The sequence below is a fragment of the Sminthopsis crassicaudata genome, chromosome 2, assembly GCF_048593235.1.
Source record: "Sminthopsis crassicaudata isolate SCR6 chromosome 2, ASM4859323v1, whole genome shotgun sequence".
NCBI classification, from domain to species: domain Eukaryota; kingdom Metazoa; phylum Chordata; class Mammalia; order Dasyuromorphia; family Dasyuridae; genus Sminthopsis; species Sminthopsis crassicaudata.
Window position 1 is genome coordinate 6,905,895 of NC_133618.1, and position 69,425 is coordinate 6,975,319.

Genomic DNA, 69,425 nt, shown 5'->3' on the forward strand with positions numbered 1-69,425 from the left:
AGCTGGACACTATTGTTATCCTATAGCAGCTAGATACTATTATTATTCCTATAACAACTGGATACTGTTACTCCTATAACAACTGGATACTATTGTTACTCCTGTAACAGCTGGATACTGTTATTATTATTCCTATTTTGCAGATGAGCAGACTGAGGCAAACAGAGGCAAGTTGACTTGCCCAAGCTAGCAAGGGTCCAAGAGCACTTGGGAAGTCAAGTGTCACCAATTCCAAACCCAGCCGGCCGTCCACTGTGGGAACCCGGCTGCTCCGGAGAGCTCCGGAGTCTGCGAAGGCGCCCGTTCCCCTCCGGGTGAGCCCTTTGCCTGACATCCATTCACTGTAGGTTTGCTCAAGAGCTGGCAAACGTTTGTTGCTTTGCATTGGTTACACTGCAAGTTACGTCAATGGTGGAAGCTTTCCAAATGACGTTTCAGAAAACTCCCCGGGGGCAGCTACTGATAGAAGGACTCTGGGTGAGAACGGCGAGGGGAACCACTGAACGGACGATGTTTAGAAAGCGGGCGATTCCCAAATTAATGATTCTAAAAAAAATCTGTGGGAAAAGAAATGAAGCAAAGGGTGACACTTTTATTGTCAGGACGACGATGGCAAATCCCAAAATCCTTTGGGAGGTTCCTCAGAGGCTTTCAGCACCAGATCGGCAGCAGGGGTCCCTCTCTAAACAGCCTGGCTAGGGCTTCCAGTGAGGGGCAATGCTCTACTTCTGATGGCGTTTCACTCTACTTCAACAGATCTCCAATTGCCGGGAAGGGGGAACTTCCATCCGGGCTTTTCCTGGCTGACCCCGTGCACCGTTTTCTTACTCCAGCGCTCCTGGGAGGGTAAAGGGGAGCGACCGTGGCTGCTGCGGTCCCTGTGCCTTGGCAGGGCATTCTCATGCTCCTTGAGCTTTCTGGTCTGTGACAAAGATAAAATCTCCAAGGTCTCCCCCCAGCATTGATGTTCCAGCAGTACTCCAAGGCAACTTCCAACACTGTTCTAAGGTTCTAAAGTCCCTTCCAGCTCTAGCATACTATGTTCTTTGTTCTAAGATCCTCACAGCTTGAACATCTATGTCCTGGGTTCTAAAGCCTCTTCCTAGATCTGCAGTCCCTTGTTCTAGATTCTAAAGTTCTTGAGAGCATTTGTATTTGTGTTGTAGGTTCCAAGGTCCCCTTGACCTCTGATATTTTCTGTTCCATCTTCTATGGTCTTGCTAGCTCCACCATTCCTGTAATATATTTTAATGCCCTCGGAAGCTCTAATGTTCATATTCTAGACTCTGTAGTCCCTCCAAGCTCTGCCATTCCTCATTCTAGTTTCTCCTGCCTCCGACGCCTGTGACATTTATGTTCTAGATTCTGAAGTCTGATGCCGTGCCTCAGATTATTGGGTTCCAGCTTTGAGCCAAGGAAGCTGCTCAGGGCTCAGGAAGGGTTACTGAGTTCCCTTGGCAGGCAAGATTTCCCTGGTTGCCATGGAAGCCACTTCTAGCTCCTGCAGGGCTTGGTTCCGGATCCCCAGGAAGGCTGGGACAGGGACAGATGCAGGGACTATAGGCTGGGAGGCATTTGGCACAGGCGCCCTCTCAGCTGGACAAGCCTCAGAACCACGCAGCTCCGGCCGGGCCCCGCTCACCCCCTGGCAGAGTCTGGGGTCGCAGACCCGGAGAGCGAAGGAGCATCCTGAGGTGATCTCGGCTCTGGCGCCTGAGCAGGGTCACGAGTGATGGATCCGGGGAAGGGGAGGGCAAAAGCCCCGGGGCAGTGCTTCCTGGCACCCGGGGAGGGCAAAAGCCCCCGGGGCAGTGCTTCCTGGCACCCGGGGAGGGCAAAAGCCCCCGGGGCAGTGCTTCCTGGCACCCGGGGAGGGCAAAAGCCCCGGGGCAGTGCTTCCTGGCACCCGGCTCTGCTGAGGACTTTTCACAAATCCGATCTCATTTTATCCTCACCATAGGTGGGAGCTGTTATTATCTTCGTGTGAGGTATTCCCCAGCTGAGGAAACTGAGGCAGAGGGGAACTCGCTTGTCCAGGGTCACACGGCCAGTGGACGCTCTCCCTGAAAGGATGCGGGAGCAGATGCGGGCCAGCCTCCAGCCCCTGACATCCTTTCCAGTGCTGAGACTCCAAGGACCGAGGTGGAAGGAAAAGGGAGGCAGCGGGAGGGACGTTATGGACATGGGAGGGAGCTGGGGCAGGAACAAGGTTCTGTGCAGTCCCAGTCCCCGAGAGTCTCCGTCGGGGCTCCCCCCAGGAAGCATTCCCATGGCCTCCTCCAATCAATTAATGGAGCATTTATTAAGCACCTCTTATGGACAACGCCCCAGGCTGGAGATGGCCCCCACTCTCAAGGGGGCTTATATTCTGGAGGGGTTGCCCACCAGACAGGACAGGACAGGACAAATGGAAGAAAAATGGAGAGAGTTCAGATAGAGCATCTTGGAGTTTTAGCATTGTGAAATGCTTCCACACAATGATGACCTTTTAGGGGTCAGCAGCCCCATTTTATGGATGAGAAGTCACCCTCTCCTGCTGACCTGCATCCAGGGCCCTAGCCACTACACCACACCGCCTGCTGTGGCCCAGTTTAGGGACCGATAGGAGCTCTCCTCCTTAACGAACCCATGAGATCAGGAGATCTGCTTCTATTACAGACAAGCAGGCTGGCAGCACCTCCCAGGCCACTGGGCCCTCCTGCCTCCCACAAGAGCGGCAGGAGGCGAGAACAAGCTTCAGGAGAAGATGGCTCTCACTGGAGAAGGAGGCAGCTTCATTGAGAGTCACAAGGAGGCCTCTGACAGGCAGGGCTGTGAAAGAACAGGGCCGGCCCATCAGGGAAGGAAATTGGGGCCCATCATCCTCTGGCTGCTCGAGCCAAGCAGGGCTCTTAATGAATATTAAGTGAGGCCGTCAGGAGGCCGCTGTTGAACAGAGACATTGTTTGAAGAGAGGAAAAGGGAACAGAAGCCGGGATGGGAGCCCTAGGTCTGGGCTCCAGGGGCATCTGTGTCCAGGAAGTTTCCAGGCTCCCAACCTTAGGCCTGGCTTGGCAGTCACTGGGCCAGCCTCGGCCTCCAGAGTCTCTACCTGCACCAGTCTTGTGCACCAAAGGCCCACAACTTCCAAGGAGGGATGGCCCCAGAGGCCCAGAAACCCCTCCTTGTAACGGTCTAGGCAAGTGGTCATCTAGGCAGGCCTTGTAGATCACCGTGGGATAGCTTGGCAGTGAGGGGGCCGGAGTACCAAGCATAGGGAGTCCAGAAGATGTGAGTTCAAATCTTGCCTCAGGTACTTCCTAGCTGTATAACCCCAGACAAGTCATTTCATCTCTATCTGCCTCAATTTCCTTATCTGTAAAATGGGGATAATAATACCACCTAGCATTGTTGTGAGGGTCAAATGAGAATCTTTGTGAAGCACTATGCGCAGGGCTTCACATACAGTAGGCATTTAATAAATGTGGGCTCCCTTCCCATCCCTTCTTCCCTGTAGCTTTCCAGGACTGACTCCCAGCTTAGGCAGCTATAAGGGCTAGAAAGTTTCTCTCAGATGTCAGCTGCTTGCTCCTGTTACTTCTGGTCTGGCCCTGGGGGACCCAGTAGAACAAATACTTGAACATAGTGGACCCAGGAGAAGGGAAGGGAGCTCCCTCTTTCCCAGAGTCTTTTCTTCTCCAGGACACGTGTTCTTTCAAATTGCCGTCCTACAGCACGGTCCCGTTCTCAGAGGTAGTACTGGGTGAGCAACCAGGGGCTGCATTCAAATGCCATCTCAGATGCTTTACTAGCTCTAGGATTCTGAGCCATTCACTTCATTATCTCTGGCATTCAGAAGTTTTCTCATCTGTAAAATGGGGATAAATAATAGCACCCAGCTCACAGGGGCAATTCTGAGAATCCAATGAGATAATATCACATGTAGCACAAACCAACAGATCTTACAAGATCTGATTGTTGATATCCTTCCTGAAATATGGTGCTCAGGGCAGAATACAGCATTTCTATCAATTATAAGAACAGGGAAAGATAATGATAAATGTTGGAGGGGATGTGGGGAAACTGGGACACTGATACATTGTTGGTGGAGTTGTCAATGGATCCACCCATTCTGGAGAACAATTTGGAACTCTGCCCAAAGGGTTATTAAACTGTACATACCCTTTGACTCAGCAGTGTTTCTACTGAGCTTGTGTCCCAAAGAGATCTTAAAGGAGAGAAAGGGACCCACATGTGCAAAACTGTACTTTTTGTAGTGGCCAGAAACTGGAAACTGAGTGGCTGCCCATCGGAATGGGGAATGAATAAATTATGAGATATGAGTGTAATAAAATTTTATTCTCTAAGAAATGACCAGCAGGATGCTTTCAGAAAAGCCTGGAGAGACTGACATGAGCTGATGCTGAGTGAAGTGAGCAGAACTAGGAGATCGTTGTACAAGGCAACAACAAGATTATATGATGATCAGTTCTAATGGACGTGCCTCTTGTCAACAATGAGGTGATTCAAGGCAAGTCCAATAGACTGGGGAAGGAAAATGGCCTCTGCCTCTAAAGAAAGAACGATGGAGGCTGAATGCAACTAGAACCTTAGTATTTTCCCCTTTTTAGCTTGTTTCTCAATTTGCTTTTTCTTTCTTTTTTCCCTTTTGGTTTGATTTTTTTTTTTTTTTTTTTTTTGCACAACACGACATATCTGGAAATGTGTTTCAAAGGATTGTACATGTCTAACCTGTATCAGATTGCTTGCTATCTTGGGGAGGGAAGGGAAGGAAAGGAGAGAGAGGAATTTAAATCACAGTCTTACAAAAATAAGTGTGGGAAACTATCTTTGCATATATTTGGAAAAATAAAATAATATTGTGAAAAAATAAGAATAACTAGCATTTTTACTGCCTACTACATACCAGGCACTGGGCTAAGCACTTTACAATTGCAGTCTCATTTGACCCTCACAACCACCCTGGGTGATAAGATTATCCCCATTTTCCAGATGAGGAAACCGAGGCAGGCACAGGCTAAACAACCTGCCCAGAATCCCACAGTGAGTACCATGTCTGAGGCTGAATTTGAACTTTCCTGACTCCAGACTCAGGTCTCTACCCACTGTGCCCTCCAGCTGCCTGACACTTCTCCCCTTCTGGCCATTTTGCTTCTTTTCATAACCCCTGAGGCAGCTTGGTGATTTTGGCCACCATGTCACGGTAACTCATCGAGCGGTGGACCACTATAACCCCTAGACCTTCTTTACATGAACCGTTGTCCTGATGTGCCTTTGTCAACCCATCCTTGCAATGTTTAGGCTTGGGGCCCATGAGTAGAGTCTTTCATTTATTCCTCTCGAATTTTCTTTTATTAGACTGAGGGCAGGATTCTAGCCTGCTGGGATCTTTTGGGATCCTGACTCTATCATCCAAAGTGTTACATATTCCAGCTTTACATTATCTATAAATTTTGGAAATAATATCATTAAACAATACAGACCCAAGTACAGACTCTTGAACAATCTACCGCAGCTCTCCCTCCAAGTGGCTAAGGATCCTGCCTCAGTGGTCCGGCGTGTTAGCTCTCCTTCCCTGTTTGGTATCATCTGAAAATCTGATGAACAGATGCCTAGTTACTGATAAAACTCTTAAACAATTCAGAGCCAAGCCCAATTCAAGCCCAAATCCTTGTCTCTACTAGAGACCTCCTGCTCTGTTACGACTACCTTCACCCAGTTCTAAATCTATCATCCCTCTCTATCCCTCCATCTTTCCTATAAGATCATTCCATCCGATAAAAGCCTCATTTTCAAAATCTCCAGAGAAGTGAGTTTGATTTTTAAGAACACAAGTCATTCCCCCATCGATAAATGGGCAAAGGAAATGAACAAGCCGTATTCAGAAGAAGAAATTAAAGTCATCTGTAGTGAAATGAAAAAATGTTCTAAATCACCATTGATGAGAGAACTCTCAGTTACCCACTTAGGTGAACAGGACAGAAGAGGAAAATGATAAATGTTGGAGAAGATGAGGGAAAATTGGAACACTAGTGCATTGTTTGTTTTTTTTTTTTAAATTTTATAATTATAAAATTTTTTGACAGTATATATGCATGAGTAATTTTTTTTACAACATTATCCCTTGTATTCATTTTTTCAAATTTTCCCCTCCCTCCCTCTACTCCCTCCCCTAGATGACAGGCAATCCCATACATTTTACATGTGTTACAGTATAATCTAGATACAATATATGTGTGTAAATCCCATTTTCTTGTTGCACGTTGAGTATTAGATTCCGAAGGTATAAGTAACTTGGGTAGATAGACAGTAGTGCTAACAATTTACATTCACACTAGTGCATTGTTGGTGGAGTTGTGAAAGGATTGAACTATTCTGCTGAGCCATGTGGAACTCTGTCCAAAGGGCTATCGATTCCCTTTGATTCAGCAATCCCACTAGTAGCTCTATATCCCAAAGAGATCATGAAAATGGAAAAGGATCCACATATACAAAAACATCCAGAACTGTTCTTTTTTGGTGGCAAGAAACTGGACATTGAGAGGATGTTCATCAGCTAGGGAATGGCTGAATAAGTTATGGTATATGAATAGAAAGGAATATTATTGTTCTATAAGAAATGGTGAGCAGGGAGCTGCTGGGTGGCGCAGTGGATAGAGCACCAGGATTGAAGTCAGGAGGACCCGAGTTCAAATCTGCCCCAGACATGTAATATGTGTCCCTGGCTGTGTGACCCTGGGCAAGTCACTTAACCCTAATTGCCTCAGGGAAAAAAAAAAAGATGAGCAGGCAGATTTCAGAAAGAAAGCCTTACATGGACTGACTCATGAGTGAATTGAACAGAACCCAGACTCCATTGTACCAGGTAACAGTCACACTGTGCGATGATCAGCCTCGCTAGACTTAGCCCTTGTCAGCAACGCAATGATCCAAGACAACCATCCCCATGGAAAATGCCATTCACATCCCAAGAAAGAGGCATAGGTTCTGAACGCAGATCGAAACAGACTCTGTTCATTTGCCATTTTTGTCTTTTTTGTGGTTTTTCCCTTTTGTTTGAATTCTTCTTTCATAACATGACTACTCAGGAAATGTGTTTAAGACTGCACTCTTGCTGTACATGCCCACTTGGGCCCTGTTCCACCATCTTATCTGCGAGCAGAGCAGGAGAGACTTTCATGGTCAGTGTCTCCTGGAAACTGAATTTTCCGATGGCTACAACACCCTGTTGACCTCCCCATATTCATCTAATAAGCTCCCTCCCCCCACAAAGGAAGTAAGGTTAGTGTGGCCTGGTCCAATTTGGATGGCCCCATGCCGGCTTTTAACGATCGCTGCTTCCCTTTCTAAATGAGCATCATCCATCCCTTTAATAGCGTGCTTCGGAAATTCTCCAGGAATTGAACCCTGGCTCTCCTCCCTTTCCCCCTTTTTGCTCTCCCTGCTGCCGTGGTCCCTTTGCTGCCCGCCAATGGCTCGGAGATCCCATTCTCCCAGGAGTCCCTCTGGGAGCCTTGCGCATGGAAGTGACCGTGACTCTTTGCCCGCCGCTCACGTGTTTGCAGTTTTCCATAGTCGGTGATTTCCCCGACTCAGGGGACCGGGGGCTGGTGATGAGTGTCCCCGCCATCTCCTTGGGGCACGGCTGTGTGATGTTGCAAACCTTGTACATAGAGGAGAGGGGGATGGACCTGGAAGCTCGAGGGGCTCCCATCTACAGCACAGGTCTGCACCTTCTCTGCAGCTGATGGAATTGTCTGGACCTGAGAGAATTGAGAAGTGAAGCGATGTGGCCGGTGGCCCCCAGCCAGCTGGGCCCAAAACCTTTCCGGCCCTATCCACTAGGCCATACTGTCTGAAATACTTACTTTGGACCCCTTATTCCTCTTTTCTCTACTTTTCTCAAGGCAAAGATCATTCCCCTTGGAAGACCCAAAGCAGCAAAGTCCAGGCTTCCACCGTCATAAGCATCCCCCTCATCCCCATCCACCTGACCTCTTTGTCCTTTGACCCTCCTCTTGCCTCCAACATAGTTTAGGAAATGTCGTCACGGGAGCCGCGTTTGAATCCTTCCAGCGCCAGGAAGCTCACCTCTCACCATGAGAACTCCTTCCAGCGTTGGACAGTTTGGGTCATTAAAAGCCAGGAAATCCCACCCACGTCCCAGTGTCTCCAGAGAGGAGGGGCCCCTAGAAGCTCAATGGAAGGGTGCTCGGCGTGGGTGGTCTGGGGCCCAAGAGGAGCCAGGAATCCAAGGCTAGGGCCTCGCACCCAGGATTCAGCCTTGGGCCTTCTCGGATCCAGTGAAGGGTGCAGACAGAATGTCTCCAGGGCTCTTCCAGCCCCCGGAACCGTTTCTGAGCTAGGGTAGCCACTGGGACCTTGGCGTACAACCTGACCTGGCTCTAACCGAGACGTGCTCCATGGAAAGGAGCTGCTGCGAGCCCGGCTTTCCCTTTTTGTAGGAAAGTTCTCAATTTCTTGGAGTTTGGTAGATTCTCCAGTGTCTAAAGGGAATCAGCATACATGGCTGGAGGACCCGGGACTAAGCGACTGGGTGACCGTGGGATGCCTTGGGTGTCTTGGACTGGACAAGGACATTAAACCCTGGATTCAAAGCCTGCCTCGTGTGCCCCAGGCTCGGTGACTCCACCCTTGCTGCCTCAGTTTCCCCAGCTATAAATGAGCTTTCTAAGAGCCCTTCCCTCTCTCTGGTCCCCAGTCCTGCCATCTGCCCCCCACCCAGCCCCCGTCCAGGGAGCAGGAATCCAGAGGCAGAAGGAGGGCATTCCAGCTGGGAGGGAGACCATGGGCAGAGGTGGGAAGCCTTGGGAACCACAAGGACTCACTTTGGCAGGAGCATTGCCCCGGTGAGAACAGCGAGGGTCAAAGGGCCTGAGGGAAGCCACAAGGGCCAGTGGGACGGAGGGGCTTGGGGAATGGGGAGCCACAGCAGTGGCGGCTAAGTTGTGGAGGGTTCGGTCAGATCCAGGCTGGCAGCTGCAAGCAGAGCCTGCTTTGGATTAGGACAAGCTCTTGTCCCTTGTGCCGGTCCCACTTCCCCCTGAGGACCCTGCTCCCTGAGACCTTTTTGGGCAGCGCCACGGTCCGTCCCACTGCAGGTAAGAAGGGGAGGTCTGTGCCTAGGCCGTCTCTGGGGGCGCACTCAAGGCCGTCCCAGCCTGGGAGGGCCTGCTGGGGCTCAGGAACCTCTGGGGGAGCCCAGAGTGGCCTCCAGAAGTCAGAGCACATGGGACGAGGAGGCCCCACGTGGAAAAAGCAAGGAATCCCCGGGATGAAAGCAGATCTTCAGATGGTGAAATTTTAAAATAACCCCCTGAATCCTCCGGACGGGGAGGGGGCTTGGATGGGGCCCAGTCATGATGTGGCCCATTTTTCCAGGACAGCGGCTCCAGGGGCAGCGATTTGGCAAGAGCGGGGCTGGGAGGGGGGCATCACTTGGTAATCCATCCCCACGAACTCAACTTCCCACGTCTCCTCCTCTTCTACACTGGCCAGGGGCTTCCCAGGCCTTCAGAGCCACCTCCAAGATTCCAAGGTGCCCTGTCCATGAAGCTGCCGGGGCCGGGAACCTTCCGATCCAGAGACCAGGGGCCGGCCCTGCTCGGAAATACTCCCTTCTTCAGTCGCTTTTAGGGAGCATGTGCCAGGCGTCCTGAGACAGATGATGATGGAGATGGAGGGGGGGGGGCTGGGTCTATGTAGGGCATGAAGGCTAACAGATCGTCCCTGGGGGAAAGTCCCGGCCAGGCTCCGGAGACCAGATGTAGCCAGATTGCAGGGCCAGGCTGGGACGGAGCAGGGTGATGAAGCGCCTACTAAGTGCTGCCCACTGCGCCCTCAGGGAGCTTCCCTGTGTTGGGGGAGACTATAGTCCAAGCCCAAACACGATACCAACAGAGCAGAGGAAATGGAGGCAGCAACAGCCGGGAGCCCAAGGAGGCCAAGCCCAGAGCCTCGATGTAGATGGAATTAATTTACCCTAATCACTTGCCAGAGTCCAGATGGGGAGGACGCTCATCAGAGAGGGCTCAGCCTCCAAGTTGGGCTTTCTGACCCCAGACCTGGCGTTGCTGCCCACTGCCCCACACTGCCTCCTCGGAAAGGAATGCTGGGTCATCATCAAAAGCCGAGGGTCCTGAGAGCAGACGCCCTCGTGCTGCCTGACTGGCGCTTTGAATCCAGAACGTCCTAACTAGAAAGGACACGGGAGCCTCCTTTCCAAGCCCCTCATTTTCCAAAGAAACTGAGGCCCAGAGAAGAGAGCTGACCTCCCAAGCATCCCAGAGTCAGCCAGGTGCCCTGGCTCCCATCCCCCAGAGAAGACAGATGGGGCTCTAAGGGGCTCAGCGGGACTTTTCTCCTGGGACATCATCATTTTAAATGCAGAAAAGGGTAAATCATGATTTGGGAAGGTTGCGCAGCTGGAGAAACGTTCCCTTTCTATCTTGATGCTGGCTCGCTCAGCCCGGGGACTGGTTCACAGGGAATTAGTTAAATCGGCCATGAGCAGGTGGGCCATGGCAGCGGCCCGGCCGGGCCTCCCAGCTCCTGCTTCAGGAACCTCGGGCTCTCTCTTCCTCCCGAGTTTGGTCTGGGGGTTTCCCAGCTCCCACAGTAGGTTTGGGGGGTGTTTAATGCCGCCCCCCAAATGGCTCATTCTTCCATCTTCCACCTTCCAAAAGACTGTGACGGCCCACAACAACCCATCCCTGCCGAGAGGGGCAAAACACGAAGCCCGCCTTTTATTGATGAGCAGCCAAGAGAGCCAATGGGATGTTGGGCTGTAGGAGCAGAGGCGGGGCTTTGGGGAGCTGATGGCTGGTCACTGTCCCCTGGGCCTCATGTCCAGCTCTTGGTCCCCAAGGGCTCAGAAACAGCCGCTGGCAGGTGACGGGATCAGCCCTTCTTCACTGATAGTGCTCTCGACGTCTCCTGTTCAGCAACGTCCTTCTCCGATCCTGGGGCCCAGCACTGACCATCTGACCACGATGCTTTGTGACAGGCCATGAGGAGGTTCCAGTGATGTCATAGAGCCGAAGCCGGGAAGAGCTGCATGTGACGGGCAGCGAGAGGACGGGGAAATAAATGAGTTCCACCGGGTCTCAAGGGAAGAGCCAAGAACTGCTGGATGGACCCGGTGGGATGGACCAGTAGGGCGGCCCACAGGCCTGCAGCTGGCTCTCGAGTAAATGCTGAGGGCCGGCTGGTCGGGCTCCTCTGTGCCCCTGCAGGCAGCCTGAGCCCCAAGCGGAGAGAGCCCCCAGCCCCTCTCCTTTCCCTCTGGGGCGGCGCTTCCGGCCGTCACCCCGTTTCCTCGTGGTAACTTCCCACATTGTTCCTGGCTCTGTTGGAGCCGAGGGTAAATTGGAGTCCAGAGGGAGACTCTCTGCTGCTTCAAGAAGAGTTGCAAGTCCCCCCAAGTCTTCTCTCCTCCAGCCTAACCTCCCCAGTTCTTTCCACCAGCCCACAGATGGCAGGAGGAGGGGGATTTCCACATGGAGGGTAAAGAAACTGGGCGTATGTGAGATGTCGGGAAACCCTGAGCTAATGGGGGTGGGAGTGGGGGGCTAGAAATCGGTGATCATTCATCTCTGAGGGTCCATTCACGCTTATGTTCCACATCCAGGGCGAATCAAGGGAAAAGGAAAGAACGCTGGGGGAAGGGAGGGTAGAGGGCTGAAGAAAGCCCCTGGGGAGGGAACAGCTGCGGGACTGGGAAAGAGCTCCCAGCTGCCCCCAGTTATTAATTAAGCCCCCCCCCCAGCTATGAGGGCTCCCTCTGGCTTCAGGCTCCCTTCAGCTTCTTCCTCCTGTTGGTCGGGTAAAGTAGCCAGAGCTGGGAAAGCTTCCCAACATCGAGGGGGGCTTACATTGTGGCTGAAGTCACTGGGACGTCCCAGGGAGATGATTGGATGGGGGGCAGGGAGTGGGGGTCATTGGGGGGTGTTTTCCAGGTGTCCTGGGCCTAGAACAGCGAGGAAAGGGAAACTCCAGCCCCTTGGGAGACAACGTGGCCACAGTCAGAGGGACGGAGCTTGTGGGCCCCAGGGGGGCGAAAGGCCTTCCTGGGACTCCCCAGAGCCCACTGCTCTCCTCACAGACTAAAGAGGAAATGGACCAAGGGGGCCAAGCTGTCAGGGGAGGGACTGGAGTCCGTGACCCAGGGAGAGGAGCCTTGGGGAGACAGGCTGCTGGCCCCGGTGCCCAAAGAGTTCACCCAGGCAGGAGAGAATGTCCACAGACAGTGGGTGGAATCTCCGCAGCTTTGGGCCTTAATGTGGTTGGGAAAAAGTAGATTGGGAGGATGTGAGTTCAGGAGAGCGAGTCTGAGGGGCCTTAAAGGTCACCGCGGAGGGACCTTAAAGGTCACTGAGGAGGGACCTGGGGTCCCAAAGGTGTGACATGCCTTCCAGGGTCACAGGAAGAGAATTCACACCTGGGCCCTGCACATGGGCCTTCCCAGCCAGCCTGGAACCCCAGGGTGGGGGTTTGGGGGGGCTCATTCCTTAGGAAGCTCTGTCCCTGCTCTCGGCCGGGCAGCAGATCTATGTCCGTCCTGGGCTGGCTTGGGCCCGGCCTCAGATGCCCACCCCCCCACCAGCCCATGGGCTCCCCACGCTCCTGGCACCACATCAAGGCCGAGTTCAGAGGGGCAGGGGCGGGCGGGCCGCGCATGTGGCCGAGGGGCCGTGGTGGCTCATTAGCCCCTCGCGGGTCTCACGGGAGGCCCTTTAATGTGGTCCAGCGGCCCAACTCCAGCTCCTTTTAAAAAGGAAGAAGTTAATAACGGCCCCTTTACGAGCCCTTTCTTCCCCTCGTGGAGGGGCTTTTGGGGGAGCAGGCGCTGGGGCTGGTTAAGGGCAGAGCCGGTGATTTCCTTCTCCCTGGGAATGCCTGTAATTATCCCGGGAGAGGGGCCACACGGAGCATGGCAGCGCTCCAAGGTCTTAACCTCTGCGGCGGGAGGAGAGTTAGGTGTCAGGCATCTCAGCCGGCTCCTAAAGCCCAAACAGATGGAGGATCCATTACGGAGACTACAAAGGGGGGGCCCGCTAATAAACCTATTTACTGGCTTAAATAAATACTCCGAGTGTTTTTAAAAGCCTGGCTCGGGACCGGGAGTCAGACATCTTTCACTTGTCAGGAGCTGGCTCAGAAGCTCCGCCGGCCTCCCTCCCTCCCCGGCCTCTGCTGCCTCAGGAGGCCTCTGGGAAACAAGAGGCCGTGGGCACCCGGGCTGCAGAGAGGCTGGATCCACTGACTGCAGACCCCCCAGGCAAGTGAGCTGGGGGCGGGTATGGATGTGGATCCAGACTCACAGTGTTTCTGCACACACACACATGTGCAAAATACAAATATGCACATGCTCATATGCGCATATACTGACTCTGCCCTCACCCAGAGGAGCACGATGGGTCTCTTGTGTCCCTCTCCCCTTGAGGACAGGGACTGTCTCAGCCCAGAGATTAAGTGATTTAGCTGAGTCATACACGCAGTGCTTGTCACAGACAAGATTTGAATTCAAATCCACTGAAACCCTTATCCCTCCCCAACAGCATTTAGTTAATAAGCATTTATTAAATTCCTACTGTGTACCTGGCACTATGTTAAGCACTGGGAGACAACCAGAGGCAAAAGATGGTCCCTACCCTCAAAAAACTTCCAGTCTGTCTAACGGGGAAGATAATATGGAAACAAATGCAAGTTCTATATGGGAGAAATAGGAAACAAGGAACAAAGGGCAGGCACTGGGATTAAGAAAGGCCAAGGAAGGCTCCCTGGGGAAGGTGGGATTGTAGTTGGGCTTGAAGGGAGTCAGAGAGGTCAGTCTGAGTCAGAGCAGAGGAGGGAAAACACGGGGAGGGTGGGGGGAGACAGCCAGAGGGAACGTCCCAGAGAGAATGCCAGGAGAGGAAGGGTCTTGACAGAGGAACAGCCACGAGTCAGGTGGTGACAAAAGAGGGCATACTGGGGAATAACACATGAGAATATCAAAAGGGTTCGAGGGGGCTGGATTATAAAGGGCTCTGAAGGCAAAACAGAGCATTTTGTATTTGCTCCTACAAATGGGAACAAGGATGGTGACATGGTTAGGAGACCCACTTTGTGTCTAAATGGAGGATGGACCAGGCCAGCAACCCCCATAACAGCCATGCAAGAATCCGGGCGTGAGGTGATGAGCATCTGTAATGGGGTGGGGGTAATGTCAGAGGAGAGAAGGGGTGTGGAGGAGAAATGCTGCAAAAGTGAAATCAACAGAAGATGCTGCAAAGCTGAAATTAACTAGTGAAAGCAACAGAAGATGCTGCAAAGCTGAAATTGACTAGAGATGTTAGAGAAATGAGATTGACAAGCCTTGGTCACAGCTTGGATGGGGATGGGGGCACTCAGAAGAGACCAGTATAACTCCTGGGTTGGGAGCTTTGGGACTGGGCAGATTATCCCATTTTCCTATCACATCGTCCTAGCTCCCCTCTGTGAGCCTTGTTTATAGTTGCTTGAGTAAGCAAAAAGGTGATCCATCAGCTGTGCTCTCCCAACCCGCTGACTAAATGACCAGCTAGCACTGCAGAACTGTGAAGAATTTGGACAGTAAATAAATCCTGCCTTGATAAGCCAGACATTTCTGAGAGCTCCCCACTGGGTCTTGATTAAGGACTGAGAACAGTCCTCCCGAAACAGGCAGAGGGAAGGGGGAAGTTCATCCACAGAGCTCTAGAAAAGGAGGAGAGGATCTCATTTGTCTGGGAGGGTCAGGATTAGGGGCAGATGGGAGGACGGATTAACAAGAGACATCTGTGTATCTAAGATTCCTCTAGCTCAGTGGTTCTCAAAGTGTGGTCCAGTGACTCCTGGGGGGTCTATAACATTTAAACTATTTTAATAATAATGTTAAGACATTTTACGTTAAGTTAAGGCAAATATCAATAGCTATAATCCACATGAACCAAATCTCTTTGGGCTCCTCAATAATTTTTAACAGTGTAAAGGGATTCTGAGACGAAAAGTTTTGAGAAATGTTTGTTCTGGCCAAAGTTGAATTTTCATAAAACATCTAATGGCTTTTTAGAGTTGACCTGAAATGTGAGTTTATAGATGTCTTAAGATCATAAAATGATAGGATATCAGAGCTAGGAGGAGCTTTAGAACATAAAACTGCAAATGTCAGGGTTAGCAAGAACTTTAGCCAGTCAATACATGTTTATTAAGTGCCTGTTATGTATCAGGCACTGTGCTAAGTGCCCAGGATACAAAAGATAGTCCCTGCCCTCAAGGAGATTAGATTGTGACAATCTAATGGGGGATATAACATGAAAACGATAGGGTGCTAACAAGCTGTGTATTTGGAGGAAATAGGAAATAACCCACAGAAAGAAGGCACTACCTTTGTTGGTTCTGTATCCCAAGGAAATCATAAAGGAGAGAAAAGGACTCACATGTGCAAAAATGTTTGTAGCAGCCTTTTTTGTGGTGGCAAAGAATTGGAAAATGAATAGATGTTCATCCATTGGGGAATGGCCAAACAAGTTGTAGTATATGAAAGTAATGAAATATTCTTGTTCTATAAAAAATGATGGACAAGCTGTTTTTTTAGAAAGGCCTGGAAAGATTTACATGTACTGATGCTGCAAACAGAACCAGGAAGAGATAGCACACAATAACGGCAAGAATGTGCGATGATCAACTATGAAAGACTTAGTTCTTCTCAGTGGTTCGGTGATCCAAAGCAATCAAAATAGGCTTTCGGTAGAAAATGGCAAATGCATCCAGAGAGAGAACTATGGAGATTGGATGTAAATCAGCACATGCTAAGTTCACTTCCTTTTTCTGTGTTTTTTTTTTTTGTTTTGTTTGTTTTTTTAATCTCTCATGGTTTTCCCTTTTGCTCTGATTTTCCTTTTTATGATTTATAAAGTGATGTGTATTAAAAATTAAATAAATTTACTTTAAAAAGGCAAAGAGGCTTAGGAAAAGCTTCCTGAAGAAAATTTCAAGATTTTCACAGGGACTTGAGGGAAGCCAGAAAGCAGAAATTAGTTTAGAGAGCATGACAGGCATGAATGAATGCCTAGAGAAGCATGGAGGTGTCTTGTTCATGGAATAGCCAGGAGCCCAGTGTTTCTAGACCCTGGAATACATGAGATAGAGAAGAGAGAAGTGTAAGAAGACTGGTGGGGTTGGGAGAGCAGGTAGTAAAAGTCTTTAAAATCTGAGCAGAGAATTTATATTTGGCCCAGTAGATAACAGAAAATAAGCCAATGGAGTTTATTGTATGAGGGCCATTGACATGATCAGACCTGCATTCTAGATAAATCATTTGGTGGCTGAATTGGGACAGATTGTAGTAGGGAGAGACTTGAGGCAGGCAGACCCCCCCCAGCAATTGTCCAGGTGTGAGGCGATAAGGGTCTGCACCAGGATGGAGGCAGGGTCAGAGGAGAGAAGGGGGCTACACTGCAGAGGTGAAATCAACAGGGAATACTGCAGAGGTGAAATCAACAAGAAATGCTGCAGAGGTGGAATCCACAAGAAATGCTGCAGGGGTGAAATCCACAAGAAATGCTGCAGAGGTGAAATCAACAGGGAATACTGCAGAGGTGAAATCAACAAGAAATGCTGCAGAGGTGGAATCCACAAGAAATGCTGCAGAGGTGGAATCAACAAGAAATGCTGCAGAGGTGAATCATCAGGTTTTGGAAATAGATTGCTTAGTAAAAAGAATGAGAAAATTCAATAGAGAAGGAACTAGTTAGAACCTAAGAAGAAAGTCAGAGTTGGTGGGCATGGAGAAAAGAAGAAAAGCCTTACAGACAAAGGGTGGAAAAAATTAGCAGATTTTGATCCCGAGGACCTGGATTCAAATCCTGTCTCTGCCATTTATACTCCCTGTGTCCTCCTGGGTCCTTAATCTCTTTTAGCCTCAGTTTCTATAAATTAGAGGAGCTTAGGATCTGCTCTTCAACATCTTTTTCAGTTTGATATTTATGGTTGTAGAGCATACGATGTCATATAGCACAGAATGTCAGAACTGGGATGGACCTGCCCATCCAAACCTTTCATCTTACAGACGAGACTGGTAAATAAGATGGGATTTGAACTAGGTCTTTCTCCGTCGATGTCTGATGTCCAACCACAATTCATGCTGCCTTTTAAACTCGAACAAAGCATTTTTTCCAGGCACTGAATTCCATGACACAAAACTTTATAGGGAGGACTCCAGGCTGGTAAAAAACTGACCTAATTCAGCTCAATTCCATTTAACAAGCAATTATTAAGCTCCATCTTTGGACTAAACACTGAGAAAAGAAACACAAGGGGAGCCTTCCATATCCTCCATGAGTTTATATTCTCCTGGGAACTAATGTAGACAGAAGTACAAGGAGACTCTAACTCTAACTCTCATTCTCCCCAGAAGAAAACAGAGATGGGGCCAACAGCCAAGGGGTCAGGATGGCCTCCTTGGTGTGGAGCATCTGTGATGAGTCCCAGAAGAAAATCAGAATTCAAAGAAGGTTGAGGAGAGAATAACTTCCAGGCAAGGAGCCTGAATAAAGGTGCGATGGAAACAGGAGACAAAATAGCAAGCCTGGCTGGGATAGAGAAGGAAAGGTAGACCGGAACCACGTTGTGCAGGGCTTTCAGAGCCAAGCAGAGGAATGGACGCTTTCCCTGAAGAGGAAATGGCGAGGCACGGAGCATTCTGGAGCAGAAGAATCTTTGCTGTCCTTAGGAAGAATATTTTCTCAGCTCATGAAAATATCTTGGAGAGGGAAGAAGAGACGCGGCTGGTGTTGGAGCTGAAATTCAAGCACGGGTGTCCCGATGATTATCCCTAATAACTACGACTTGGACTCATAGAGTACTTTCTGATAATTATTTTTAATAACAATAATAGCTAGCATTAGCTATTGATCACTTGAAAGTTTGTGGAACGCTGCATGTGCGGTTTCACATTTCATTCCAAGTCCAAGGTTCTTTTTTTTTTGCAATTACCTTTGGGAGACAGATCAGACATGACAGGGCAAAAGAAAAAGAGCAAAGCAGCAAGGGTTTGGATTTTAATTCATGATGAATATGCACCTATTTCTTTAAATCCAACCCCCCCACACACTTTCTAAGTACTCATAGGACCAACAGTCCCATAGTAAACATCTACTCCACTCAAGGTCGCACTAAACGGCGGAACACCCCCAGGACTCTTGAGCTGCTCGTTGTCTGAGTGTGTTTTATGGTTATTTCTGAAACAAAATCCTTCCCTCTTAAATGGCTGCTGAGTTCAGCACTATACACGTTCACACGGAGCTTGTTGCATTCAGCAGGAAGAGGCGCTGGGTGAGTGTCCCTGAGTCATTCTATAAAAAATGGTCCCCAAAGCCCGGGGCCCCAGTGGTGAGAGGCAAGTCAGGTCCTCTGACACTAAAAGCAGTGGTCCTCCCCAAGGCCCCAGGCAGGTAGGAAAGGTGGTGTTATCTCCATTTGACAGGTGAGAAAAGTGGGGAGATCTGGGACCTGGGAGTAGGAGCAAGAGCCATGAAGAGGTCTCTGAGGACACTGAGGATGCCTCTGGAAAGTGGGGATCCTGACCCCAGAAAGGAGAATAGAAACTCAGGTTTTATGACAAGTAAGAGATACTAGTCAGTCTCTGTTTCCTTCCCTGTAAAAAGAACGGCATTGGACCACAAGATTGCCAAGGTCCTTTACAGCTCTAGATCTAGGCAACCCTCTATGAATGGCCACGTGGTCCTGAGCAGGATTGATGAGGAATAGAACTCACACCCCTGAACCTCACAGCTTCCCTGGGGCTCCCTCAGATGTCCCAGGACCAGGTAGCACCTGCCTCGGCACCCATTTGTTCTTCCATGATGGTTTAAAATTTCTCATGTTAAGGGAAGTATGACTATTATGTTACAAAAAAGGAAACTGAGGACCAAAACTAATGTTAGAGACACACTGTCCTAAAGCAGGACTTGAGAGTTCTGGATTCTCCTGATCCACTCATTCTGTAGAACAATTTGCAACCATGTCCAAAGGTTATGTGGATACCCTTTGGTCCAGAAATACTACTATGGGTCTGTTTCCCAAAAGAGATAAAAAACAAAAAAAACAAAAAAGGGACTTTTCTCTTTGTTTTTAAGTAGCCCCTTTCTGTGGCAGAGAACCAGAAATTGAGCCGAGGCCCATCAAATGGGGACCAGCTAAATAAATGATGGCATGTGATTATTATAAAATACTATTGGGCTAGAAGAAATGATGAGCAGGATGCTCCCAGAAATACCTGGGAAAGTCTTCCATGAGTTGATGGCCCGGTCCAGAGTAACAGCAATATCGTAAGATGATCAGCGGTGAATGACATAACTATTCTCAGCAACACAATGATCCAAGACAACTCTAAAGGATTTGGGATGAAAAATGCTATCTCTCCATCTCCAGAGAAAGAACTGATGGGATCTGAATACGGATTGAAGCAATATTTTTATAACTTTAGTTTTCTTAAAGTTTTTTTTATGGCTTATTTTTTTTTTTTTTACAGCATGACTATTATGGAAAAGTTTTGAGACCTGTATAATCTATCAAGTTGCTTGTATTCTCACAGGGGGAATGAGAAAGGAGGAAGTGAAAGAATCTCAAACTCAAAGTGTTAAAAACGAATATTTAAAATAGTTTTTACATATAATTAGGGTAAAATACTAAATAAAAGCATTTTTGAAAAGTCCCTTTTTTTTTCTAGCCCTTAATTTTCTCATCTACTGCTGAGTGAAATGAGCAGAACCAGAAGATCACTGTACACTTCAACAACAATACTGTATGAGGATGTATTCTGATGGAAGTGGAAATCTTCAACATAAAGAAGATCCAACTCACTTCCAGTTGATCAATGATGGACAGAAACAGCTACACCCAGAGAAGGAACACTGGGAAGTGAATATAAACTGTTAGCACTACTGTCTGTCCACCCAGGTTGCTTATACCTTCGGAATCTAATGCTTATTGTGCAACAAGAAAATGGTATTTACACACATGTATTGTATCTAGGTTATATTGTAACACATGTAAAATGTATGGTATTGCCTGTCGTCGGGGGGAGGGAATAGAGGGAGGGGGGGTAAATTGGAAAAATGAATACAAGGGATAATATTATAATATATATATATATATATAAAAAAAAAAATTTTCTCATCTACAAAATGAGCGGTGAACTAGATTATTTCTAAAGTCCCTCCCAGCTCTGGCGTTCTTTTTGCTGTGCGTGAGGGTCCCTCCCGGCCCTGATGGAGAGGAGCCCTCAAACAGAGACGTTAGTGATGGTGTTAGGCCCATTCCTTTCCCAGGCGAGGGGTGAAGCATCGGGCCTTTGGGGTCCTTCCTTCAACGTGAAGAATCCAATCGTTCGGGATGGGGTCCGGTGGGGTGGGAACGAGGGGCCCAAGGGTCAGAGAGAAAACTCCAGCCCCCAACACGCCGCGTTCCATTTCTTAATTGTTTACCTGACGGTGGCTGGAAAGGGATGGCTTCCCCAATCCCGTAACGAAGGGCCTGGATCTGAAGCCGTTTATTAGGTATAAATTTATGTACTGTGAAGCCCGTTAGATCCCAGGCCAGTCAGGCAGTTGTCTCGGGAAAAGGCACATCTACAAAGGGTTCCAGGGTGAGGGTCACCGAGCTTAATCAGGACCAGATGAAGCCTGGCCCCTGGGGCTCGAGGCTGCTGGCTTTCAAGTGGAGTTCTACTTGGCCAAATGGCCTTTTGAAGACCTTGCCTTCCGAAGAAATTTCCTCTCTTATTAAAAAGAAAGAATGAGCAATTATTTTGTACTATTGTTGGACTTATAAAAAAAAAAAAAAGCAGCAGCAGAGGCAGCAGAAACCATCAGCTTCCCCTGGTTGACTGTGTGGGAGAAAACCCCTGGCCGATTCACTCTGGAGCCAAGTCGAGCTTGGGAACCAGCGTGGCCATTCCCTGGTACAGAGATGAGCAAGGGGCCGAGCTGATGCCAGGGCCAATGCCAGGGCTGATGCCAGCTAAGGCCCACTACTTAGCCAGGGTTTTCTTGGACTTGTAGGATGACAGCACTGGGAAGGACCTTAGACCAGAGACCTAGAATGCCATGTCCAGGATGGGGACAGCCTCAGAATCCCAGAATCCTCAGCACTGAGCTAGGAAAGAACCTCAAGTCTGACCCCCTCAGCTTACAGAGAAGGAACCTGAGAGAGAGATTTGAAGGCAGGCTCTCTGAGCCCAGAGCCGGCCCTCTTTCCACTAATTCATGCTTTTTTTGGATTTGCCAAACTCAAGGAGACTTGGATAACGTAGGACTAAAAGGCAAAGTGGCTGTGGAAAGCGAACTGTGGTCTCTGAAGGGGATCCCCAAAGAAAACTCCCAGGCACAGGAGAGCCCACACGCAGAGCTTCCGGGTTAAAGGAACAAATCCCGCAAGCAGCCGAAGCACAGAGGAGCAGGGACCGGGTCCCACAAGATTCAGAGAGGGGCAAACTGGTCACATGATATTCCAGAAGATGAAGAATATGGGCTTTTAGTCAGGAATAACCCATCCCACAAAGCTGAGTGTGGCATCTGGACAGCTTAAAGGAGGGAGAACACCCTGTGCATGCACACACACACACACACACACACAAACACACACAAACACTCACACACACACACTCACACTCACACTCATACGCACACACACACATCACACACTCACTCTCACACATACACACACAAACACACACACTCACACACAAACATACTCTCACACACTCAATCTCACACATACACACACAAACAGACACACACACACACTCACACTCACACACACTCATACACACTCACACTCACTCTCACACTCATACACACACACAAACACACTCACACACACCCTCACACATACTCTCACACACACATTCACACACATACACACACAAACACACACAAACACACACTCACACACACACACCCTCACACACATACTCTCACACACTCACTTTCACACACACACTCACACACATACACACACAAACACACACACTCACACACACTCTCACAGACTCACTCTCACACATACACACACACTCACACACACACTCTCACACACACACAAACACACACACTCACACTCACACACACACCCTTACACACACACTCACACACACTCTCACAGACTCACTCTCACACATACACACACACTCACACACACACACACTCACAGACACACCCACATACACATACCCTCACACACACTCACACACACCCTCACACACATTCACACACATACACACACACAAACACTCACACACACACCCTCACACACACACACACATACTCTCACACACACATTCACACACATACACACAAACACACACACACATTCACACACTCACTCTCTCACACACACACACTCACACACATACACACACACAAACACACACACTCACACACACAAACACACACTCACACACACACTCACACACATACACACAAACACACTCACACACACAAACACACACTCACACACACTCACACACATACACACACAAACACACTCACACACACATTCACACACACAAACACACACACACTCACACTCACACACACATACTCTCACACACTCACTCACACATACACACACACAAACACTCTCACACTCACACTCACACACACACTCTCACACACTCACTCTCACATATACACACACAAATACACACACACTCATACACACACACTCACTCACACTCACACACACACTCAAAGACATACCCACATACACTCACACTCACACACACTCACACTCATACACACACTCACACACAAACACATTCACACACATACACACTCACAGACACACCCACATACACACACACTCATACACACACTCACACTCACACTCACACACACACTCACACACACATACAGAGTGCAAAAACAGGTCTCAATCAACTGAGAAATGAGAAAGGGGAGAGGAAAAGAGAAGAAGCAAGACAGATGAAGAATTAGTCCTGAGCAAAACAAGGAAGCCTAAAAACACTTTTAGCAGCTGAAGCAAAGAATTGGAAACAGGGGGTGCCCGTCAGCCAGGGAATAGTTGAACAGGGTCTGGAGGATGAAAGTGACAGTGTACTGGGGAGCCCTAAGAAAAGGTGGAGGGCATTTAGGGTTGCAAAGAATTCTGGGAAGACTCCTATCAACTGAGATGAAGTGAGGCAAGTAGAACGGAAAATGGCTTATACCACAGTGAAGACGCGGTCAAGACAAACACCTTTGACCTGGGAACTCTGATTAGCCGGATGACCAACAGCCATTCTGAAGGACTCAAGGCAACGTGCTTCCCCTCTCCATCCTGATGGAAAGGAGGAGGGCTTAGAAGGTAGACTGAGGCCTATTTTTTAAGGACATGGCCATTTGGAGATTAATTTTGCTTGACTATAAACATTTGTCATTTTTCTTTCTAAACTGAGGGAAAGGGAAGATGGGGAAAAGAAGGAATTTTATTGTTTTTAAAAAAATCTAATTTAATTTAAAAAAGAGAATTTAGATGAAAAGTCAGTGACAAGATGGATTTCTTCCAATAATAGAATTTGTCTCTGGCCTTTCTGTCCAATCTGCTTCAATGGCTAAAGAACCCTCACCCCTTTCTGGCCTCCCCTCCCCAGGCACATGGAGGGTGGGGTGGGGGGGTGGGCGGCCATGACAGCAGGTGTGACATCACCATCTCAAGATGTGACATCACCTTCCATAATGTGACACCACTCTTACACAATGTGACATCATCCTCACAAAATGTGACATTACCTTCACACAATGTGACATTACCCTCATACAATGACATCACTCTTACACAATGTGACATCATCCTCATAAAATGTGACATCACCAGCTCAAGATAAGACATCACTTTTACACAATGTGACATTGCCCTCCCACAATATATGACACCAATCTTATACAACATGACATCATCCTCACACAATGTGACTTCATCATCTCAAGATGTGATATCACCCTCCACAGTGTGACATCACCCTCACAGGATGTGACATGGTCCTCACAGGGGATGACATTGCTACTGCTCCACGCACAAGTCCCAGGAGCCCCCCTTAGGTGACAGGGACCCTCAAGAACAGCCGCCCAGCTGATGCATACTTTTCTGTCACCCGGACGCCTGGTGGGGGTCTCTCCCCCTTTTTCCTCCCAGCTCTGCCCCATGGTCCAGGGATGAGGTTGGGGGGCACCAAGCAGGGTCTCCATGTCTCAGCTTCTGCCTAGAGGTGGCCTCAGAGGTGGGCGGAAGACAAGGAGGTCTCGGGGGACACGGGCAGCCCACATTGCTTTCCCCCATCGCTCAAGGCCCCTGTGTCTCCATCAAGTCCCAGCTTAGACGGAGGCCAGTCAATGTGCCTGTAGCTGTCCAGTGGCGTCAGCTCTTTGGGTGACCATTTAGGGTTTTCTCGGCAAGGATCCTGAGGGGCCACTTGCTCCCCCACTCATTTTACAGAGGAGGAAACTGAGGCAAGCAGGATGAAGTGACTTGCCGGGGCTCACCAGCTAGTAAGTGTCTGAATCTGGATTTGAACTCAGGGCACCGTGCCCAACACTCTGTGCACCGTGGCGCCCCCAGCTGCCCCTAATGAATAAGCAGAAATTGGCTGATGGGATCAGACGCAGCACTCTGCACCTCCCTGACTGGTGGAGTCTCACCTACAGCACTTCCCAGCCTCGGCCCAGTCCATAAAAACAACCCATAAAAGCCAAATGTGTTTTCAGTGGAGGAGCCAGCGGGCATCTGGGAACTTGGTTTATGTTTCTCAAGTTTTGTTTTCTCCGATGGTGGTTTGTCAATAAGCCCACGATCTGGCCCCGGGCAGCGGGGCCGGGCAGAACCTCCCCCCCTCCATCCCTCCTGCTCTCCCCTTTCCCCAGTTCCCCCTGCCCACTTGCAGCTTCCCGAGTCATATTGCTCTCCCCATCATTACCGTGGCCTGGCTTAATCGAGATCCCTGCCGAACAGCCCACTGATCGGCAGGGTCTCCGGAGATGTCCAGGAAGCTTTGCCGCAACCTCTGAGGGACTTGAGGCAAGCCACTTTTCTTCCAGGGCCTCGGTTTCTTTAACTATCAGACCCTAAAATCCTTTGGCCTGGCATGACCTTCGAATGTGGCTTAAGCTCCGTGGGGCAGGACCCGGCTCCCCCAGCTCTGTCTCCACTCCAGGGAAACCAAGCTGTGTCTGGCACTCGGGGCCGAAGCCCCCTGGTCTGCTAAGAGCAGAGAACTCCCTTTCTGGGACTGCCAGCGCCCCTCCAAGTTGGCCAGTCTCGCACTCAGGGCCCAAGCCCCCTCCTCTGCTAAGGGAATAGAAATCCCTCTCTGGGGTTACCAGAACCCCTCCGAGATGGCGGGTGACCAAGACCATCCCCAGCAGACTCTGCCAACATCCAATGTTCTTTGCACATTGACCCATTGTCAACAGTCAGCAAAAACTCATTTACCCCCAGCACATGCAAGACACATGCCCAGAAAAGGAAAACAAAGACGAGCCGGGAAGAAGTCCCAGCCCTCAGGAAGCTTATGGGCCAATCTGGCCGAAGGAAGGAAGGAGACAAGGAAAACTGGAAGATGCAATCCCAGGGGCCTGGCAGAAAGAGGAGGTTCACAAAGGGAGAGGGAGCCCTTCCTTCCGCTGGGATGACACAGGTCTTCAAGGAGGGGGCACACGCAGGTGATCCATTCCCCTCAAAGGTCCCTGACGACCAGGAACAAGAATCACAGCCACCATGGAAGGCTCCTGAGCCCCAGAGCCCCTCCCTGAGCCGTTTCCAGAGTCCTCTCCACAGCTGGCTAGTTCGTCCCCACTGGGCTATCCCCTATCTTCCTTCTTAGAAGAACGGAGGGTTCCGAAGATACCCGAGCTTGTTCTGTCCCCTTTCGTGGCACTGCCATCAACTGGAACTGGTGGTCTTTGAGCTGGACCTTCCAAGGAGGGGAAGGGGAAGAGAAATGGGAGGGCAATATTGGGGAGAGAGGCTGGCATGGGCAGTGAATGAGGTCTCAGACCCGAGCTGCACCTTCCTGGGCACATCCCGCAGACCCAATCCCATCCCATCCGTCTGAGGCTCTGGGAGATAGGGAGCCCCTCCCAAAGTCTCTGTCAGGGTCTAAGGAGAGGAGGTCCTTTTCCAAAGCAGGTGAGGATGGCATGCCTCCGGATCACACGTGGGGTCTGGGGAGAAGCCAACGCCAACTAAGAGCGAAGGTGGCGAGGGTCGGGGGCAGAGGCTGGAGTGCTGCCTTGTTAGGAAGGGCAGCTCCTGCTCTGGTCCCATGCCCGCTGGGCCTTGACTACTGCTGTTGGGAGGCTGATGCACCCTCCTCATGGGGCATTGTCTCTCTGGGCCCCACACTGGGAGCTCACCTTCTCATCTGCCTCTCTGACTCCTGCCAAATCTCCCAGAATGCTTTTCTCAACGTCTAGCACCTCTCCAAAGATTCTTTCCTAATTTCCTGCAAATATCTCGCTTGGATGCAGTTCTTGCTTTTGTTTCTCCCATTAGATGTAAGCTCCTGGAGGGCAGGGACCGCCTCTGGGCACCCTGGCATGTAATACAGTGCCAGCACAGACTAGTGCCTTGTGTTTAGTGACGATGCCCCTCTCCCCGGCAGCCCTCCACCTCTGCCGAGAACGGTTCTTGTCTCTTCTCTAGGACTCTCACTCCTGTTTCCCTCAGGGGATCTTTTTGCTGTCTTTGCTGTCCTTGTGCATACTGTGTCCGTGTGGTATAGACCATGTTCCATTGGTGCCCTGGCCTGTCCTCCCTCATGGAGACCTGCGCTGGGGCCTGCTCTCCTGGCTCTCATCCTCAGGAAGCGGAGTGGCCAAGGGCTAGATGGCCGAGTCCAGTGCCCGGGATCACTTCCTGAGGTTGCCCAGGTCATCAGCCTGCTCAGGGCCTCCGTTTCCCCTCGGGTATTTAGAGCCCGAGGAGGTTGTGTAGGTTCTGACCTTCTCCCCATGCCAGACCTATCAGAAAGGAAATAGTTCCTGACTCAGAGGGCTCCAGGGAAATTGAGATGATCTAATTTCATCCCCTCATTTACAAACAGAGAAATTGAGGCAGAGAGAGGAAGTAGCTTGCCTGTGGTTACACGGCTCTATCTGAACTTGGGTCCTCTGCCTGCAGATCTTCCCCAGGGCACAAACATCACCGGAAAGCCTTGCCCTTGGATTCCTTCCAGTGCCACCTGGTCCCCAGCGCCCTCTGGTCCCCAGGATGGGGATCCCAGCCTAGGATGGACCCGAGTGGGGCAGGCATCTCCCCCAGACAGAGTGGCCAGCCAGGGCATAAGTGGTGCTGAGCCCTCCCTAGCACCAGGCGCTCTGCTCACTACCCAAGGAAGGCAAGCACGGGCTTCTGGGGGCAGACCACCCTGCAAGTAACCGGGTGGCACAAAACCCACACAAAATCCTCCTGTTGCTCTGTCTTTTCAGCCAAAACCCTGTGACCCCATTGGGGTTTCCTCGGCAGACACTGGGGGATGTTGTCATGTCCTTCTGCAGCTTTACAGATGAGGAAACTGAGGCAAATGGAGTACGGTGACTCACCCACAGTCACACAGCTAGTCTCAGGCCAGATTTGAATTCAGGAAGAGGCTTCCTCACCCCAGGCCCAGTGTCTGGCCCAATGCCAGGCCAATGGAGGTGCTTGATCAATGATTATTGATTGATTGATTGAATGAATCTAAGTTTTTTTGTTTTATCAGCACGTAGCACATGCCGAGCATACTCATTCATTCACTTAGCCCTTCTAAGTAGGTCCTACTATGTGCCAAGGCAAAGGTTCCTATTTTTGAGGGCGCTTGCCCTCCTTGGGGAAATGTTGAGGACACGGAGAAGTTAAATACAAAAGTTTTACAAAGTCACTTCATTGGGGACGCTGTAACGGACTCTGGATGACACACACTCTGACCCAGGCCTTCATGGACACAGACACCCAGGAAGACAGATGAGAAGGTGATACAGGAAGCACCCACTGTGGCACCGACCCCCAGCCTCGTACAACATGGAAAGTGCCAGGCAGCTCCACCTGGGGAGCAGGTCACCCCGGAGGGAGGAGACTGGGGAACACCTGCACAAGGGGGGATCTGAGTTTAATCTGAAAGGAAAGCCAGGAGGGGTAAGAATGAGGCACAGCCTGGGCAAAGGTACGGTGATGGGAAATGCAGGTATCAGATGGGAAGAAGAGCCACTGGCTTCCCTGACACGTTTGAAGGTGTTTCCTGGGGGAAACTTGTCTGTCCTGGCTCCCTGAGGGAGGGGCTGCCGGGCCTGGCCAGGGCGCCCAGGAGCCAGCAGTTTCAGCCCCCTCGGCAGGTGGCCGCATCCCTCCGGCCCAGACACTCGGGCGTGTAACGTACAGGGATCCCCGGGCGCAGCTGCTCTCCTTCCCGCGCTCTTTCGGCCACATCTGTGCCCTCGGGTTAATGAAAATCTACATTCTTCCGATTCACCCCTTATAAAATGTCTGAGAAAGCTGATGCGGGCGAAGCGGGGCCCGGCACAGGCCCGGGAACAGCGGGCGCCCTCCCGGCCCTCGCGCCTCCCCTGGTCTGGGCCGGACCCGACTGGGCCCCATCCGCAGGAGCCTGGACCGGGCCCGAGCTGGCCTGGGTGGGGGGGCGGCCGTTGGGGGAGGGGGCGTGACTCCCCTGCGTGGGGGAGCAGCACCAGGACCCCTGAGGGCCCATCCCCTTCTTGGTACAGACAGACAGATGGATGGAGGGAAGGATAGACAGACAGAAGGATGGATGGATGGAGGGAAGGTTAGACAGGTGGATAGATGGATGGATGGAGGATGGACAGACAGAAGGAAGGATGAATGGAAGGACAGACAGACTGACAGAGATGGATGATGGCTTTTAGGTGGGTAGACGGTGTCCACAAACAATTACATCAGGAGACTTTGTGGAAACGTGTGGCACCCAAGATGGCTGACGGCCGGATGCGGCGGGACGGTAGGTTAGACAAAGTTCCTTTACTGCTCAGGGCGGAGTGCCGGAGGACAGAGGCGCCGTTCCTGCCTCCGAGGAGCTTCCACTGGGGGGGGGGGGGGGGCGGGCCAAGGGGCCGCTCCTGCTGAAGCTTCCAGCTGTTCATTATAAAGCACTATCACCCACCTCCCCTCCCCCCTTTTGAGTTCCCCTGAAAATCCATCCCCTGGGCTTCCAGAACCGGTCTCTCTCATCCTCTGTCCTGGCAGCGCCGGGTCGGCCCTTCTGGGCCTGAGAGAATGCGGACACTCCGGCCACAATCACCGGGAACCCGGTCCCTGGCGCCTGCTGGGCCCTTGGGCGAGGCTCTGCTGCCCCCCAGTGGCCAGAGAGCGGTAATGCGTGTGCTCGGGCCGGGCCTTGGAGCGGGCTCAGAGCGCCCCCGTGCGGGGATAGGCGGGGGAGGGCAGGCCTGTTAGCACAAGTCATGCCCGTGAACGCGGAGCGCGCTCCCTGCTTGGGAGCTGAGGCTATCCCGCTGCGCCCCTCAGTGCTCCCCACTCCGAGGCTATCCCGCTGCGCCCCTCGGTGCTCCCCACTCCGAGGCTATCCCGCTGCCGCCTCGGTGCTCCCCACTCCGAGGCTATCCCGCTGCGCCCCTCGGTGCTCCCCACTCCGAGGCTATCCCGCTGCGCCCCTCGGTGCTCCCCACTCCGAGGCTATCCCGCTGCCGCCTCAGTGCTCCCCACTCTGCGGCTCTCTCACTCCCTGTTGGGCGGCTCCGCGGGCCCCTCTGGCGCGTGTCCCAGCACACATCCCACGGGAGTGCCGGGATCACCCCAGTCTTGTCGGACCCAGCGGGCTCCTCCTCCTGCACTGACTACATGGGGGTCCACTTGGGTTCTGTTCCGAGGAGCTCTGGTCCTTCCCTCTTCTCCCCCCTGGATCTCCCCGCCCCCACTCTCCCAGCTCTGGGTCTAACCCCACTGCCCTGAGGCCGCTGACCTCGGTACCAGCCTCAGGTCTCCCCCCCAGCCCTGGCCCCTCCTTGGCCACTTCCAGCTCCCCCTCCTGACAGCCTTTTCTGGCCCCGGGGCCTTCCCCATCCGGGCTCCTTCCTCCCAGAACCCTCTTGGACACGTGGGCCACGGAGGAACCATTCTCCCCTTTCCCCCTGAGCGCCGCACCCCGGATGTGCTTGTGATGAGCCTTTTGGAGGATTCCCAAAGAAAATGATTGTCCATTTTCTTCTCCAGCTCATTTTACAAATGGGGAAACTGAGGCAACAGGGTAAAGTGACTAGTCTAGGGTGATAGTGACTGAGGCGGGAGTCAAGTTTAGGGAGAGGCCGACTCCAGGCCCGGCGCTATCTGCTGTGCTGTTCCACTGCCCAAGTACACAGCAAGTGCTTAATAAGTGCCTGGTGATCGTTTACTCCCCAAATGAACGTGGTCTGCAAAGCTGCAGTGAACTTCAGGACATCCGGACTAAGTCTGGGTGCCGGGCCCCCCCGCGTGGCCGTGTCCGGTGCGTTGTTGGGAAGTCACTGGCCGGGGCCATCGTGGACCTTCCCCACCGGCAGCTGGCCACAGCGTGGGCCTCGTGTCCCCGGGGGAGGCCCCTCCCTGTGCTTTGGTGACTGCCCACTGTCCGGTGGTCCCCAGGAGAGCAGGCGCCTGCCCCTCAGCCCCAAGACGGCCCAAGTCTCCCCAGGAGGCAATGGGCCCCCCACCTTCCACTTAGGCAGGATTCCTGTGGGGGCTGAATGAGGGCAGCCTGGCCTGGGGTGGGATGCTCAAGGACACATTGCCATCCTCCCTCCCCCACAGGGAGCACCTGGAGCTGCCCAGCTCCCAGTGACCCAGCTCCCAGTGACCCAGCTCCTGGTGCCGCCCACTGCCTACCCCTGCCCGTGCTCGGGTCTCCCGACTCCGAGCCCAACACTTCCAACATCATTTCTGAGAGCGAGCAGGAAGGTGACCTGCAGCGGGCAGTGCCCACCACACGGGGGCCAGTGCCGGCTTGGGCAGGGATTGCAGGCCTGGGGGCATTCTTTCTGAGACAGCCGGACCCTTTCGAGGGGGCCTTCAAGCGGAGCAGCCATCCCCGGGCCCCACAGCCATCCCTTCCCCACGACAGCTCCTGGGCAAAAAGAAAGGGGGGCATGGAAACCGTGCCCCGGGCAGTGGGAGGCCCCTCCCCTCCTTTCTTCCTGCAGCCTCTGTTGGGCCTCCCTGACTCCAGCCTCCACCCTGCGGGCCCCTCGCTGCCTGTCCTGCTGGCCCCAGCAGACACCACTTAGCTCCCCACTTGGACGGCCCGACACAACGAGAGCAGGGCACGGGATGGCGTCACTGAGCTGGCCCTTTTTATTCTGGACAATCGCTAGGGAGAATTACGATTCTCAAGCTCCTTGACATGCAGGAAGCTGGCCCGACTGCCAAGGCGGGGAGGGGGCCCGGGCCGCGGGGGGCGCCGACCCCTCAGAAGGTCCTGAAAAGCTGGTTGGGCAGGTAGCCGAGGTGCAGGAACGAGGTCTGGGCCTCCTTCTCAAGGGCGGCCAGTTCTTGCACCGTGGGCGCCAGGATGTCCACGTGGCCTTTGTACGTCCCACCTGTGCAAACACGCGCACGCAGGGACGGGTCAGCGGGCTGCCCCCGCCTCCCGCCCTGCCCCGTCCCCAGGCACAGAGGGGACCCCATTCTGATCTCGTGGTGCCCGGAGATGCGGGGGGATGGGGCGCGAGGCTCCGGAGCGGGAGGTCTGTGGGGGGCCTCAGCAGCCGCTTTGTACCAGGAGCGTGAGAGCCCGGCCGGGCATTAACCCGACCCCGCACGGACCCTGGGTGAGCCGGCTCCCACAAAGGGAGAGCGCCCTGATTTGTGGGGGGAAGGGGAGGTTGGGGGGCTACTCTGGACTACGGACCCTACTGGGAGGGGGCTCAGACAGGGTCAGAATTCTGCCCCAGGGGAGGGCCACATCCGGGTAAGGGGAGCTGCTTCCTCCTGGCCTCTGCCTCCTCCGCCCCTCGGCCCCGTCCCGGGAGTCTCGGACGCATGGAGGCGACGAGGTTTGGGGGCTGGCCCAGACCCCGATTGTTTCTGAAGCTGCTCCCAAGGACCGCCTCCCTCGCAGCCGGGGGCCCCGATGCTCTAAGCCTGCCGCCCTCCGCGAACAGGCAGTGGGGGGCGCCTCCCCGGTGCCCTCCCCAGCTCCCCCCGCGGGGACCGGCCGCCAGCTCACCCCCGGCCGCTCTCTTCTGCCCGTAGGTCACCTTCCCGTCAAACTCATCCACGGGGACCTTGATGTCTGGCTCCACTTGGGAGATGGTGCAGTTCAGATGCTCCTCGATCTCCGAGAGCAGCTACAGGGCCGGGCCAGAAGGGGGCGCGCTGAAGGAGGAGTTTCCCCACCCCCCAGGCCCGGCCCGAGCCCCCCAGACCCCCCCAGTCCTGGGCGAGCCCCCTACCTGCATCTCGTTGTACCAGATGGTGCAGCCGCCGTCCTCCTTGAGCCTCGTGTTGTAGCACCCCTTGCCGCGGCTGCTGCACACGTGGTACCAAACCTGAGGCAGACGGGCCGGGATGGAGCCGGAGATGAGGGGCCCCGCTGGGCCCCTCCCCCTGTCTGCAGCAGGATCCCCTGTGTCCCCAAGGCCAGAAACGGCCTCCAAGGCCCCGGCCCGACCCACGGGACGGTCTCCGAGGCCCAACCAGAAGCGACCAGGTCCGCGGGGGGGAGAGGGGGGGGGCACTCAGTCATCTCATGCCATGTTCTGTCTGAGGCCATTAGCACCTTCTGTCCGTTAGCGACATTAAAGCTACGGGGAGAATTGGGCGCCGCCCCGAGACCCCCCAGGAACCCCCTTACTCTGAGATGCTTTGATGCAGAATTCAGTTTGACACAAAAGCCGCCACCATCCCCCCCCCCCCCCCCCAGGTCTCAGAGACCGGACAGGCCGCGGGCCGACCCCGCGACGATTACCTTCTCCTTCTCGGTCGCCACCAGGGACACGGCCAGACCCATCCTGAAATCATCCAAGGGTTCGGGTCAGAACCTGGGCCCAGAGCCCTCGGGGCCCCGTCCCCCTGCCCCACCCCGAGGACGCGGTACCTTTCTGCGCGGCCCACTCGGCCGATCCGGTGCACGTAGTTCTGCTTCTCATCGGGCAGGGTGACGTTGATGACTGCAAGTGCGAGCGAGCGTCAGCCACGGTGGCCGGCCCCGGATCTCCCAGCCCCGGATCTCCCCGGCCCCGGATCTCCCCAGCCCCCAGATCTCCCCGGCCCCGGATCTCCCCGGCCCCCGGCCCTGCCTCCTCCCCACCCTTACCATAAGGGACCCCGTGGATGTCGATCCCTCTGGCAGCCACGTCTGTGCAGATCAGGAAGCGGACGTCTCCTTTCTGCAGAGAGGGAGGGAGGGAGAGGAAAGGATGGTGTCATGGCAGCTCGACACAAGGCAGCACTCAAACCTTGGCATAGGAGGGCGCAGCGGAGAAACTCCGTGTCTGCCATGGGCACGGAAGCCCTGGCAAAGCCTTTCCAGCGGGAGGGGGGAGGGGAAGCAGCCCTCCCCCGCCCCCCAGCTGCTGCCCTTCTCTCTGCGTCCCCGTGCTCAGGGCGCTCGGGGCCGGCTTCCAGACAGGTTCCGTTCTCTGCACTGACCGGCTGCTGTCACAACCACTCGTGCGGCAAAACAGTAAATGGGCTGAGAGGGCGAGGGGCTGTTGGGGCCAGAACTGTGGCCGTGCCCTGCCCGTGGGCACTGCCCAGGGGCACACAAACCCTGATGACCCTCCCAGACCAATGCCCCGTCACCAGTGGGGCTTTCCCCCTAGTCTGTCACAGAGGGGTGGGGCCCCAGAGCCAGGGGCCTGCACCCCGCTCCTGTGGGAGGCTCCCGGGCAGAGATGGGATGGCCGGGTGAGACCTGAAATCGATCCGCTCCCCAAGGAGGCGGGCAGAGCGGTGCCAGAGGTGCCCAAAGGCCAATGGCCGGAGCAGGGAAAGGGGCTAGCACCAGGTCTGGCTCCCAGACTCCCTCTGGGTGACCCCAAGTGGCTGTGAAACGGGCCCACAGATTTGGGGAGCCCCGGGTCCCCCGGGCCAGTACCTTAAATCTCTCCAAGTTCTGCTTCCTCTCGTGGGGCTTTCTGTCACCGTGCAGACAGACGCAGGAGAACTGGTGCCCTTTCTTGTCCGGACCTAAACAGCAGCACGGGGCGCACTGAGCCCGGAGAAGCGGGCCTCCCCGGGTGAGCTCCCGAGAGCGCCCAGTGGCCAAGGCCGGCGCGCCTCCCCCTGCGGTGTGCCCTGGCTGCCGGGCAGCGCGCCGTCACCGAGCCGCCGGGTCCTGGACCACGGTCAGTTAGACCGGTGCTCGAGAAGGAGGGGGGGCTGACAGAGGCCGGCCCACGTCACGGGGCAAGAGGGAGAGCTTCACGACCCCCCGCCTGCTGGGACTCCCGGGCCCACCGGCCCCTAGGAGGGGACTTGGGAACGAGGCGGACCCCTCGTCTGGAGACCCCCCCCCACGGGGCAGACCCGGCCCGGCCCAGGGAGACTCGCCTCCGCCCTGCTGCATGAAGTACTGCTCCAAGTTGTCGCAGTCGATCTTGGTCCTGCAGAAGATGATGGCCTGGTCCATCTTGTGCTCCTTGATGGCCCGCACCGTGTACTCCCCCTTCAGAATCTTGATGGCCTCCGACCACATCTCTGCGGATCACAAGGGGGGGGATGCTACGTGGGAACAGCCCGGCCGGCGCAGGGCGGGCCCACAGAGCCCTGCCCGGGCCACCCCACGTGGGCACCCTGGGGGCTGAGCCGCCTGGCCCCGAGCCACCTCATCCCGGCAGATCCCGGGCCTGGGGCTTCCAGGGCACAGCTGGGAGACCCAGGGCCCAGTCCTTCCCTCGGCTGCCTCCGCTTCCTCATCTGTGAAACGAGCTGGAAAGGGAACGGCGGCCGCTCCGGTGTCCCCGCCCAGAACCAGCCCCCAAAGTCCCGCCAGTCTCCTTGCAGATGCCCCAGGGAGGCTCCCCTGCCCTCCCTCTAGAGCAGCCAGGTTTGTTGGGCCTTTCTGAAGAGCGACCGGGGCCCTCCTGCTGTTGGCAGTGCCCGGTGAGAGGCGAGGTCACTGGGAGCAGTCGCAGCTTCTGGGGGAGGCTGGACGCGGGACCTCACCTCCCAGGATGGACGCTCCCTCCATCAACGGAGAGTGCCAGCGACTCCTTCATGGTTTACAGGCTTAGTGCTGGCCACCCTCGGGCACACGGCTGGCACGGGTCAGGCCTCGCCCTCGGGCACACGGCTGGCATGGAACAGCGCCACCTCCTCCCTCACAGAGGGGAGTCCCACGGGGGGGGGGGGGGCGGGCGCAGGGGTACCGCTGGCCTGGGGCCGGCCCTAAACCAAGCCCGCCATGTTTCTCCGCTGCCTGCCTCTGACTGGCCCCATCTGGGGTTTTCTCGGCAGACGTACTGGGCGGCCGGCCATTCCCTTTCCAGGCCATCTTACAGATAAGGAAACTGAGGCAAGTCCAGTGACTTGCCTGGGAAGCTGGGCAGTGTCTGAGGCCGGACCTGAGCCGCTCCCGCACTGCTCCACCCCAGGCCCTCATACAGGGAGGTGCCTTCCTCTTCCCTCCCCCTCCTACTCCCTCTGGGAGCACAAGGTGCCCTGGCCTTCACTGAGGGCAGACCCTCCGCGTGGGTCCGTCCCCTCCCATCCCTCTCCAATCAGTCCCTCCCCCATCTCTCAGCAGCCCCACTGCGCACACACAGACCCCCCCCGCCCCCTCCTCTTTCATCTCAGCCCAGGCACCCCGGCCTCAGCCACGCCTCCCTCTCCCCTAGTTTACCCCTCCATAGGGTTACGAGCTCTGGGAGGACAGGGACACCGATGGTGCTTAATAAATGCATCTCCGTAAGCCTATTTTGCACCCGCTCCCCTTTACACACAGAGTTGCCCCAGCAGGGCGCCTGAAGTGGGGACTTTTTCTGGGCCTTTCTAGCCCGAGGGCCTGGCGCGGTGCCCCCCATCCTAACCTACAGGCAGCCAAAGCCCAAAAGGCGGACCCCGCTGGCCAGGGGCCTGGAGAGGCCCGGACAAGGCCCCGGGGGCCCCTCCTCCACGTGCCCCAAAGGCCCCTCACTCACCAGGGCTGTTGGCCCCAGGCCGGGTGTTATCCTTCGCATGGACCTCATCAGTCTGCCAAAAACAATCAGAAAACGGGGTTTAAAACGGGCGCTTCTAAAGAGCCTGGAAAGCCAGAGGGGATCATGGAGGCAGGAGGTCAGAGGCCGAGGAGCCTCCTATTGGCAGGGCAGTGGACGCCGCAGGCCAGAAGGCCGGAGACCCGCCAGTGCCCGCTCCCTCGAGCTCCCTTGAGAGCGTCGGGCGCCCCCCCTTCCCCGTATGGGTCACCGTCCTCGGGAACAGCTGATGGCTACGCTTCCCCCAAGAGGGGGGCTGGGCCGCTCCCGGGGGAGCCCGTCACACCCCTGGACGTGGGGGACCGAGGGGAGCTGAAGAGGGGAGGGAAGGGGCCAGGAGGGCTCTCTGGGGAGGCCCCGAGTCTGGGAGGCCAGGACCTTGACAGCAGGCCCCAGAGGACAGAGGGGGGTCTGTCCCTCTCCACGGGTCAGAAGGGCCTTGGGCAGGAGCTCAGTCTGACCACAGGCAGGCTCAGGAGACAGTGGAGGCCTCAGGGCAGAGCCCTGGGCTCCGCCCCATCTGGATGCCCCTGCCTCCCCCCTGGGCCTCCAGCATCCCTCTGAAAGCCGCCTGCCTGCCGTAGGCGTGGCTCTGTCCTCCTCAGCGGGGTCCCCTCGGGGTCCCCTCCCACAGAAGGTAAGCTCTTTGAGGGGAGGGGCTACTTCGGGGTCGGGCCGAGCGGGCGGCTCAATGGTCTCCGAACACCCGGTTCAGCCCTGGACGGCCCCAGCTGGCTCGTGGGCCTTTATTAGGCTCCTGCTGTGTGCGAGGCTCGCCTCCACCCTGGGCATGTGTCTGTGTGACTTGCGCCAAGTGTGTCCTTTTAGAACCCGAGCCCTCTGGCAGTTGGCCCCCGCTCCTGGGCCCCATTTTAGCCACAATGCCCGTGGCTGGGCTGTCCGCGGACCTGGAGGGCAGGGGGAGCCGGCGTCAGATGCCCAAGCGGGGACGGGAGCCCCTCCCACCCCGGGCACGTACTCGGATGTGGTTCTTGCCCAGCCTCTCCCAGAGCTTGTCCGTCTTGGGGTTCACGGGCACCACCACGTGATGCACAGTCTCGGGGACCGAGTCCTCGCCCTTCAAATCGACCCAGGTCGGGAAGTGCATGATCTTCTCCGAGAGCTTCTTGACGTCGAAAGAATGGAGCGTGGCCGAGCAGACGATGACCTGCAAGCACAAGGCGGGCGATGCTGCCCCTCACCCGCGGCCCCCCCCAGAGCTCAGGGGCATCCCAGTCCCTCCGGACAGCCCCGGGGGAGGACCGTGCCCAAGGCTTTCTTGGAGCTCGTGCCCGGGGCTTTGAGCAGCTCCCAAGCGCCCCCTCCCAGCCCACCGGGCAGCCTTCCCATGGCCTCCAGGCCGGCTCCCGTGGCAGCCCCGGCCCGGAGAGGTTCCGTACCTGAAGCCTTTTTCCATCCGAGGTGATCTGGGGGATCTGACTGTGAATCCTGTTGATGAAGTCCGAGTAGCCCTGGGAAAGCAGCCCGTCCTGCAGGGAGGAGAGCCGCAGCCCTGCGTGAGCAGCCCCCTCCCGCGCCCCGGATCCCCAGCTCCCAGCAGCCCGGCGTGACGCGGGGGCTCAGAGACGGTTCTGGGAGTCGGTGTTACTTTCAAAGCCAGCAGATCCCATGAGACCGAGGGAGTCGGGGACTGGATCTCCGATTCCCCACAACTAAAACCGGCCCCTCCCAGCCCCCCAAAGCAAAGAGCAGACGCAGGCTCCCCCAAAGCCCCGCCCCCAAGAGCACTCACGGCTTCGTCCAGAACCAAGAATCTAATCTGGGACAAGTTGAGCTTCCCAGTGGACACCAAGTCGTCCAGTCTCCCCGGGGTGCCGACCACAATGTCCACCTGTCACGGAAGGAGGGCGGGCACTCCGTGAGGGGCGCCCGCGAGGTCAGACAGGGCCCGACGCAGCGCCAGCTCCCCCGCTCCGGTGGGACTTGGGGCCCTCAGGACGGGAGCAGAGAGGGGCACCCCCAGCTGCCCCCTTCGGCCCCTCCCCAGTGCCAGCCCCGAGGCTGGGCAGCTGGATGGCTCTGCCCAGCCATGTGCACTTCCTCCAAAGGACAAGCCCGGCTGGGCTACTTAATCTCCCTCTGAACTCTGCACGAGCCCCAGGCTCTCCAGGCCTCAGTTTTCTTATCCATAAAATGGGAGAACTGCCCTGGGTGACCAACGACCAGGCCCCAGAACTTAAACCTGAGGAAAGGTCACCTCCAGGTGCCTGCCGTGAGCCAGAGGATCCAATGAGGAAAACTCCTCCTTCCCCTCTTCTTCTTCTTCCCCCTCCTCCCCCACGGGTCCAGCAGTCCCCGGACATCCCGCCGCCCCAGGCCCCGGCCAGAGGACTCACCCCCTGCTCCAGCACGGACAGCTGGTCCCGGGCTGCCACCCCTCCAATGATCAGGAGCTCCCTGGGGGGAAGAAGCCCAAGGGCCTTCCAAGTCACCGGAGAACAAGAGTGCGGGCCGGCCCAACCCCGTGACCCCCACGAAGCCTGCGTGGACCCTGAGGTCCGGTGCACCTCCCAGGCACGCCCACACCCCCCAGGTCACGCACCCCCAGGCGGGAGCACTTCAGAGCCCTTGCTGACCACACTGGCCCCTCTCTCCCGCTCCTTCCGCCCCTCAGAAGTCAGGAGCCCCCCAAGCCTCGGGGGATCATTAGGGAGGACCACACACTCTGCTCCGGTCCAGGGTCCGAGCTGGCTGAGCCGCCCCGCACGTCCCCCCATCCCAGCCCACAGGTCTAAAGCCCATTCCCACTGGCCTAGAGGCGTTCGCCAGGCTCCCCCTGAGCAGCAGGTGCCCACAAAGCTGCCATGGGGCCCTCAGGCTAAGGAGGGGAAGGGCCGGCAACTTCCTTCCGGGGGCTGGGAAGGTCTGCAGCCCCCTGCAGGGGTTCCCCTCCCCCAACTTGACATCATCAGAGGCCGAAGGAAGAAAGCCTGGGAGATGGGGGCAGGCCTGGAGCACGCAGGCCCTGAGCCGCCTCTGAAGGGGCAGGGAGCACTGCCAGGAAAGCACCCAGGCTTGTCAGGGCCCAGGTTCCGAAAGGCCCCAACAGTCCGGCACCAGGACGTGCCGGAGAAGAAAGCCCCCCCACTGGCTCTGGGGAGCCCCCCTGGATCTAAGGGCCCCCAAAGAACCCTCGGGAAGCTTCCACAAGGCTCCTCACCTCATCTTCGGGTTATCCACGTATTTTTTAAACTGCTTGACGTTGTTCAGGGTCTGCTCTGCCAACTCCCGCGACGGCTCCACGATGAGGGCTTTGGGAGCGTTGGGAAGAAACTTGGTCTGCGCCACCTGCGCGCTCCCTGCGAGGGGGAGGAATGACACGTGCCCCTGACTGAGAGCCGGCCCCCCAGTGGCGCCGGCTCAGCTGCCCTCGGCCTCCAGGCCCAAGGAATAACCCGAGCTTTAGTTTGGAAAGGCTTCTCATCCGGGAAAGAATTAATTCGTAAAAGAGGCATTTGAGAGGAGACGCCGGGTCTGCCCACGGAGGAGTTCTCGCTAACCTGGCCCCGTGTGAATGCTGTTCTCATCAACGGTGTCTCACAGTAACTCACTAATGGGGCATAAGGGGCCTGGGCGCCATCCCGTGATTAAAAAATAAATACCCCAACCCCCCAGCTCCAGAAGGCCGAGTCCCTCAGCACGGTGTGCCTGGCCAGGCTCTCCCCCATCTCCTCAGAACGGGGGCCCCCACAGTGGAGCCCCCCCCCCACGGAGCGGGCCCCTTTCGGCCTGTCCGCCCCGACCGCACCAAGGAATCCCCAGGGTCTGGGGACACTGGACACTGGTCCGGTCCTGGCAGCTAACAGCACGCTCCGCTCTCTCAGGATGCGAAGGCCCTGGGAATCCCAGTCGCCCCCAGGCTTCCCCAGGACGGCTGCCTCTCCCTCATCCCGCCCTTTAAGCCCCCCACGTGATACCTGTGTGCTGAGATTTCACAACGTGGCCATCGGAAGCCTTGCAGAGCCCGACAAATCCGTCTTTGGGGGGAAACTTAAATTCTTCTTCCCCAAAGTTAAACTTCAGTTCAGCGTTCTAAGGAAGGAAAGGAAAAAGCCCCACGTGGGCAACGGGCATCCCGAGGGCACAGAAATGCTAACGAAAACAAGTCGGTTTGAATCAGAACACAATTTTGTCATCAAACGTTTACCTTTAAGACACATGCAGCGAACAAGGGTTGGTTCTTCAGGTGGGCCGGGATTTCAAAAGCCAGACCGAGGTCTTTTCCTTTAAAGAAAAACGGGGAGCGGTGAGAAAATCGCCCGTTCAGTGAAAGCGACGCCCGAAATCTCGCTCTCCAGGAGATCCTTGAGGAGCTCACCGTTTTTGGAAAACTTGACCTGCCCTTTGTCAATATCCAGGTAACATCCGATTGTATCGTGCATAGTGAATTCCTAAAACGGGGGAAGGAGAAAGCAGAGATGGGCGCCGACGGCAGATCCCACCACCGGGACACCTCAGGGGCGTCGTCTCCAAGACCCTTTTGGAAATTCTTAACATACGTTTTTTAACGTGTCCTGGATCAACTTAGCACCCCAATAAATCTGTTGGGTTTTAAGGGGACTAGGGCCGTAAAAACACCACTATTTGATTAGTCCAGTCTTAAATCCGAGCTAATATGTAAAATGATGGACAAGAAGCTTACACGGTTTTATGGCAAAATAAGTAAACCCAAGGGTGGACGGCTCCCCCTAGCGCTTTGTTTGCTACAATTTTGCTCTGTTAAATGTCTCATGGAGAGACGATACCAAGAAAAGCCACTTCCCGGGCGTCGGACGCGCTCTACCAGGAACACTCACCTCGCCATAATTGTCGAACTGTTTATTGTGAGACTTTTTCCCAGTTCCACCGAAGCCAAACCCGAACTTGTCGGTACCTAGGGGAGGAAACTCTTCTCACTGACCGCAGAGACTTGCGGCCGCTCTGTAGCGAAGCCCCCCCCCCCCCCCCGTAAGGCCCCCAATGCAGCCGCTTCACTTTTCGCTATCCGAGTTCCTCTCCCGCGCCAGAGCTGCCGTTTAACTGCCTTTCCTCCGTCCTCTCTCTGCCCTCCTAAGACAGGGAAGCAGCAGAGGGAGCAGCGCCTTTTTAAATGCTGCACTGCTGAGGGCCGCTCGAAGGTCCTGCCGGGAGGGACCTCCCCCCATCAGTCAGAAATGCTGCGGAGGCCGCTGCCGGCTCAGGGAGTCTGTGGCTCCGGGTCGGCCTGAACAATCACGGGGCGGTCCGATGCTCGGAGAGGACCCCCGGACCCGGCACGGGCTCCCCGGGAAGGAAGAGGGGCCAGCAGCCCATCTACGGCAGGGAGAGCCTTGGGATCCAACCCTTCGTCAAAGTCCCGGTTCCGAGGCCCACGTGGGGATCTGCTCGATTCCGGCCTCCCTCACCCTCCAGCCCCAGGCTTTCACTCCTTAAAAACCGACGCGACGAAGTGCTCAAGCGCCTTAAGGCCACGGCGAGGTCGCCAGGACCAGCCTTTCTGGGAAGACCCCTGGGATGGGGGAGGGGGCTTTCCCACTGCCAGGAACCTGACACTTGCAATCATCCCCCCGCGCCGCCCCCCCCGGGCCCTCCGGGGCCAACGCACCCAAGTCGAGGGAAGCCTGGGAGGCCGACCATCCGACCCTGCACAGGCCCTGGTCGTGACAGGACACTTCGTAGTAGTGCTTGCCTAGAAATACAGAGATGGACATGGCTCGGACCTCGCCCAGACACAAGGGGGCGGGACCGAAGGCTCGCCCTACTGCAAAGTTCCGATGGGGGAGGAACAAAGTAGAGACGAGGCCAGTGTGGCCCCACCCAGTAATGGGGACCCCCCCCTGGCCTTGTCTCTGTCTCCCCACCATGGGCATCGAGCCTGGCAGTCGGTGCTTCAGAGATGCCCGCTGAGAGGAGCCCCTCCTGTTCCACGCGGGCACCGACCCCTCCCCTCTGCCCAGCCCAGCCCAGCCACCTTTCATGACTCCTTTTGTGGACCGACACCCGTGCCATTCCTTCACTTCCCGGCTCTGGCAACAAAGACCGTCCGACCCGATTGCTGGAGGGGAGGAGAAAGGCGATGGGTCAAGGTGCCCCGAGGGGAGGCCCGCAGGGCAGAGGGAGTGGGGGGAGTGGACCGAGAGCGGGCACGGCACAGAAGGACCACGACCCCAGCTGCCTGCAGGGAAGGAGGGCCAGGGAAGCCCGTCCCCTTCACCCGATGGCACCAGACCCAGAGAGGCCCGCTGTGCAGGAGCATACGGGGCCTGCCCTCAGAGGGGCTCTGCTCGGTGTCCCTCCCCAGCCACCATGCTCACGCCCTCGGTACCCCCGGCACCCCCTCTCCCCTTTCAGCTTCCCCCAGTGGATCATAAGCTCCCGGGGGCCGGGGACAATCCTTCCTTTTCTTATGTGTAATCCCAGAGTGTGGTACACAGCAGGAGCTTAATAAATGTTGGCTGAGACATTTAGAAAGCATTGGCTGCTGTCAGGAGTCTTTCAGCCCCCCGGCCCCCCCCCCCCACGTGCTTGGCCGTTCAGTGAGCTAGCGATGGCCCGGGAGCCCCACCCGCCGGCCCTGGCGAGCACACCCTCACCCCCAAGGGAACCTCTGGGGCTCGAGCAGGATACGCCGTTCGAGAAAGAACCGCAAGCCCTCGGCACGACTCGACCTCACGTGTCTCCCCAAGGGTCCCCTCAGGAGAGGGTCCCAGCCGCCTAAGACCCCTTCCGCCGGGCTGTGAGGAACCAGACCCCCGGGCGAGAGCACTCACCGAAAGCGGATCCTCTGTCATACGGGTTCATCTGCCACTTGTTCAGCACTGAGGGAAGGAGAAAAATGGGCCCAGCTGAGATCGCCCGACAGACATCTGGGGGGGTCCGGAGCAGGGCCAGGACGAGAGCCACCTCCCCCCTCAGCCTGTGACCGGCCCCTGCCTCCCCCAGACCCATAAGATGCCACTGGATGAAAGGAAGCAGCTTGTCTTCCCCGTGGAAGGGGCTGCTGCCTCCTGCCCAGGTCACACGATCACCGCTGGCCTCCGGCCGGGTCTGAGCCCATTTACCCACAGAAATCCCCTCCGATGGCCGGCGGCTCCCTCCCAGCTCAGAGCCGAACCCTCCTTTCCCGAGCCCCGAGCCCTTCCTGATGCAGAAGAAGTTACTTCCTTGATGTTTTCACGTATGAGTGGGGCCTGAGCGGTTCCGGGTGACGCCGGGAGAGCAGAAGTGAAGGCTGGAGCAGACAAGGGAAAGGGGGGGCTCCCCTGCCAAACCTCTGGCTGCCATGGGTCGGGGAGGGCCGATGTCCACAGCATGGCGGAGCCTCCCCCCCCCGCCCCCCCGGAGCCTCGCTGGCAGGCCGGAGGCCAAAGGACTGGAGCAGCTCCACAGGAGGAGCCGCCAGACGCGGGACGCTCCAGATCAGGGGGGATGCAAACCCACCCAACTGGCAAGGTCACACACGGCCCCGGGGGAAGGGCTGGAGGCAGAGGGAGGCCCCCAAACGCCCCAGAGGTGGGGGGCTGGGAGCTGGCCCCCCTTCAGAAAAGGCACTGGGAGGGGCTCAGCCGAGTGACTAGAGCGCCCCCCTTTGGGCCTTGAGAGTCGCTGCGAGGGGTGTGAGCTCAGGGGAGTCTCACACAAACCAGGAGGCGTCCTGGGGAGGCTTTACAGCCGGGGCTTCCTCCCAGTAAAGAGATGGAGAGAAAAATGAAGGCTGTTCATTGAAATAACGACTTTTAGCCTACTTTACCACCGAACAGCTCCAAGTGTTAGAGAGTTCTGCTTTACACCAAACTGAAAGTGGTCCCTAAAGCTGGACACAGGCAGGCGCCTCCTGCAGACAGACAAGGTCTCTCCCTGCCCCCTCCTCTGGCCCCGCCCCTCAGAGACCTCGACGCTTCGGCTCCTCCCCCAAACCCTGGCGTCCCGTGTTTTCAGTTGTTCCGAATCCAGCCGGACGGACATCTCCCTGCAAGGGTATTCTCTGCTGTGTATGACGTCAGGTTATGTCCCGCAGAGAGCCCGGAGCTACGGCGCTTCTAATCACGTTCTAAAGACCACAAAAGCCCGAGGCCTCGGGGATCACCTGATGTGCCCCTCCTTTAACGGAGGGAGGTGTCCGGTCTCCCAAGCCAGAACCCAAGGCCTTCCACTCCCCGTGACCCGAGGCCGGCCCATGATTCTGGATCGAAGGGAAGCAGAAATGCTGCGCTCTAACTGCGGGCCTGGGGGTGGAAGCCCCGAAGGCGGCACTGCCCCTGCCCGGCGCCCGGCTCACACAAAGCGGCTGCTGCAAGAACGGGGCTCGGATGAAGCTGAACCAGCCAGGTGGCTTCTCCCCGGCCCAGAGAACGCCCATCCGGCCCTTCCCGCTCTGCCGGGTCCTCGGCGAACGAGCCCACCAGGGACACGGCTTAAAAACAAGCCCGGCGTCACCCACGAGTGCACTGTGGAGGACAAACGCTCCCGGCTGTACGTTACCTGCGGCCCCGGTCTTCACGGTGGTCTTCCCTTTCTTGCCCTCCTGCTGGTCTTTCAGGGTCTCATAGACGATCTGGATGACCGGGATACTGAAAGCCTGGAGAGGGAAGAGACGGCGCTCACCAAGACCGAGGCCGGGCAGGAGGGCGGCGCCCCAAGCCCGCCAGGGGGAGCCCTGCCAACCGCACCCCGTGGCCAGAGCACCCCCGGATGAAGGACGGAGGGCGGCCCCAAGGGGCTTTCCACCTCTCCCTCCGCCTGCTCTTGCCTTCCTTCCAAGGCCTCCTTTCCCCCACTGATCCCTCAGCGCCTGCCCTGCGCTGGCCAAGCTTTAGCCTCGAGAGGGGATCCCTCCTGCACGTGCACTGCTGGACGAGGGGGGCTGCCCCGCCCCCCGCTGCTGGTGGGCCTGCTCCCAGGCCTCCTGACCCGCAGCTCGGCCCTTCCCTCCGCCCTGAGCCCCCTCTCGGGTGAGAACCCTGCCTGCCGCTGAAGGCGGATCACGCGCTCCCTCTTCTGCCCCGCGCGCCTCCTCCTGGCCCAGGCCACGCTGTTTGCGCCCCCTCCCGTTCCTGCCCTCCCTCTCATTTGTCCTCAGTCTCTTCTGGCCCCTTCCCTTCCACCCGTAGACACGCCCTCGTCTGCTCCATAGCCCGTCCAGCCCTTTTTCGTCCTCCATCTTTCTTCTGAAAAAGCCCGTCTACACCGGGGCCTCCACTTTCTGTCCTCTTGCCCCCTTGCAATCTGGCTTCTGACCCCCTCGTTGTCTACAGAGGACCAGGGGTCCCTTAGCGGCCACCTCCGATGGCCTTTCCTCGGCCCTGTAGCCACAGCCTCCTTCTCTTCTCCCACTAGTCTCGTCCCTGGGCACCTCAATGGCTGCCCCCCCTGCCCCCACTCCTCTGATCTCCTGCCCCAGCTGTCTCTCCGCCATCTCCAACCGGACGGCCGGTGGACCTCTGAGCCCCACCGTGCCCAAACCGGACCGTGGCCTTGCCCCCAGCCCCTCAGGCTGCTAACCTAGGACTCCTCGCTCTCTCAGCTTTGTGCCATCTCCCCAACAGCCCCTCCCCCTCTCTGCCTCTGCCCCCATCCTGGAGCAGGGAAGGAGGAAAGGGCGGGTGCCAGGGTCAGCCTGCCTCAGGCCTCTCTCCCCTCGATCCAGCCTCCATCCAACCTAAAACGCAGGTCCTCAAATATCCCAGTGGGCGCCCCCGCCCCCCAGCTTCGCATTCTCTCTGTGCGTGACCAGCGCCCCTCGACTCCCAGCGACAGCCTCCTGGCCATTGCTCGAACACAGGAATGTGCCCGCTGGCCGTGCCTGTGCCCAGAGCCCCCTCCCTCTTCATCGGGGTCAGCTAGGCCCCCAGAATCGTCTTCTCCAGGAAGCCTTCCCTACTTTCTTAATTTTCTGGACCCAGAGTTTGCTTGCTGTCCCCCCAGACTCGGGGCTCCTTCCCTTTCCCTGTAGCCCCCGCCCAGCGCCCGGCGCCCGGCGGATGCTCGACCAACGTTTACTGACAAATTGAGGGCATTGAGTGATTTCTACTCGTAAAACTCCCTTAGTGCCCAATCCCGAGGAGCCCAAAGGGGCAAATCCGAGTGTCCCGTGAGAAGCCCTAACTCCCTGAGGCTTTTCCCAATCCCACCCAGGGCTCAGCTTCCAGGGCCAAGAAACCGCCTCCAGCCCCCGGCTACAAAAGGAAGGCCACCCTCCGCCGAGACCTAAATCCTTCCGGTTTGCCAAGGGGCCAACTCCCGAACCCCTTCAGAACTCAATTAGGCCGCCTGGCACAAGGGCTCGTTTTACTACTTACGCCAGTCTTCCCACTGCCTGTTTCTGCAGCCTGCAAGGAGAGAAACGTTCGAGGTCAGACGATGCGTGGCCTTCCCTGAATTAACGTTTATGACATCCCATCTCCCTGTTTCCCCTCACTGGGCACGGCTGCCCTTGGAAGGCCTTCTCGGTTCAGCTTCCTAATCCCCAGGGGGTGGGGCGGGGCCTCCGTCTGGGGTTGGGGAGGTGCTGGCCCGTGGGGGCGTGGCCTGAGCTCGGTTCTCTGACCACTGGCAGAAAGAGTCTCGAAGCCCAGAGAAGTCACACGGAAGAGAGCACAGCCCCTGCCCCGCTGCGCATGGCTGGAGATGGACAAGAGAGCCCGGGCTCCTCCTGCCGGGCTCCAGAGAGGAGACGGAGCAGCTTGGGGGCAGGTTCAGGGGAGACGTTGGGGGCGCCCCCGCAGAAGCCCCGCCTCAGCAGGGGCTGGCTCCCTTGCAGCGGGGGTCCCCGGCACGTCGGGGGCCTTTGGGCGGGTGTGTCGGATACTCGTCTGCAGCAATGGGCTTAAATGAGGTGAACGACCCCCAAGGCCCCCCCGAGGCCGAGATTCTCTGCATAGAAAAGTCAGGACCAGAGATCTGACTCTTCAGTTAAAAGGGTGGCCCCGACACCCAAGGAACAGGCTGAGCCCTGGCCGGGAGCCGGAGGCTGCGGACAAAGGGCTGGACGGGGCTTCCGCTGGCCCACGGCAGGGACAGAGGAGGCTTCCTGGGGCCGAGAGGAGACGGGGGGTCTGGAGGCCCTCTCAGACCAGAGGAGAGCTCCCCCCAGGGGGTCAGTGCAGCACAGCACTCCGGAACTGGTCAGAAGAGTGCCCCCCCCCCCGGCCCAGCCCTGATAAGCCCCTTTATTCACATTTATTCTCCTTGTAGCTTCACCAACTGGAAACTAAACGGGAGAAGGGCCTGTCAGGCAGCAGAGTCCCAATCCTGGACACGCGAGGTCTCAGCCTGAGAAGGGGGCCAGGAAATCAGAGCAGAGCAGACCCCGGGAAGGGGCGGCCCGGACAGATCCCCACGGAGGGAGGGATTGGGGGGCCGGGGGGCTCCCACAAAGCACGGCCCTCGAGAGGGAAGCGTCCCGGAGTCTGCGGGGGCTGCAGGCGTCTCGGGGGTGACGGCACAAAGGCACCGAGGGGGGAACGTTACGGGAGCCGCGCGCGACATACCATGAGCACGTCACCTCCTCCGAGGATCAGCGGGATGGACTCAGCCTGGATGTCAGTTGGGAGGCTACGAGAAGACAGTAAGAAGAGCATCAGTGCGAAACCGATTCGAAAAAGTCGTCCTAGGAGTAATTTAACCCACGTTCATTTAAGCCGCGCTAAAACGCGGCAGGAAGGATCATTCTAGCCCCCCGTGAACACACAGGACTTGGAAGTTACCCGAAATTCTACAACCTTCGGGAACCAAAGACCATTGATTTAAACAGTCATAGAAAGGCTTCACTTGGGCAACAAATAGCAGAGCAGACACGAAAGCACGGGCAGAACCCGCGGGGCCACGGGCAGAACCCGCGGGGCCACGGGCAGACCCGCGGGGCCACGGGCAGACCCGCCACTCACGGGTTTTCCTTTTGCACAGTTTTCCCTGAGGCAGCTGGGGTTAAGTGGCCCGCCAGGGTCCCACAGCCGGAAGCGGTCAGTGTCTGAGGCCGGATTTAACTCGGGCCCCCCTGACCTCAGGGCCGGCGCGCTACTGTCCCTCCCCGATTCTGGAAGGGAAACAGATACTCACAGCCAATCCATCTCCTCCACAGCTTGAGCAATCTCAGGCATCACCCCCATTTCTGTAAAAGTAAGCGTCGTTTAGAAGCCAATCAGGAACAGGCAAATAAATCCATTCCCCCTAGAATTTCATCTACTCGAAACCAGGCCGGAGGTGCCCATTTTGCCCTGTGGGGATGAGCAAAGCGGCCGAATCCGGCCCGTGCCGTCCCAGCAGGATGGAAGAAGCCGTGGGACGCAGGGGCTGAGAGGAGGGGGCGTCCGGCCAGAAAGCAACAAAACGCCGGCTTAAAAGGAATCCGAGGCTGGGAACAGGCGGCGCCGCTCTGCATCCGAACCCCCGGAGAGAAGGGCCGAGGCTGGGGAGCCAGGTCTGCTCCGGGCCCGGTGACTGCTGGGCCTCTGCCCCCAGACCCCTCCCAGGTCCTTGCTCCCTAAATCTAAAGCCACTAACCCGGAAACCCCCGACAAAAGGCTGGTTCGCAGGCATTACAAACGCCTCCTGCCACGTGGCAAAGCCAGGTGCCGTCTGCAGTCCTCCTGGCGGCACCGCGGTCTCGGGCCGTCCATGCCCGTCCCCAACCGGCCGAGACGCGGGAGTGCCGGTTCCTGCCATTGGCTCTCAAAACGGCCACGCAGCAACAGGGCGGACTTCCGGCCGGCCCGAGGCTCCCGGCCCGAGGCTCCCGGCCCCCGACAGGGGAGGCTCCTGCCGCTGCCTTCTCTGGTCAGGAAGGACCCAGGAGCCAGGGCTTCCGGGGCAAGGAGAGCCCCCCCCTTTCTCCACTCACCCTGTTTTACTACCAAAAGTCCTACAGCCGAGGAACCCCCGAGAAGGGCAGAGAAGGAGCTGGAGCCGACGCTGTTCCAAAGGCAGCTGAGCCCCCTGGGACAAAGCCCCTTTAGACAGTTGTAAGGGAATCCCCAGGGCTAATTTATCCTCATCATCGTTTGCCGAGGCCGGGGGTAAGGGACCACACAGCCACATTTGGGGGCTTCCGGACGTCAGGGCCGGGGCTCTGCCCACTGAGCGAAAATCAGTTATTCCATAAAAGCCCCAGCTTAAGTGCTCAAGTTCAAGTGCTCAAGAGCTCAGTTTCCCCTTTATAAACTGGAGCGGCGCCCCCGGCTGGTGCGGAGGACCCACAGTCACGGGGTCTGCGCCCCGTCACCCATAGACAATGTGCCTGGTTCCCAAAGCTGTTCGTTGGGATGAGCAGGAAGAAGACCCTGTGACCCAGGCAGCCCCAGATGCAGGTAACCACAGTAACTCACACCCGGAAGCACGGGGGAATTGACAAAGGGATTCCCTCCGCCTGAGACGCGGCCCCTCTCCCGGGACCAGCAGGCCTGGAGATGGGCTCGGGAGGATTCAAACACCGGCCCCGGGGAGATGGGGTGTCCCACATCAGGAAGGCCCCCTCCTCTCGGAAGCTGCCCCGCCCCCTCCTCATGAACTCCGAGCAACCCAAGGGGGTTTTGTCAGTAACATGGGCGCCCTGGCCCAGACTCCCGGCCTCCGCCCCTAACTGGGGGGGAGGGGAGACGGGACAGCAGACAACCAGCCATCCAGTGGGGGGGGTCAGAGAGCAAACAGAGACGGGGCGCCAGCAAACCAAAGCCCCTCCAGAAACAAGGGGCCGGCAGAAGCTTGGGGAGGTGAGCGCTGCAGGACGCGGCACACGTGGGGCCCCCGCCTGACCCGGGGCGGGGGAGGGCTGCCTTTGCCTCCATGCCCTGGCGGGGCGGGGGCACGTTTAAAATCTGTTCTAGCAGAGACTGAAGAGGGGAAGATCCCCACCCCCACAGTCCGGCTTCCCCTCTCTCGGGGCCCGGCCACGCGCCCAGTGGTCAGCGCCAGATCAGGGCCCAGGAGGAAATTAAAAGGGCCGCCCCGTCCGGGGCCTATGCTGAAGGCCGCAGGTCGTTCTGGGAAACTGAGGCCGGGGCAGGAACGAGAGGAGGAGGGAAACGCTCTAAAATTAAAGGGGCCGAGGGACCGGGCTGGAGACTGAATGGCCCGGGGAGTAACGGCACGCAGGCCGAGGCCCCGCCCCCACCGCCAGCTGCCAGGATAGGCTGGCTGCGGGCCTATGACCTCTCCGAGGGGGCGGAGGAGAGGCGCGCCTGCGCAGAGCGGCCCGGAGACGAGCCGGTGGGGGGGAAGGGACGGTGACGGGAGCCGGGGGACGCTCGGGCTGAGAGACCGAGAGACAGACCGGAGGATGAGGGGGAGAGCCCGGAGCGGGCCGAAACCGGACCCGAATCCCGAGCGGCCCGACCTCCCCGACGTACCCGCCACCTCCCGACGGCCCGCCTGCCCCCCCTCCATCCCAACGGCCGCTCCCTCGGCCCCCGCGTACGCACCCGAGAAGGCCGCCATCTTAGCGCTGTCTTCCCTCTGGGAGCCTTCGGCCGACTTTGGTGCGCCTGCGCGCCGCGGGGCGGGCCGTCCGCGTCTTTTGCGCAGCCCGGGCCCCCGCCGGAGGGCTCAATGCGCTTGCGCAGCTCTCGGGGAGGGCGGAGCGCCGCGTCCACGTGGCTGGAGGCCCACGAGGGGCGGGTTCGAGTCCAGTAGCGGATTTTCCTTTAACCTCTGACCGCTCGACTTGCCGGCGAGCCTCGGGCGACTGCCCTTACCCCATCTTACAGAACGGGAAACTGAGGTCCAGAGTGGCAGTCTGTCTTCCCTGTGCTAAGGAGCGAGGGTCATGAGCGGGCAGCGCCCCCCCCCCCCCAATCTTTAGGAGTAGAAACACCTGGGGAAGTATGTAGTAAGCGCCTAATAAGTGCTTCTAGGCTGGAGCCTGTGGACGAAACCGTCCCAGCTCTGGGGAAGCTCCTTCTATCGGGACGCTCTAACGGTGCCCGGGGTGACCCAGAGAAGGAGGCTCCGGAAGCCGGGCCCGTGCCCAGGTCTTAGCCTGGTGCCGACAGGTGGTAATTAATTAATATTGTGCTCATTCCTGGAGAGGCCGAAGGGGAGGGGGAAGAGGGCGGGGCAAGTCCCCTCCCCCAGGGCGATGCCCGGGTAGGAGCAGCTGCGGCTTCAGAGCCACACCCATAAGACTCCCTGCCCTCCCCCGGTGGCGTCTCTGACCTTTCACCCTCCGCCTCGGTTTGGTGCTTAGAGACCCAGGCCTGGCGTCGGGAACTGAATTTAAATCCTGCCTCGGACTCAGACAAGTCCCTGAAATGCCGAGCCCCAGTTTCTCCGTCTGTGAAGCGGCCCAAGGCCGGCCCGTCTCCCGGGTGGTCCCGGAGAGTGAGAGCGCCTCAATGCCGGTGTGTGATCCCTGGCACGTTCTCCACAAACAGGAGCGCTCCGGGCCCCCCCCCCCCCCAACTCAGAAAGGCCTTCACTGGAGCCTTCGTATTTCACAGGAACCACATCCACAGCCCCCCTCCCCCCTCCCCGCTCTGTCCCTCAGGTGCTTTCTGCCCGCTCTTGTCCCTCCCTCCCGTCTTGACCCAGGCCATGGCTCCACCTGACCGAGGGATCCCATCCCGGCGGGCCTCGGGCAGTTTGAGTTTCCACCCGTTTCCCAGGGCTCAGTAACTACTGCCTGTGAATGTGCCCGTGTCCATCCTCCCTCCTCAGGAGACCCCAACGACCCTCCCACTCCTGCTAACCCTCCGTCTATATCTCTCTTGTCCTCTGCAGCGAAGTTCTCAGAAACGGCGCCTACACTAGGGGTCTCCACTTTCCCCCCAAGTTCTCTTCTTAGCCGCTTACAATCTGGCTTCCAGCCTTATCATTCCCCCAAAGCTCAGCTAAACTCTGCTCATGTCAAGTCCAGTGACCTTTTCTCCATCCTTGTTGTTAACCTCTCGAATCTCCACTGTGGCCCTCCCCTCTAGGAAGCTTCCCCCAACTTCCCTCACTCTAACACCTGCTAACAACCTCCTCTTTTTCCTGTAGTTAGCTTGTTTTATGTCCGCCGCTGGGATTGTAAGCTCCCCGAGCACAGGCGGGGCCTCTTTTTGGGTCCCCATGCTTTGTAGCTCGGTTTGGGAGGCCGCACGATCGCCTGCAGAGTGCACGGCTCCTTCCGCCTTAGCTTGTGCTCCCGGACCAGCCCTGCGGGGGACCCGTCAGTCCAGCGAGTGGAGACGTTCGGAGTGCTGCTGCGCCGAGTTCACTTTGGCAGGATATTTCCCAGGAATGTCCAGGCGGATAAAGAGATCCCCCCCACGGAGCCAGAGCTAACTCCGAGTCTGGTAGGCTCCAAAGTGTGGGAGGGGAGAGGGATTATTAGATTAATGAGCAAACCGAAGGAGCTGAGCGCGTGAAACTTCTCCGCCAGCCCCACGCCAGGAAACAGAATCGCTGCCATCTGAATCGTGTTAGGAAGATCCTGAAGATCTGGTGAGAAAAGAAACCAGACACCGAGGTCCTTTCCTGAACTCAGCTGCTGCGCCTTCCCGCTCTGCTCCTTTGGGGTGGCCCGGTTGACCGCCAAAAGCATGTTTGTCACAAGGATTAAGAAATCACAAAGTGGCCGGAAAAAGTGACACAAGGACTCTCGAGGTGTTAAGGACTTTAGAAGGGATTGTATGAGATGGGAGACACTGGCACAGGACCCCACAGCGTGCCATGCCCTCATCAGCGAGGGTGCTGCGTTCTGTGAGCAAAACTGAATTGAATTAGCTCAGAAGCTTTTGCAAGATGCGCAAAGTTAGAGAAGTCACCCCAGATGTTGAAGGGACTCTTTGTGTCTGACCTATGGCAGGGCATTCTGAGTCATACTGGTCTGATGGGCTCAAAAAGAGGGCATCAGTCAGAGACACTGTAACTGGACTCCGCCACAATGACGTCATTTTGGTCCTCTGAGAATGAACAACCACCAACCAATCCCCAGTGTACAGTCCTTAGTAGGGAGTCGGGCCCATGAAAGCCACTGAATAAATGTATTGATTTCTTAACAGCCCAGTCTACTAGCCTTTTCTCAACATTTTCTCAACTTCTGCAGCTTTTGACACTGTAGCCTACCTCTTCCTCTGTCACCAGAGTAGTTTGGTTGTCCTTATCTGAGATTGTTACATTTTTTCCCTGGCAATTTTAATTCTTACTTTTGATTCATCTAGCCTGGCATTTCACATGATGTATTCTGCATATGAGTTAAATAATAAATTAATAAACAATGCCATCTTCATTTCCCAATCTCAAACCAATCCCTTCTATGTTCTATGGTTTCTGAGGTGACAAGATGATCCACCTCTTTGAGGACATGCCATATTTTGTTGTGATCTGCACAAAGGCTTTCGTGAAAGCAATGAAGCAAAAGTGAATGTTTTTCTGGAGCTCCCTTGCTTTCTCCATATCCAGCAAATGTTGGCAATTGAGTCTTTACTTCCTTTGCCTCTTTACAAACCAGCCTACTTTTCTGGAAAGTGTTGTTTCACATATTGTGGCAGCCTAGCTTACAGAATCTTAAGCATAACCTTTCTGGCATGGGAAATGAGCGTCGTTGTTCATAATTTGAACATTGGGTGTTGCCCTTTTTTTAGGATTGAGATGTACATTTTAAATCTTTTTTCTTAAAAATATTTTTTCAAACATATGTAAAAATAATTTTCAACATGTATTCCAAATTTTTCTCTCTCCCCTCACCACCTTCCTCCCCAAGATAGCAAGCAATCTAATAATAGGTTAAATAATGTGCAATCCTTTTAAACATTTCCATATTTGTCATGTTGTACAAGAAAAATCAGACCAAAAGGTAAAAAATCACAAGAAAAAAAAAAAAAGCAAACAAAAAAGGTGAAAAATCTATGCTTCAATCCACATTCAGAATCCATAGTCCTTTCTCTGGATGCAGAGGGCGTTTTCTATCCCAAGTCTATTGGAATTGTCCTGAATCAGAGCTTTGCTGAGAGGAGCCAAGTCCATCACAGTCGATCATCACATACTCTTGCTGTGACTTTGTACAGTGAACTGGTTCTTACTCCACTCAGCATCAGTTCATCTCGTAACTTTTTTTGAGGTCAGCCTGCTCATCATTTCTTATAGAACAATATTTTATTACATTTATGTGCCATAACTTATTCAGTCATTCTCCAACTGAGGGACAGCCACTCAGTTTCTACTTCCTTGACACGATTAAAAGAGCTGCTATAAACATTGGATTGAGATGTAAATTGATCTTTTCCAATCCAGTGACCACGTTGACTCTTCCAAATTGGCTGGTGTGTTGAGTGCAGCACTGCAACAGCATCATCTTTTATGATTTTAAATAGCTCAAGTAGAATTTCATACCTCTACTAGCCTTATTAGCAATGTTTCCCAAGGCCCACTTCACTGGAGAAGTGGATGAAGTTAACTTCATTCTCCAAGATGTCTGCCTCTAGAGCAGTAACCACACCATAGCAAATATCAGTAATCCTTAAATCTTCTTGGTATAATTATATTGTATATTCTTTTGTATAGTCTTGCTATCTCTTCTTAATCCCTTTTGTTTCAATTAAGTCCCTACTATTTTTATCTGTTATCATGCCCATTTTTGCATTATACCTTCTCTAGATATTTCTAATTTTCTCTTATTCCCTTGCTTTGCTCATTCTGCCTTCGATTGGGTATATCTTTCACTTTCTCCTTTCTCTTTTCCCTTTCTTCTTTCCTCAGCTATTAAAAAAGCCTCATCTTACTTTCTTGCTCTTCTTTGGAATGTTTTTTGTTGCTGCTTCTTGTACAATCCTGAAAACCTGCCCATTTCTCATTTCTTCTAAGGGATTCTTGCCCACAATGATACCCAAGATAATGATGTTTAAATCCTCACCTCCTCTTTGACCACATGCAGCCTTCCTTGGCTCAGAGATTTTAGATTCCAGGTTCCTGGGCAAGTTTGAGCTTGACAGCTTGAACTTTCTCTTTGTCACCAGTTACATTTGCACTGGAGGGTGTTTTCGACTTCTTTCTTTTTGGAACTCTTTGTTGTTTTCTTCTGCTCTTCTCTAGTAGAGTTTTGGGATGGCTTCTGACCTGAGGGGTTCACCTTCCATTATTATCTCTCTTAGTAGCATTGTACCATCTGTGGGATTTTCTTGGCAAAGGTACTGGAGTGGATCACCTTTTGTCAGAGTTATCCATTATGACCTGTGCATCTTGGGATTGGAAGGCCTAGTTCCACTGAGCCACACAAGCCCGTCCAAGTGTCCTGCCGACGTCCAGCACACGGCGAGCTCTCAATTCTCCCTCTGCCCTAATGGAAGAGCCTAGGATGATGTTCTTTCTTGCTGCCATCTGCTTCATTGTGAACCTATTTCTGCCTTCACCCTTCTTCGGGATGCTCTGCCGACTTACCTGTACGGGACTTTCTCTAGAAGAAGGAGCCTGGCCCTTTCCCCTTGAGCTCCTCTCCGTCCTTGCCTCAGTTCCTTTTTATGTCCAGTCTTTCCCTTTGGAATAGAAACTCCAGAGTGTCTCTCTGCTTGTGTTTGGATCCCCAAAACTTAGCGCAGAATCAGTCCTTAAGAAATGCTTGTCTGACTATTAGTCAAATTCACTACAGGTTTTCTTGAGATCACTAGCACAGGGATTCTTTTTTTATTTTTTAATTATTTAAACATTCTTTTCTTGTAAAATGTTGAGTTCTAAATTCTTTCTCTCCCTCCTACCCTTCCTCCACTCACTGAGAACATAAGCAATATATCAATTATACATGTGAAATCATGCAAAGCACTTTCATATTAGCCACATTGCAAAAAAAAAGCAAGAAAAATAGAGAAGATTATATTTCAGATTTCGGTCAGAGTTCTCGCTCTGAAGGTGGACAGTATTTTTTCAGAGTCCTTTGGAATTGGATTATTGTATTAATCAGAACAGTCATCTTTCACAGGTGATCATCATTACAACATTGCTCTTACCCTGGTAATAATCCTCTGGTTCTTCTCCTTGCCACTTCATGGCACTTCACTAAAGCTCTTGCTATTAGCACAAGATTTCTTAAGGAAGTTGGCTCTAGAAAAGGAGTTTGCCAGCTAAGTACTCCCCAAGACTCCTGGGACAAATATTCTGGGCCTAAGATTAGAGGAGATAGAGGGGAGAAACCTTAGAGAAGGCCTACTCATCTCATTTGTCTTGAGTTTCAGGGAGAATAGGTGGCTCAGAGTCCCACAGATTTGGGGCAGATCCCAGGATCTGAAAGCAGAATCCCAGAAATTCCTCTTGGGGCACTTTACTATGTTCAACCAAACCTCCAACAGACTTTTGCCAACATGTGATATGACATCTCTTACCTCTGGTTCTTTGTACATTGTCCTCCTTGCCTAGACATTAAAAAACAACAACAACAAAACTTTGTTTTTTCTATTTATTTGACTATATAGTACTATTTTTACAAGTTTATTCTCTTGCTCCCATTGCCCCTGCCTCAATAAAGAGAATCAAAAACGAAAACTTATGATAAAAAGACAGTGACTAACCAAAAACCACATCGAAACATCTGTCTCGATCCGGATTTTAAAAGTCCACTGCCTCTCAGGGAGGAGGTGTGGGGGTCATTTTTTTGTCTTGTGATCTCCTGGTTTATTGCTGCATTAACCAAACGTGGATTCTAAAGTCTTTCTTGATTGTTTTTCCCGTAGAATGATATTGCAGTGGGAGAGCAAGTTTAGTAGGTGAAGATTGCCAAGAGTTCTAGACTCATTTCCCTAAACATGGGCTTTATTATCCTCAGACAAAGTTTGTCTCCTCCTCAGGGAGGTCACGCTCCAAGCATTGCTGGAGCCCCCACCCCGTCCCGCTCAGCGGGACCCAAACTTCCTACTCAGAGGGAGACTGAGACTAGGTCAGACTGTGACAAGCACGGACTCTGTACGAGACGAGACTTTGGACTCTATTCTTGTCCATCCTCGCGGTGACTCTCCTGCTGAGACCCCGACATTACACCGAGGGAACAGGTGGTCCAGCTCCCACCGGACATTAAAAGTCATTCCCGCAGGGAGCCCTCCCCTGAGCCACACCCTCCAGGGGTCTTCCCAAGTGCCGGAATGACTTTGTCCTGAGGGGTCTGGTCCTTCCTGCTCCCCACTCATTGCCACGAATGGAGGCCAGTGGTAGACCGAGAGAGCCAATAGCCTCTTCCCAGCTATGCCCTTCCTCCACCTGGGGCCAGAAGCAAGGTGGGCGTGGCCCACTCCTCCTCTGGCTCTTTCTGAGGGTCTTCCCTGGTGGACGCCACGTGGCTAGCGGAGTCTCGGAATCGAGCACGTGGTTGAGACCTGCCAAGGGCGTGGGTCTCACGTGGGGGGGGGCATGCATGTCTCCTGAGCGCCAGGCCCTCCCCTGCCCTTGGGGTCTCCCAGTCTATGGGAGTTTCACGAGGGAATTAATGGGCTCCCGGCCACATCCCCAGAGTGGATTCCGAGGACTCCTGGAGGACTTTTTACAAATGTAGCTCCCGGCCGCCACAGCCCCTCCCCTGCCGGGGGTCGCACATGATAACGCGCTTGGGGGGCCTTGCTGGATGCTGCCTCAGCCGCTTGCGCTGTGGCCTCGGCCCGCGGCTCAGGTCCACTGATTCCCATTTCAGACGGGTCACAGCAACCAATAACTGCTTGTCCATTTTCTGACCCCCCCTCCCAGTCTCGGTCTAGCATGGGGGGGGCACATCCTCGTGCACTGGGAGAGCGCCCCGGAGCGGACCGGGGGAGTGACGGATCCGACTCCGAGCAGAGTGCCAAGCCATTGCCGGCCACAGGCAGGGCCCGAGGCCACGCCCCCTCCGCAGATGCACCAGAAGTTATAAAGAAAACCAGGAGCAAGCGTGTCTGAGAGCGGCCAGGGCCGGGGGGGGGGGGCAGGGGGGGGGAACCGCCCCAGAGGGGCCTCTGCCCGAGCCCAGAGCCGCCGGCTTGGGGGAGGGGGGCGGCGGCGCCTCCACTTTGGGAAGGCACTTTAACCGCTGCGGGAGGCGGACCCAGGGCGGCTGCAGACCCCGCCCCCCCCACCCAAAGCGGGCTGCATTTGCTGCGGGAGATGGAGGAGGGGGAGGACTGGGTCCCGGTGAAATGGGCGGCGACCCCTGGGGGGGCTCTAGGATCCTGCGGAGGAGTCGGGGGAGGAGCGCTCTGAGAGGGAGGAGGGCCGCCGGGAGAGGGGCACCCAGAGCTCCGAAGACGCCTCCTCCTTCGGCCGGCAGGGGGCAGGCCTGACCCGCGTCGTCACCAGGCCCCGCCCCCGGGGCAGACTGTCCCTCACGGGCCGCCGTAGCCAGTTCCTGCCCCAGCCGGCAAATATGGCGGCCACCGAGCCGAGGCCGCCCTCGGGGCCGGGTCCCGAGAACGAGGACGAGAACATTCTCTATGACCTGCTGGTCAACACCGAGTGGCCGCCGGAGACGGAGGTGCAGGTGAGGCGTGCGGGGCGGGGCCGCGGGGCAGGGGGCAGGGGGCAGAGGTCACGGACTGCCGGCACCGCGGAGCCACGTCATCCGTCCCGCGAGCGGAGCTGCTGGCTGGGGGCGGGGGCGGGGCCGGCGTCGCCATGGCAACCGTTCTTGTTCCTTTCCTCCCCATCCGCTAAGCTTCTGGGATTACCATGGCGACCACACATTGCTCCTGCGCGCCCCCCTCCCCACATGTTGTAGGTTTCAAGGAGCTCCCTTCCAAAGGATAGCTTAAGTTCTAAGGGCAGCCAGGTTCCGAAGTGCTCCCCCTCTGTTCCTCCCCCGCCAACGTCCAGGTTCTAGGTGCCAAGGGACCTCACAGACCTGGTACCCAGGTTCTAGGTTCTAAGGGCCCTCCCAGCACTGGTACCCAGGTTCTAGGTTCTAAGGGCCCTCCCAGCTCAGTACCCAGGTTCTAGGTTCTAAGGGCCCTCCCACCTCAGTACCCAGGTTCTAGGTTCTAAGGGCCCTCCCAGCCCCGGTACCCAGGTTCTAGGTTCTAAGGGCCCTCCCACTTCAGTACCCAGGTTCTAGGTTCTAAGGGCCCTCCCAGCCCCGGTACCCAGGTTCTAGGTTCTAAGGGCCCTCCCAGCACTGATACCAGGTTCTAGGTTCTAAGGGCCCTCCCAGCACTGATACCAGGTTCTAGGTTCTAAGGGCCCTTCCAGCACTGGCACCCAGGTTCTATGTTCTAAGAGCCCTCCCAGCTCCCTACCCAGGTTCTAGGTTCTAAGGGCCCTCCCAGCACTGATACCAGGTTCTAGGTTCTAAGGGCCCTCCCAGCTCCCTACCCAGGTTCTAGGTTCTAAGGGCTCTTCCAGCACTGATACCCAGGTTCTAGGTTCTAAGGGCCCTCCCAGCACTGATACCAGGTTCTAGGTTCTAAGGGCCCTCCCAGCACTGATACCAGGTTCTAGGTTCTAAGGGCCCTCCCAGCACTGGTACCCAGGTTCTAAGTTCTAAGGGCCCTCCCAGCTCCCTACCCAGGTTCTAGGTTCTAAGGGCCCTCCCAGCACTGATACCAGGTTCTAGGTTCTAAGGGCCCTCCCAGCCCCGGTACACAGGTTCTGGGGGCCTTCTGTGAAGGGATGGTCGGGCTTCCTCACACTGGAGCGCACGTTCCGGAGGCCTCCGAGTACGTTTTGTGTCCTTGTCATTCCAGCCCAGGGGCCCCAGGAGGCACGGAGCATCCTTTATCATCACCAGAGCCATCACAGGTAAAGCCCGCGGCCCTCTGGGCCAGCCCGGCCCCGGCGGCTCCGGTGGCAGCTTTCCGGGCCCCTCTGGCAGCAGGCGGACGGGTTCGGCGGGCAGGAGGCCGGCCTGCCTTAGCCCACAGCACAGCTCCCCTCCCTGGGGCTCCCCCCTCCTCCCCCACCGCTCCTCCCCCTTCTTCCCCCCCACTTCCTCCTTGTCCCCTTCCTCCTCCTCCCCTCCCCCCCTCTTCCTGAACCTCTACTTGAGGCAGGGCGGGCAGGGAGGCCCGAGGAGCTGGTGCTGGTCCCAAAGCGTGGAGGCCCAGCTTGGCCGGGAGGGTGTGTCCTAGGCCTGACTCCCTGGAGAGGACAAGGTCTTCTGGACTGAGCCGAGCTGCCTGCCCCGCCTTGGGATGGGCCTGAGCGCCGGCGCCCCCCCCCCTCCCGCCGGATCGGCCCCCTGTGGAGCAGCGGCCTCTGGGTGTGAGGGGGCGCGTGCCAGGGCAGGCTCTGCGGTCTCGGCTGGAGGCCCACTGACCCTCTTTACCCACAGGTCCTCTGCACTTCCTGCGGCAGTACATCTGGTGCAGGTGAGTCCTCTGCGAGCCGCTGTGCTCCCCGGGGTTGCCACGGCCCGGGCGCTGGCGGGGAGGGCGCGCCCGCCGAACGCTGACCCCACACAGCCATGACTGTGCCCGTGGCAGAAGCTTCCCAGACCCTGTGCTCGGCCCTTTAATGGGGGGACCCTCCCCTCCCCCAGACTCGGTGCTGGGAGCTCCTGACCTCAGCCTTGGCCTTCACAGCCCTGGGGGCTGCGGGGCCTGGGGGGGGGGGCTTCTGCTTTGTAGCCATGAACCAAAAGGGGGTGGGCAGGGGCACAAGCGTGTCGGCCAAACCAGGCGGCCAGTGCAGCCCCTGCCCCTGCTGAGGGGCGCTTGTGTGTGGGGGCTCGCGGTGGCCCTTGTGCCCTTTGCCCCCTGACTTTCTCTGACCCTGCCATTTCAGCCCTACCACGTTTCTGCTCCCCGACGGACTGGTGCGTCTGGTCAACAAGCAGATAAGCTGGCACCTGGTGCTTGCCAGGTGAGCTCCGGGATGCCTGCGGGCCCTCAGGGTGGGCTCCTCCTCCTGGCACAGTCAGAGCCGGGGGACGTGCGGGAGAAGTGGTGGTGCGAGGGCAACGGGCTGTGGGGCCCCAGACACCAATCTGGTCGGAAGGGAGCCCGCGGGGTCTCGGCGGGTTCTGCAGGGGGACGACCCTCCCCCTCTTTCTCTTGCCCCCTGCCGTGGGCTCTCGCCGTGGCTCCGTCCCGTGGGCGCTGGGCCGGCGTCGGCCGCTCCCTCTGGCTTCACGCCCAGCCGCCTCCTCACTGACCGTGTCCGCGGTTGTCTCAGGTCCCTCATTAGGATGGATTCACATCCCGGAGAAATTGGCCGTGGGAGGTTGGGTTCCCCCCCCTCCCAGGCCACGCTGCTTCCAGCCACTGGAGGCCTCCCCAGTGTCTGAGGCCCACAGCCCGTGCCCATTCCTGCCTCTGCCAGGCGGGGCTGTGTGCCCAGGGTTAAATCTGCGTTGATGCCCATCTGAGACTCGTGGGGTCTCTGCTCCTCCCATTTGCGCTCTGTGGCTCTGCACCGGCCCTGAGGAGCCGAGGGGGAGGCAGCTTGGGTCTCGGGGCCTCCTTGCCCGTGGCTTGTGCCCAGGCAGAGCATTCCTGAGCTGGCCCGGCCCACAGTGCCCAGGTTCACGGCCGTGTCCCGACGGGCATCAGCTTCTGGAAAGCAGAGGGCGAGAGATGGGGGGGGCCCGAGGGGCGGGGGCTCCGGGCAGCCCCTCACCGTGCGCTCTCCTCCCACAGCAATGGCAAGCTGCTGGCCGCCGTCCAGGACCAGTGTGTGGAGATCAGGTAACCCCGGCCGGAGAGGTCCCTCGGGTCATTTCACGGAGGGAGGGGAGGACATCGTCCCACGCCCCCGGGCTAGCTTGGGAGACTTGGGGGGGTCTTAGAGGATTTAGTGGAGCCCTTCCCCCCATTTCCTGATCCCTCGGGAGCCACGGGGCTCGTTTCGAGGACCTGCAGGGTCTCGAGGAGCTCTTGAGGCCGGGCTCCCTCTCCCGGGGCCATGCTGCCTTTGGGGGGGGGGAAGCTGTGTCATTGACAGGAAGGCCACGAGGTTACTTTGGGGGTGTCTGGGGGCCTCTGGGGCTGCCGGCTCGGGGCCCTGGGCCGTGAGAGGGTCGGGGGGCAAATCAGAGGGTGTCTGACCAGGGGCCGGGCCAGATTCCTGGGGACTTGGACTGAGATGAAGGTCTGGCAGGGAGCTGGAGAAGGGTCAGCCAGAGAGGGAGCAGGGGAGCCCGCAGAGAGAGGAGGAAGATGGGGCAGCCTAGGGGGGAAGATGGGGCCGCTGGGGATTCCTTGGCAGGGCCAGAGGGCCACGTGAGAAGGGCAAAGGGCTTTCCGCTTAGGGGGCGGGGAGGTAGGGGGCAGAAGGCCCTGGGCTGGGGAGCCCCGTGGGAGGGGGAGGAGTGGGGCAGGAGGGAGGAGGACTGCAAGGGAGGAGAGGCGTCCTTGCCGGCAGCAGGGAAGGGGGCAGGAAGAGGCGGCCCTGGGGAAGAAAGAGTCCTCCCTGTTGCCGGCCCTGTGCGCGAGGCTCAGAGGGGGCCCTGAGTGGTGGAAGTGCCTGAAGTGGGGCAGGTTTGTGACAAAAGCAAAGGTCCAGAGCGCTCGGGGAGCCGGGGGGCCCGGGGCAGCCTGCGCGAGCCTCCGGCCTCTTGGAACCGTAAGGAGCAGGAGGAAAGGCTTCGTGGCCATGACGGGTCAGGGAAGGGAGAGACCTTGTCTTCAAGGGGTCTTTCCTTGGGACCTTTGGGGGTCACGGACTCCAGGCTGGGGGGTCTCAGCAGGTGCTTCTGGGAATAAAGTCAGGCCCCAAAGCTGCTCTGGAGGCTTGGAGGCCGAGGGGAGAGCGGGGGCCGGGGGGGCACTAAGGGGCTCTCTGTGTGGGTTGTGTTGCAGGTCTGCCAAGGACGACTTTACCTCCATCATTGGGAAGTGCCAAGGTAGGAGCTCTCTGGTGTGAAACCGAGCTTTAAGTGGGAACTGTTTTCTCTTAAAGAAGGTCCCTCAGCCTCGGCTGGCCTGGTAAAGGGCACTCTGGTGAACCCCTGTGGGCCCCGTCCCTCCACTGGTGCAGATCGCGGCCCGGCCAGCTCTCCTCCAGGTCCTCGGGGGCCAGCTGCCCGGCCCGGCCCACTTTGGGCTGGGGAGTGGCTGAGGGAGGAGCATTGTTTCCATGAACCGGTTTGTTTAAAACAAATACAAAATAGAAAAAAAGGAAAAAAGGAAATAGGAACAGAGAAAGTTGTCCTGTGTACTCACAGAACCCACGGGAGGGTTCAAACTGTGAAACAGTAACCTTCCGTCTCCAGAGGCGCGGGGGACCGCGGGGGGTGGGGGGGGTGGCGCCGCCCGCCTTTTCTTCCTCCCGGGTTTCCTTTGGTTCTCTCTGACTTGGCTCCTCCCCCCTTCCTCAAGCACACAGGCGCACACCTGCACACACATACATGTCCGTGGGTACCTGGCCCCGTTCCCAGACACCTGGGGCGCTGCCTCTGTTCTCCGAGGGTGAATGGCCTTTTTCAGTCCAAGTCTTTCCAAAGTTTTCTGAAGCCACGAGCTCATCCACGAGCCACAGAAACATTCTGCTCTAAATGATCTAAAACAACCTGGGTTAATGTCGCTGACGTAGAGTCTAGTTTCCCTGGCGTCTGGGTGATTCTATTTTATCTTGAACTTTGACATTTATGATTACGACCCTTGCTTTTTTCCTAATAAATTCTGCTCCTGCTCGTTATGTTTGTGTGTATCTCTTGATTTCTACCCCTGCTGATCCTCTGTTCCACTCGTATTTATTACTTTGCCTTGTTATTATTTAACCTCCCCCTCCCCTGTCCAAGGATCCTTCCTTTATTTTCTCCCTCCACCTTTTCCCTTCCTCTTTCCCCCATTGCCATTAATTTCCTCTTCCTCCTATACCCCCCTTCCTGTTCCCTCTCATATTTCTTAATACATTTAGAAGATGTTGTTTTTCTCGATCGTGTTTTAATTTTCAAAATACATGTAAAGATACTTTTCTACCTACGTTATTTTTTTGACTATATCATATGTCTTTAATACGGATTTGAGATCTAAGATACATAGAGAATGAGCAGAAATATAAAAGACAAAAACCATTCCTTAACATACATTGTCAGATCTCGTGTTCCAATTTCCCCCCCCCCCCCCCCCCCCCAGAGCAGTAAGCAATATAGGTTATCCCCGGACAGTCTGATTAAACATATTTCCACATTTGTCATGAAAAATCAGACCCAATTAAGAGCCATTCCACAATCGATCAATGATCAAAAAATATGACCTGTGTCCGTAGGGCTAGAGCCTTATGCATATCCTTTGACCTAACAATACCACTACTAGACATGAATCTCTCTTTTTTTTTTTTTTTTTCCTGAGGCTGGGGTTAAGTGACTTGCCCAGGGTCACACAGCTAGGAAGTGTTAAGTGTCTGAGATCAAATTTGAACTCCTGTCCTCCTAAATTCAGGGCTGGTGCTCTATCCACTGCGCCCCCTAGCTGCCCCTCTCATAAATCTCAAAAGAAATTAAAAAAAAAGGGAAAAGGATCTACGTATACAAAAAGACTTATAGCAGCTCTTTTCAGTGCAAACAGTTGGAAATTGCTGGGATGCCCATCACTTGGGGAAATGGCCGAATAAACTATGGTACATCTCCCTGAACTGAAGCCAAGGGAAATGCACCATGTACCAAGTAACGTTGGGGGATGATCAGCTGAGGATGACTTTGCTATTCTCAGCAATACGATGATCCATGACTGTTCTGAAGGACTTACGAAAAAGGCCATACTCCGAGAAAGAACTGATTGTGTCTGAATTTATTGAAACATACTTTTTTTTAAACTTTATTTTTCTACAATTTTTTTTGGTGGTGAGATCTCTGTTTTTTCCAAAATGACTTTTATGGACATGTTTTGCATGACTTCACTTGTGTCTTAATGGAGGAAGGAAGGGAGAGACTCTACAATTCAAAGTTTTAAAAACAAATGTAAAACATTTTCTCCAAGTAACTGGGGGAAAAATAAATACACCTATGAGCATATTTTATATATATATATATATATATATATATATATATATACATACATACACACGCATATATATAGATATGTAGATATAGATATATGTGTATATATCTATTTATATATAGACATAGGTAAATGTATATAGAGAGATAAATGTATATATACACATATATGTAGGTAAATATATCCATATATATGTATATATATACACACACATATCTATGTATATATGTAGGTATATAAAGGAAAATCAGACCAAAAGGGGAAAAAAAAACATAAAGAAAAAGGTGAAAATACTCTGCTGTGATTCCCTCTCACTGTCTCTGGTTTTCTTTCTGGATGAGGATGGCATTTTCCATCCCACGTAATTTAGAAGGCTTTGCCATCCCACGTATGTCTGGAGCGTGAGTAGGGCCTCCTCCATCTGATTCCTCTGTGTCAGTTCTTGTTCTCACCCAGCATTCCTATAATCTAATTATGGTTAAAAAATCCTTCCCTCCGTGGTTTTGCTTTTTAGAATCACATCAGTCATAGAATCACACACTCGTTCTATCTCAATCTTTCTCTCAAACTACCCAGTTACTTAGACATATGGTTTATATTTCCATGTATAAAGCATAAACAATTTGTCTTTATTGGGTTCCTTGAAATTAATCTTTGAGGGCTCCCTGATATTTCTCTTGTGTGTCAGATTTTCTATTAAGTTCAGGTTTTTCTGCAGTGAAATCTGAGAGTATGAAAAGTCATTGGATATCCTTTTTTTTTTTTTTTTTTTCATTCAGGATTTTGTTCAGCTGGGTATGATTTTTTTGGCCATAAACCTAATTCTTTTGTTCTTACGTATAGTGTTCAGAGACCTTTGGTCTTTTCCTGCAGCTGCTACTAGGTCTTAGGTGGCTCCGCTTGTGCCTCTGCCGTATTTGGATTGGTTTTTTTCTTGGTGCTTTTGATATATTTTCCTTGATCTGGGTTTCAGAATTTAGCAATGGTGTTCCTGTAGGATTTCCTCATGGAATCTCTTCCGGGTGGTGATGGGTGGATTTTTTTCCATTTCTACTTCCCCTTTTGTTCTAACACTTCAGGACAATTTTCCTAAATTCTTTCTTGTATTACTATATCAAGGACCTTTCTGGCTGTTCTGTCACCCCCAGCTGAGCCAGGAGGGTCTTCCTGAGAAGGCCCCAGCCCCTCACAGGTTTGCAGAGGAAGCCAGGACCCTGAAATCCCAGTCTGGACCCCTCCCCCCCATGATGGCTTCCCTGTCACTTGACCTGACATTTGGATTCTCCCAGCAGGGATCAGAGAGATGCCCTCTATATGAAGGACATATTTCATACAGAAAAAAATCTGTGCCCCTCATCCCAGAGCTCAGGCTCTTGGTGCCTCTTCTTCCTTCCTTCGCCAGGGAAGGTGGCGGTCCGGGTGGACTGCGCTCTGGGTGGAGCCTCCTGCATGACTAGCAAGGGGGGGCAGGTTCTTGCCCTTTCTGGTCTGGCTGCGTGTGGCCTGGAGCGCCCAGCCACGTGCTTCGGAGGATACTTCTGGCCAGGGGCACCAGGCGGGTGCTCCTTGTGGCCTGGGGCTGATATGGGACCCCAGCTCTTCATGTGGTGGGGTCCTTCTCCCCGGCTCCCTTCTCGGTGCCTCAGGCAGGGCCCAGCCTTCTCCTGGGAGTCCGGGCCTGGGTGTGGGGGTGTTTTCGGGGTGCCCAGGCTGCGCCTCTTCATGGGAGCCGAAGCTTGTTCTCACCAGAGGCTCGGGGCACCACGGCAGGGGCTCGGGCATGGCAGGAGGGCAGCCCCTGCTGCTGCTGACCGGTCGGACCGCTGGAAAGCTGGGCTGGGGCTGGGACCGGGCCCAGCTGGGCTTTGTTAATGAGGGTCCCTCTTGTTTCTCGGCAGTTCCCAAGGATCCCAGCCCCCAGTGGCGGCGCGTGGCCTGGAGCTACGACTGCACCCTGCTGGCCTACGCTGAGAGCACGGGCACCGTGAGGGTTTTTGACCTCATGGGCAGCGAGCTCTTCTTCATCCCTCCGGTACGGTCCTGAGCCCCTGCAGGGGGCCCGGCTCAGCCTGGGCAGAGGGAGCGAGGTCGGCCTCAGAGTCTGCGGGTCGTGCGGCTGGCGCTCCTCTGTGTGTTGTGGGCACCTCGTGGCCTGGCAGGCCCCCGAGCTGCTCTTGTGCTTAATCCTGACGGAGTCTGAGGGCACGGGGTCTGAGGGGAGGGCTTGGTCCAGAAGGCGGGGCTCAGCCCGGCCGTTTCCCAGAGGGCTTTGCTGCCCTGGGGCACCCCCCTAACCACGAGGGAATGGGCCTGCCTGCGGTACCGGACAGGGTCGGTCCCGGTCTGGGGGTCTTTGGTCCCACTGGGACTGTCGTCAGGGCACCGGTCACCCCCTTCAGTAGCAGTTCTCTCCCCTTCTGCAGGCGCCCGGCTCTCCAAGAGATCTCAGCTCCGCCATTGCTGGCCTGATCTTTTTAGAATACAAGGCAAGCGCCCAGTGGTCTGCGGAGCTCCTGGTCATCAACTACAGGGGGGAGCTGAGAAGTTACCTCGTGAGGTGAGGGCGCTCTCTGGGACAGGCCATGCCCCCTCAAACAGGCCATGCCCAGGCAGACCACGCCCCTTCAGATGGGCCTCTGTCTAACCCTGGCTCCTCTTCTCTCCCATCTCAGTGTGGGCACCAACCAGAGCTACCAGGAGAGTCACAGCTTCAGCTTCAGCAGCCACTACCCTCACGGAGTCAACGCCGCCATCTACCATCCAGGCCACAGGTGAGTGGGGGGGGGGGCTGGCGGCCGAGGGCCGGCAGCGGAGAGCGCGCCTCCTCGGGGGTCTTTGGGGCTGCTCCCCACTCTGGGATTCTGCACCGTGGGAAGGAGGGGGCTTGAGGCAGCGGCCTCTGGTTCTGGGACTTGCCCCAGGCTGGGCCGGAACCTCAAGGAGACGCCCTGTGTGGGCTCTGCTGCTCAAGTGTCCCCTCCCCCTCCCCAGGGGACCCCTATGCCCGGGAGTTTTCATTTCAGCTGATTCCTTTTTTCTAAATTACAAAAAGTTGAAAATGGCCTTTAGAAATAAAACTCCCGGGTTTTTTACAGTTTTGAGGGGGATTTGTGAGCTGATTTAATTTCCTAAAAGCTAAAGAAGCCTGAAAATAGGGAGGGCTGCTTTGGTTTGCTGGTGGAGGCCGGACAGACCCGTCCTGGAAGGTCGTGGAAGGGAGGCTGGGGTGAGGAGCCGAGCTCCCTCCTCCCTGAGGTCCTGCCTTGGCTGTGACTTGAGCGCTGAGGCCGCTCTGTCCGTGATGCAAGTCTCTGGACCTTGGGCCTTTTGGGACAGCTTCGTGTGCAAAGCTGGGCCCCCGGGCTGGCGTCCCCCGGGCGCTGTGGTGAGCAACGCTGGCCTGAAAGCTCGGGAGGCCCCCTGGCCTGGGGATCCCGCTGTCCCCCGTCTCTGAGAACACGTGGCCTAGTGGTGTGTGTGGGGCTCTCCGTCCAGGCCCAGGTCTCGGGGGTTTTGTTCTCTCTCCTTTTCCTGGGTCGGTGGGTCTCACTCACGGTGGAGCTGGCAGGAGGCGGGAGGGAAGAGCGACCCGCCAGGCTCACGTGACAGAGAGAAAGAGACAGCACAGGTGTGGGGGCGTTGGGCTTTATTTGGGGACGAGAATAAGAGGCCTTTGCTAAGATGGAAGGCTTTTCATAAATTTGAATAACATTATTGTGTGTGCTAGAAAAGTGATTAACAGGCTTTTCCTTGAATCAAAATGATTTCTTTTGATAATAAAATCACGTCATTTTCTTAGGATAGGAGAGCCACGCGGGCTCCTTTTCAGAGGATGGCCGCCTCCCGACAAGGAGGGCGGCCTTTGAACATCAGCTTTAACATTGCACATCGTGTATTTTTCATGCATGACTTCTCCTTAATTCTCACATCTGCATTTTGTAGCTGGAGCCGCCCTTTCTCGCTCTGCTCTGCAAGCTCCGGTTCCGGATGAGGGGACCAAGGGCGGGTGGAGCCGGACGGAGGGGCTGATGCTGCTCGCCTGGGCCTCCTGGGGTTTGCCCTTAGTTCCTTAGGAGCCCGTCTCACTCTCTTAGTCACCCCTTACAGTCTGTTTTCTGACCCCCCCATTCCACAGCTGCGCTCGCCAAAGTGACCGTGAGCTCTTACCACATCCAGTGGCCTTCTCCCAGGCCCCGTTCTCTGGTCACTCTTCTGCTTCATGTCCTCCTCTCTCTGGGTTTTTGGGATATTCCTCCTCCCTCTCTGACTGCTCCTTTTCTGTCTCCTTTGCTGGATCCTCCTCTGTTCATGCCCTCAGTAACCACAGAAGCCCCCATGGCTCTGTCCTAAGCTGCTTCTCTTCTCCCTCTAGACTGCTTCCCTTAGTGACCTCATAAGCTCCTATGGA

The 69,425-nt window shown here is 55.8% G+C and overlaps 2 protein-coding genes across 2 annotated transcripts in view; one reads left to right on the forward strand and one right to left on the reverse strand.

Moving 5' to 3' along the window:
- Positions 1 to 31,354: 31,354 nt before the first annotated feature.
- On the reverse strand, positions 31,355 to 51,551 carry DDX1 (DEAD-box helicase 1). Its single transcript, XM_074285418.1, has 27 exons — positions 51,372 to 51,551; positions 50,639 to 50,966; positions 48,282 to 48,333; positions 47,714 to 47,777; positions 46,523 to 46,552; positions 44,706 to 44,802; positions 42,995 to 43,042; positions 42,196 to 42,279; positions 41,830 to 41,913; positions 41,042 to 41,118; positions 40,564 to 40,636; positions 40,393 to 40,469; positions 40,163 to 40,277; positions 39,406 to 39,544; positions 38,582 to 38,642; positions 37,978 to 38,076; positions 37,625 to 37,714; positions 37,204 to 37,392; positions 36,168 to 36,219; positions 34,579 to 34,725; positions 34,124 to 34,215; positions 33,341 to 33,413; positions 33,122 to 33,194; positions 32,993 to 33,035; positions 32,478 to 32,573; positions 32,252 to 32,372; positions 31,355 to 31,622 (listed from the first exon to the last, which is right to left on the reverse strand). Exons 2-27 carry the CDS (start codon positions 50,652 to 50,654, stop codon positions 31,492 to 31,494), a joined length of 2,223 nt encoding a protein of 740 aa, XP_074141519.1. The 5' UTR covers positions 50,655 to 50,966; positions 51,372 to 51,551; the 3' UTR covers positions 31,355 to 31,491.
- A 6,815-nt stretch (positions 51,552 to 58,366) lies between these two features.
- The window catches only part of NBAS (NBAS subunit of NRZ tethering complex), a 94,530-nt gene continuing 83,471 nt past the window's right edge, over positions 58,367 to 69,425 (forward strand). The window contains exons 1-9 of the mRNA XM_074285419.1: positions 58,367 to 58,623; positions 59,822 to 59,876; positions 60,409 to 60,445; positions 60,861 to 60,938; positions 61,715 to 61,762; positions 62,876 to 62,919; positions 66,916 to 67,049; positions 67,441 to 67,574; positions 67,690 to 67,788. Coding sequence (XP_074141520.1) covers positions 58,510 to 58,623; positions 59,822 to 59,876; positions 60,409 to 60,445; positions 60,861 to 60,938; positions 61,715 to 61,762; positions 62,876 to 62,919; positions 66,916 to 67,049; positions 67,441 to 67,574; positions 67,690 to 67,788 — 743 coding nt within the window. The 5' untranslated portion in view covers positions 58,367 to 58,509. The remainder of the gene's footprint in view (positions 58,624 to 59,821; positions 59,877 to 60,408; positions 60,446 to 60,860; positions 60,939 to 61,714; positions 61,763 to 62,875; positions 62,920 to 66,915; positions 67,050 to 67,440; positions 67,575 to 67,689; positions 67,789 to 69,425) is intronic.

What these genes read in the sequence shown, in the direction of transcription:
- DDX1 (XM_074285418.1), bottom strand. An exon ending in GGTCAAGTTTTCCAAAAACG is followed by an intron (nt 40,470 to 40,563) that starts GTGAGCTCCTCA and finishes TTTTCTTTAAAG; the next exon opens with GAAAAGACCTCGGTCTGGCT. An exon ending in TCGCTGCATGTGTCTTAAAG is followed by an intron (nt 40,278 to 40,392) that starts GTAAACGTTTGA and finishes TTCCTTCCTTAG; the next exon opens with AACGCTGAACTGAAGTTTAA.